Source organism: Apus apus, chromosome 11, assembly GCF_020740795.1.
Source record: "Apus apus isolate bApuApu2 chromosome 11, bApuApu2.pri.cur, whole genome shotgun sequence".
NCBI lineage: Eukaryota > Metazoa > Chordata > Aves > Apodiformes > Apodidae > Apus > Apus apus.
In genome coordinates this window covers 16,519,896-16,590,918 of record NC_067292.1, presented here as the reverse complement: position 1 = coordinate 16,590,918, position 71,023 = coordinate 16,519,896, and the positions used below count along the sequence as shown (strand labels likewise).

Sequence of the window (71,023 nt, the reverse complement as noted above, 5' to 3'; positions counted from 1 at the left end):
GCTATCTGCTCTGTCCCCACTGCATGGTCAACTGAGCCATTTGTGAATTAGCTGCTGAGCCACTGATTCCAACAGCACGGAGGTTTAAAGTGGGCTGAAATTGTTCATGGTTAACCTGCGCCTTAGTTCAGAAGCTGAACTATGATACAGAAGTAGTTTGGATGCTGCTGTAGCAAGGCTGGGACAGAGAGTTTGGGAAAGTAGCACTTCCTTATCTATCAAGCAGAGCTGATGCTGGATGTTTTTTGTTGTTGTTTTTTATTATTTTTATTTGTGCAGTCTGATGCAAATATTAAGGTTCTATCAGCTTGTTATCATTTACATTTCTGCCTACACAACCTATGTTCATTCTCTCCTGACAGCTCTTGCAGCCATTTCATTCACTGCCTCTCCCCAGTGCAGAGAGGGTTTCTGTGCATGCACAGCACCTGCTGAAGCCAGCAGAGAAACTGACTTGGCCATGTTTTGCCGTGGAGAGAGAGTTGCAAGATGAATTACTTTTTTTTTTCCACGTTGAATTTCTAGTAAGATATTCTTCCTGGCTCTGCTGGAGCTTGGAGCATCCCAGGAACACATCTCTGTAAATATCACTCCTATATGATTATTTTCAGAGGCACTTGGCAGAATGAAGACATACTTTTCTCCAACCCACTGGTCAGCTTGGTACCTGCCCACAGGCAGTATTCAGGATAGGGTGTTTTGATAGACATACCTGCCAACTTGCACACACCTTTCAGCTTTATTGTTCCTGTTTGTTTCTTTTCAAACTGGGAATTGGGGAAAGAAGGGTGAGCGTATCCACCATGGAATATACCTCTCAGTGCATCTTTGAACATTTTGCTTTTCTAAAGTTTGTGTTGTACTTTAATATTGAACACTTCTATTTTAGAGCAGATGATTAGGAACACTAGCAGGGTAAGAGCACCTTTCCTAGCTGAGACTCTAAAGATGGCCTGTTTGAACTCTCCTTTTCCTGGTGTCTGCACTAGTCAGGCCGTGCTCTCACGGTGCTGCAGAAGGCTCAGCACAACTCCCAGGCAAACCAGATTGCTGGCTGTTGAATGGTATGAAACCTTTCTACCAGTGAAAATCCCCCATGGTCCTTCCAAGCCCTGCTGAGCAAGACCAGAAGTGCTACTCATTTCCTACAGGCTCTAATTCTCGTGGCGCCAATGGGAGCTGCTCATCCCCTTTGGGGAGAGAATGGGAAACAGGAGGCCAGGAGACCTGTTGGCACCCACTGCCGAAGGCCTGCAGAGGGGCTGGATTTGCAGCATTGTAAATCATCTGGAGCAAGAGAGCTCTGTTAGTTAGTCCCAGATGAGGATCAGATCACCTGCCTTGCAGCCCAGACCATTTCCCCAGGACCACTGCACTGGCTCAGATCCTGTTGGCTCTAATTCCACCCTTTGTTCTATTTTTGTACTGTAGGTTTTTAATTAGTAATTCTGTTGAATTTATAACACATTGCGACTGCACGTCCCCGGAGCATAAATAGAGCACAGAGAAGAAAGGAGGCAGTGATTTAATGCCAGATCATCGTGGGCCCAATTCATAAAAACGTTATACTTTTTATGTAGGAAAAGGAGCGTCCATGTAGCATATTTGGAATTCATTGAATCTTCTTTCTTATGCATAAAAGTTGCCAACTGCTCATTACTCACTGAAGGGATTCATAACTCAAAAGAGGGCAGAGGCAGAGAAGAATGAGCATGCCCTACTTAATGTGTAAAATTCAAATATTAAAAAAAAAAAGGAGAGAGAGAATCTGGCAGGGATGCAGAGTAAGTAAATCATCCCTTTAAAAAAGAAACCTCTAATAATTACCTGAGTACAAGATTCATGGCTGATAACCAGTCAGAGTGAAGATATGCGCATAACCTCACTTCAGCTTTGAAACAGCACTCGTGATTATTACTGTTTTAAACAATGACAAGTCTGTTTTCCTAGCAAACTATATACTTCAAACAAAACTTTAATATGTTTATTGGGGAGCCACATGCAGGAAATAGATTATTAGGGAAGAAGATGTTCTTCCATTTACAGTGCTCATAGAGCAGAGAATACAGAGAAAACACATTAAGAAGCACTTCACATTTTTCCTTTGCTGTAACCCAACCCAGACTTGTGCCCAGAAGAGACAGGCTCCTTTGATCACTGCAGATCCATATTGACATGTCCCATGCCATCCTTCACTCTCTAATCTCTCAGCACTGTGCACATTGAACACATTGCTGTACAAACACTCATTACTGTACTGAACAAGAAACCACATATACTGTACCAGAAACCACAACTAGACAAAAGTCATTGGTCAAAGATCATTTACATTCCTTTTTAGTTGCTTCTGCTCCCTCCAGAGAAACTCTGATTTACCAGGAGATTTCAGCTGTAGTTCTTTCCTGGTGTGGTGCTTCCTTAAGCTTGGATGGGGACAGGAGAGCCAAGGGCAGAAGCAGTAACTTCACTTTGCTGCCATTTTTTTTCTTTTCAGTTTCTTTACTTCCTAGCTCTCTGTTTCTTACTGAGTATGAGAAACTTCTCTCTGTCTTCTCACCTGTCTTGCCACCCTTCTTGGAGGAGAGAGAAAGTGGAAGGATGGAGCATGGTACACATGTTGTAACTCCAAGTGCAAAAGCCTCAGAGTGGGCAGAGGTGCATCTGTGCCCTAGGAAATACAAAGCTGCTGTGTCCCGAGAAGCAAAGCAGTACTGGCTCAGCACAGTGTAGGTCCACAGTGAGGTGTGATCTAGGGGTTTTAACCCTGAGATGGGGAATAATATTGATATCAGACAGTGAGTAAAAACTAAAAGATGCTAAGAGTTTGTTTCTAAAGCAGTGGGAGTATTAGGCAATGTTAGGAGTGTTAGCACTTCAGTGCTGGTACTTCTGTCATGCAGGGTTTCAGCTGGAGAGCAGTAACACTGTTGCAGCCACCACCACCCCTCTGGTGTGAGCTGGACAGCCTCTGAGTCCATGTTTGTGGTGGTTCACCTTGCACCAGGCCCCTTCCCACTCCTGCCCTAGGAAAGAGCACTCACCTTTCCTTGGCATTGCCTGTTTACTGGTATTACCTTGGGGCACTCCCTGAAGTTAAGTCTATGCTCGCAGAGACCCCAGCGATCCCCAAAATTCATCAAGAAGTCTGATGGAAGTGGCAGATAGAGAAATAGCCAAACATTTTTTGACTCTTAAGGCTGACTAGTACATAGACATCCCATAGCAAACTGTAGAAATCATTGCCATGGGTTTCAGAGGGAGTAAGATATAGCCTTTAATGAGGGCAGCTATAAGGGCATGGATTTGACATCAGAAGCAATTCCTGATGTGCTTGTTATCTGCTCTCAGAGGAACCCTGTCTTGCTTTCACAGCTGGCAATATACCAAATCCAACAGCTTATTCTGGACTTCTCTTTGGTTTTTTTACTAATAGGGAAGATTCACAGGCTAGACTGAAAGACATAATTATTGGAGACCAAGTCTGAGGTTTGCCTCTGCACTCATTTCATACTGGACATCTTAAGAGAACTGCAGGCAGCTCTGCCCACACCTCTGATTTTTTAAGGGGATGATGGTTTCAGTTGGCAAAAGGCACTGAGCTCTAGTGTGGTGTTAGGTGATGCATTTTGAAAGCACGCAGCAATCAGATCCAGCACCCCCTCCTAAGTCAGGTATGGCAAATTTCTTCCTCCCAGCCAGTATTTCTCTTGCACTTTCAAATGGATCTAACATTTTCCTGCCCTGCCATTCCCAGCTAGCATATACAGTTTCTGCAACTGTTCAAGAGCTGCTGAGTAGCATCATAGAAGTGACCACATTTTAATGGTGCCCCAAGCAATTCCTGTCTACATTAAGTTAATTTAAAAAAATTGCCTGGGATAAGAGCAGCTGTGTGAACATAAGATACTTTTATTTGGCATCTGATTTGTATCTCACTTGCACAATTTTTTCACAGATTGACCTTATTGCCCTCATTGGAGTTTACTAACAATTTATACAGATCGGAATCAGTCCATGTAATTATATATCGTAATTATTAGCTGCTATAAATTGGTATTGGTCCACTGAAGTCTAATTACACCACCTAAGGAGCTGACTCATTTGTTATGACTGTTATACAATAGACTGAAGCTAATTATACTGTATGTCTATGTATGCATCTTGGTGTGTGTTTTCCGCCTCTCTTTATCCTCTTTCATTCCCCATTGCTTTTCCAGTGTTTCCAATTACATTAGTTATTTTGCTCCCTGTGGAAATAGTTTCCAAGAGACACTTTTGGGAGCCTGGAATTAACTGACAGTCAAGAGGCTTGATTTTGTGGCCTGGTGTTTGCTGTGATCTAGAGGTGTCAAATTGCCTACATTTTTACAAATTTAATCTTTCAACACATTTCAGACTTAAATTTATAGCTGGTTGTACACTTGCAGTTGATTCACTCTAAGATCTCAAGCAGAGACTATTTTTTTGTCCTATTAGAAAATGAGCCTTTGCTGAAAAATGCATGGAAGCAGTGTTTTTATTAGAGCTGATAGTGAGAAGCAGAAACCCTGGATGACACTTTTTTCAGAAAGGAGGGGAGAAGCAGCCATAGAGCATTGCTGTTCATCCCAGGCTCTCTCTGAACCTGGAGTGACCTCTTCCAGCGCCGTTCGGGAGCATACAGTGCTGTCTGGCCCAGGGTGGGTTCTGGGGAAGGGCCTGCAGGCTCAGCACCTCCTGAACAGGCAGCTCTGAGCCACACTTGGCTACGTTGCCATATGATCCAAACTAACTTGTCTGATGACTGGTAGCAAGTTTCAACTGTTACTAAATCAACTGGGGAAAGCTTCCAGAGATGGTGTTGGGTGTATGAGACAGAGGCATCTAGATAAGGAGGGCATGCAATGGTTATATCTAATGCTATGAGGAGTTTCCAGGAAGCAGCTGACATGGGGCTTGTTCGAATTTCCAGAGCCTGGGAAATATAAATGTTACATATTTACATGTAGCAAACATTCTTCTTTTGCTCAAGCCTGCTGCAATCACTTTGCCATTTTTTCTACCTTGTTCTGCCTTTCAGTGCCTGCAGTCATTTTATTCACTGATTTGTTCTGTGTCAGTTGTAGTGGTGTAGCTTGCTGAGTATTAGGTACATGACAGTCCCAGGAACTCCTGTTGCTATAGGGATAACTTTGACCCGACAGGGCAGCAGGAATCACTCTTCAGCTTCAGTGTCCTCACTAGGTGAGATGGCAGCATTTCCACAGCACGGGCCCCTGTGTGCTGGGGACCAGGTCAGGGGAGGTGTGGGGTAACTGCAGACAGCACAGTGAGCCTTGGAGCAGGATCAAATATATGAAAGCAGTGGATGCAAAACGGTATTAAAAAGTAATCTGTGTTTAGTGGGTCTCTGTAGCACACTGTGTTTTTAGTGATCAAATCCATGTCTTGTTGTGGTCACCTTCTCTCTCTGTCCTTCCAGTCAAGGCAAATGTTGCACAACATCTATGATGGCCTAGAGAATTAAAGGTCAGGAGTACAAACTTAAATCAAACTTACTGTGTCATAGTAGCTGTAGGACAGAGGAGTGCTTTAACCACTGCTCACACCTTGTCCTGCCTACAGAACAAAAGACAAATACCAAGAGAAAAATATACCTTACCTCACGTCCTAGCTGTTCCTTATCTGTTTCCATAAGTGCTGTGAGCTCCGTGGGAAGGTGAAAACCTCAAACTCCCTAAAGGAAAAGTGTTTTTTTTTCTTCTCTTGGGCTGTGTGACACCTTTCTGGTAAATTACCTCTCTGCTCAGGATCAGGACATCTCGGTTTCCTCCAAAAAAGCTGCTTCTGTAACTTACTGTGTTAAAGCTCTGAGTTCATATGGTGCAATTATGGTATTATAAAGCAGGATCTTCTGTCAGATATTTCTATTTAGGTGAGCAACTGATAAACAGATTAAAGTCGAAACTGTGGGGAAAAGTAGACTGGCAATTAAAGCATCAAAGGCAACCTACAGCAGATTTTGTTAAATCCCCTAGTTTTTACCAGGTGGAACCCAGTCACTTTAGCAGGGCTGATGAGGCTGTGGTTTTATCAGTGCAGCAATAGCAAAATCCTGCCCTCTGCACAGACTGTTTACAGTCTTTATCTATGTTTCTTCTCTAGTTTCAGCTGCTTATACTCATTGTGTGAATTTGTTAGTCACTTGTAATTTCTTCATCGATTTTTGTTAAACTGTTTCCTGGCTTATGATCTTGACAACCTATTTCTGTTGGTTAAACAAGCCTGCTTGTCAAGCAGGTTTTCCCAATGTCACAGTTCTAGTATTAACTCTCTTTATTGAGTAATGCTGCTTCTTATCCAGGATGAGATCAGACTTCATAACAAATGGATCAAAGCCATGAAGTTTAGATCCAAAGTCGAAGCTGAATCCAAGCATGCCTGAAATTTGAGGATGTTTGAATTAAGTTCTGGTTTGATCATGCCATGGAGAAAGGTTCAAGTGGTAAAATTCAGAATTGGATTTTTATCTCATTAATGAAAGGAGTTTTTAGTCCTGTGTTTTGATGCTTAGTCCATCTTTGATAACCAGTGGTCAAATGTGATGAGTTCCTAAACTGCCCAACAAAGAAGTTTAACACCTGCTGAAATACATGGCACAAGATTTCCCCAGAAACAATCTGTTGTATTTAAAACACGTAACTTGTGTTGGCAGCTGGAGAAACCTGGTCTGTTAATAGATAGAAACCTAAGAAGCAGCAAAGGGCCAGATTTTTTTATCACAGTACTTTGATTCATATTAAATGCTACACATTTCTGCACACTCTACTCAGGTTTCTACCAGAATACCAAAGGGCTTTTATAGCTGTATCCATAACAAAGGCAGAATTACTGAAACCTCATGTGAGAAATGCTGTCATTAAGATTTCCTTCAGCTGAGTTTTGCAAATGAAGTAATGTTGATTTGTTCAGATATGGCCCAAATGTTCGTATTGATCTTGTGGTGTGTACACCCAAACATCTGAACTGTGGTAAAGGTTTGACCCATCACCCCCCCATGCCCAGACCAGTATATTCTGCTGTGCAGTGATGCAGATGATGCTGCATTTTGCAGAAGCTCTTAACTCTACAGTGTGATGAAGACACATCTTGATGCATGAGTTTCCAATCCAAAACCTAATATTTGTTATCTCTATACCAGTATTTCAAACAAAACACCTCAGAATGTGTTTCAATAATGTAGATTTAGAATCTTATCTCTTACTTAGAGGCAAAGAATTACACCATTATGATTGATTAGTTTGTTTTTATTCTTCTTTTTACTGATGAGAATAATAGTTTTCTTATTTAAACACTGAAAATATTTAATGTCTTTCAGCCAAAAAGAAACACAAGAGTAATAACTGTGTAAGTAGGATCATTCTGGAAAGGGCCATGGGTTGTGTAGTTGTGGCTTGCTAGTTTATGTAATCTAGGAAAACTGATATAAAACTTTGAAGCACACTGAATTTTGTGTCATCCCACAGTTTAAATGAACTCCCTCTCCTGTTCTCCACACTCCTTCACCAGTGAAAAGCAAGTTTCAGTAGGCTCTTAACGAAGTAATTTTAAAACATTTCTCTAACACAAAGATTTTTTTAGCAATATTTTTGCAAACCTGTAATCTTGTTTCCATCTGCAAATTGCAACAAAAGCAACTTTATACATCATTTCTCCTCTAATAGAATTGCTGTAGGGACCCATGGTCCTATGTGGACCTACGCTGTTAACCTCTTGAAAACATCACTTCCTCTTTATAATTTCTCTTGTGAAGGATTTTTTATGGAAAAATTTTGGCAATGTAGATCTAAATGAAAGGGATTTAAAGAGGTAAATATGGATTTCTTACAGTGCAGCCAGTATTGTTTGAGGCTTCCAGCCTTCTGAGTGATGCACTTGTTCGTCAGAGTTTGTCTTACATTTGAGGGGACATGAGCAGCAGAAGAGAAGACTCTGTGCTTATATGTTTACCAATTAATCGTCTTTGTTACCTTAAATTAAAAGGGAGTGGGTTTTGGCATGTGCATTAGATTGCCTCTGGTGTACACCTTCTCCATATCACTTAAGCATTTTTCTCATCTGCAACTGGATCTAGTGACACCTATTGCAGAGATCTTACCTATCACAAAGATAATTTCATGCTGTAAGGATGTTCCATGAACAGGTCATTCCCAGGGCTTAATGCCATCAGTACCTCCTGTTGATTTCAGTGGGATTTGCAGTGCAAGTAACACTGCATCCAGTAATAATAATGTGAGGGGCAAATGTCAAATCTAGCAGAAATATTGCTGGTTTTCCATCTCCAACGGATTAGTTCCTCCTTTATGGGCCTGTAAAGATCACTTGTTTGACTTCATTCACAAAGTCTTACACCAAACACATTTGAGATGAACGTGAGCAGTAAAAGTTTCTGCTTTTTCCTGTTTTTCTGGATACTTTTATAACTGTTTTCATGTGTTTGGCATTGCTATTGCCATCCAAAATCAAAAGGAGGAAAAAATGTTTCATGTGTGGCTAATTGCCGGTCTCCAAACAGAGCTGTAAATTCCAGCAACTGCACATAAAGGTAATTTGGGGCCTGTCTATGTTTTTTGGTCCTGAAGTCAGTGCAAAAGTATTAGAAGTAATGTGAATGCAAACTTTTGTTTTGTCTCTGGGGGAAAAAAAAAAAAAAAAAAAAAAGAGCCCTTTATTCTGAGAGGATGCATCTTGTGTGTTGGGTGAGTCTACCTGACAATTTTCCCTGGTTCCCACCAGTGGGAGAACCTGTCTCTGTTTTCCCAGCACGTTGTAACAACTTTCACTTCAGCCTGGTCCCACTCAGCCCCTGTTGCCCTGCTAGCTGCTGTAGCAAGTTTGAAACAAAATCTTGAAATGTATGTTTATGCACACTGCCAGATTTCAAACACAGGAGAAAATCCCAGTGCCAATTTATTACTAATTGTCCCTCCTGGCTGTGTCTGTTCAACTTCTTGGAACAGCCAACCCTACAGATGACTGTAAATACTAATCTTCTTAACTTAAGGTATCAGGTTTTCTTTGATGTTACCAAACATGTTGACTCTTATCTTGGTTGAATGCACAATCCAGACACAGTTATCATTAATAATGTTGTGTCTGCTTCTTCATTAGGGAGAAAATAGCAAGATGCTTCCTTTCAAAATTATAACTTTTCTGCTCTTCAGTAATGATCGTACCTATTTGATTTACACCCTATGTAATGTTTAAAATGACACATTTACTTCCCTGAATGAAAAAAGAAAGTTGAGGCCCTGATCCTGACGTCTATGCATGTGCTTAGTTTGACACTCCTAAGCCCCTTCCAGCAAGTAATATACATGAATCAATATGTGCAGCACTGAGGTCCTGTGCTCCATTTCCTTGCACTGCTGTCCTGAAGGCAAGGATTTTTTTAATATATATATAGTCAGCTTTCAACTCCGAAAGTTCTGAGTCTGTTAGCTTTAACTGGCACAGGCAGATGCAGTTAAATCTCTATCCACGTGATACGTTGCCAAGGCATTAGCCTGGCAATTCATGCAAGTAAAGGCTTTTAGGCAGAAGCTGGAGAGTTAAAAAAATGTACGTGTACTAAATTTTATTATATAGAAGACTAAAAGTCATTCACTAAATTCCACACTCTTGTAAACATAAGGCCTGATCCTCACCTGAGGTGAAGTGGCATAGAGCTATGGACTTCAGTGGTGCCACTGCAATGCATGTCAGCTGAGCAGAAGTCCATTTTCTGCACGGTGACATTTTAGTCTCTTCGCGACTCATTAACTTGACCACATAGTCCCTGTGAACCTGATCTAAAACCTGTGTCTCAATTACATGATCATCCTAAAGAATGGCTAATTAGCAACTGCATGCTTAACAAAAAAAAAAAAAGGGGGGGGGGGGGGGTGCGGGGAGAAAGAAGAGGAGATATATTTTGATGTTTTCTGTTTGGCAGAGTGTTACGTTATGAATAATATAATATGCATTTCAAGATCTTGTTAATTTTGATGTGATAATGAATGGGAATTCCTAGTGGAATTTTTTGTCCAGAAATATGAATGATATTAGCTCAACAGTTAGATGATTAAGCAGCAAGACCTGCTGAGGCAGGCACTACTTGGAGATGATTGACTGCTTTAATTGATTGACATCCAGAGGTAAAGCCAAGGGCACCAATTTACAGATCAGGTCAATTATCTCCTGATAATGCCCACTTGGTATGTCTTATTGCTATGCTAATATTAACTGTTATTGAAACATTTTAATGAGTTTTTAATTTAAAAGTAGTAAATTTTAAAAGGGTGAACATTAAATTATTCAACTTGAAATAATGGGAACAGAAACACTCTGCTTTGCTAATGGTGATGTGAAAGTTTTGTTGTGCATACCAATACTTCTAGAGATCGTTTTAGTTCATCTCCCAGGGAAGGAATATTCTGTTTGGCATTTAATAAAACCCACAACGTAGCAGCACAGAATACCTGGGAATCACCTGAGCAACTCCCAGAGCCTGGAAAATAAGCAAGGACTGCCACATCCACACACTGGGTGAAAAGCCACCCCAGGGAGGACTCTTCCTGTAGTGATGTGAAAGGTCTGCTTATGGAGGCAATGGAAGGTGCTCAGTGTGACTCTGAGTAGGTACCTCTGGTAGGGAGGAGCCAAGTGCAGGATGGAGCACATTTCTGGTAGGGGAGAGAGGGGTGTCTCTATGAAGGTGGCACACCCAGCTTGGCCAGCCACCCCCACCTGTTCCCCAGCTTTCACCACATGCTGTTGAAGGACAGACACTGAGCACTGCATGGGAACCCAGCTCTGTTTGCTGTCCTTGACAAGGTCTCACTCCAGTAATGTAACCCAGTCATTGTCATGGATGATTTCATTTTGAAGAGCTCTATGCTTTGTAGAGAGGATGGGATGGGATTGCTCTGGCTCCCCTCCCACCCCAGCCAGCTGCCCAGTGGCTTGTGGCTGCTCTCGTCCAGGTTGCCCAGCAGAGCTGGCAAGGTAGAGCATGTGTTGGCACTTCAGCTCCTGCTGTGCAGGAGCAAGGGAGAGGTGCAACGTGTTGGGTCTCAAGGCTGCACACAGCTGCTCTGAGGGACAGGTCAAAGAGAGAGAGAGAGACCTTCTGTTAAAGTTGCCGGAGGAAGAAGAATATGGATGCAGTTACCATATGAGTGTGCTGTGGTGACCAGAAAGATTTAGGATAAAAGGTTCTTAATCAATTGACTCTTTTAGAGAATAGGATCTGGTATAAACAGAGAAGCAAGACACTTAGACATCCATTGAAAAACAAAGGGTGCAGATGGTTTAGGCAGCTATGGAAACATACTGAATTTGCTTTGTGTGTAGGATGTGGAAATGAACAGCTACATGGGGTGTAACCAATAGACAGGAACTGTCTTTCCTTCCTGTAGCCTCAAAGTAAAGTTTTCTGAAGGTAAATATCAGCATGGTCATGGAATCTTCTCCATGGAAGAAGAGTGTTAAACAGTTCTAGGGGATCCTTCAAGAAACAGCATTAAGAGGACAATTGCAAAGTGTTCCTGTGCAAACAAAAAAGAAGAGTAAGAAACAAATTTAGCTAAATCACACATTTTTCACTTCAAACACTAGGAAAAGGTGGGTAGAGGAGCCTTAAGATCAACAATTTGTAATTGTAGTGGGATACAGCTAGACAGACCAATGCATAAAATGTCATGGAGCTGGAATGTCAGTGGCCTGATGAATGTCCTTGTAGGTCCTAGAAGAAACTCGGTTAATCACAGGGCTTCTGGAAATGGAAATTGTATCATGGGACTACAGCATAGCTCATATGGTGTCTTTCTCCAGAGGAGAAATACAGTACTTTAGTAAGGCTTTTGACTTCATCCCGCATACTGTTTGCATCTGAAATCTAGGACATGAGCTGAAAAGCTGTAGTTGCTAGCAAATGGGGGTGGGGGTCTGGGGGGTGAGCAGAATTAAAACTAGTGGGGTTTCTTGGGAGTCTGCTACTTTTCAGTATTCCATTAGCCACATGGATCATGTAGGCTGTAGTTTCTCCAACACTGGGGGTGTCTAAGAGGATATCAGACAAGTGTCTGTCAGGTGTGACACACAACAGCTGATCCAGCCTTCAGGCAGGAGCATGAACTAGGTGACCTCTACAGTCCTTCCATCTCATCATTCTGTGCCTTGCATCAAAATATTTAAGTTAATATGATAGAATTTAAACTGGGATGGCTGAGACAGAGGGAAATACTCCTTTCTGCCAATCCTATTGTGTGGGCTGTAACCTCTAGCAGAAGGGTGGGGGGGAAACGAAGGATGCAGCAACATCTTAAATCACCACTCTAACACTCAACAGAGCTCATATGTCAGCAAATCTTGACAGGAGAGTCCCAAAAAACTGAAACAGGACTAGCAGGTTGGCAGACTAGGGTTTTTTCTTGTTCTTTTCTTTCCCCTTCTCCCTCCATTTGCTCTCTGTATCAGCCCTTATTTAAGGGAAGACAAACTCAGTTATGCCTGAGTTCAAATGAAACTTTCCAACTTAGAAAGTTTCATTGAGTACCAAATGATGCCAAGTAAGCTTGCCTGTCCCTGGCTGACATAACATTGTGTGACTCCTGTCCCTGGGACCGGCACAAATACCAGTTATCAATCTTGCAGGGAAGGGAAAGTTAAATGAAAGATTGAGGGAAATGTGGGTGATGACAGACTTACCTTTGTACACTCCTTTTGGGTGTTGCAGGTTGCTCAGTCATACTAAAGTGTAGCTGTAACATGAGATGTAAATAGCTTTGACATTATCGGGGTTCGGGGTCAGTACCCCAGACTGTCCATAAAAAAGGGAGCCAAGGGACTTGGTTTCCTAATCACCTTTCTGCTCTTTGGGCACAGAACATTCCCCAGCCCTTGTGAGTGCTCTGAGCTGAATAGATGGGAACAACTGTTTGAGAGCTAAGGATTCAATTGTGCTACAACAGTTAAAAAATGCCACTAGCAGTCTTATTCAAGTCTTGAAATACATGTTTATACATTTTACAACAAGGACACAGAATTACAAAAGAGATAAGTTATGCATCTAGCACTATGCTGAGTGCAGACTGTATAAACAAAAGCTTTAAATAGTTTCAATTCCTTTTGTATGTTTTCAAAATACCCTTTGTTAATGCTCTTGAGTTTGGAATAACTTTTATGGGCAAGGGATCAACACTGATGTGATGATGAATTTCATGCCCCTCTTAATCCATACCGTGAAGTTATTCAAAAGTCAGTGAAAGATCAGTTCCAGTTCAACCCACACTGATGCCCTAATCTGTGTGCTGTCATCAGGCAATAGTGAGTTTGGAACATGCCATATGGGAGCCTGGCAGATGTTGCACAAGCTGCCTTTTCCTTCCTGCTTCCTTGGCTTTCATCAGTCATGCTCTTTCAGGGCACTGTGCAAGAATGGGATTGTCTCAGCCCCTCAGCCAGTACTTGCTCTAAGATTGCTTCATTTTGCCTATTGCACACCCATGGGTCTCTGTAGTGTTTGTTATTGTCCATAATCCAGCCACATATCAGAAATTATATTGCAGTATTATCCCTCTTGCTTCAATTTGTAGTAGCAGAGTTCACTGGCAACAACTATTGCCAGCAGCTTTGGAGACAGGTAATTTTCTAGAGACTACAAAATCCCAGCTAGTACTCCTTTGGGAGGCTGGTTAAAACAGGATCCATCAGGCCATACAGTATTTTGCCTTTTCTGAGTGCCCGCTGATGTGGGGACATCTGGACAGTGTTTGCATCCTGAGCTAATAAGCCCTGCTTAGATTATTTTGCATTGATGTGACTACAGAGTGTTTCTATTAGATGTGGTGGCATGAGGATGATCAGAACAAATACACATCCCCCTGGAGAGGAGCACACACTACTAAAAATCTCTTGTCTTTGGCTCCTCGTTTCTGTCATTGTCAAGGATGTACTGGTTGCTAGAGGTGCAACAGTTCTTTCTGAAGTCTATTTCTTTTGCTCACTAAACTTTAAAGTTTACTCCTCTGTTTCATCTTCTGAATGGAAATAGACTTCCCATTTCATCATGCCTCTAAAATAGGATGCCATCATTGTGATGACATCCAGCCACTGTGCTGCTCTGCATCTGAGGTCCTCAAAATACAGCACATTGTGAGAACCAGCAAAGAGCTGGTAGGTTATTTAAAGACACCTAATTTCCCTAATTACCACTTTCAATTTTGTCAATACACAAGGCACTAGAAGCTGCAAATCTGTACTGAAGCACATAAATATCCTGAGCCGAGCATCTTCTTTTTATATTTGAAAAATAAATAAATAAACAAATCTAAGATTAGAGTTTTCAATAAACCTGTAAGTTTCTCCAACTTGAGTATTTTGAACTATTTTGGGCCTTGGTTCCATTGTAATTTCTTCCCTCATATCAGTTGAAATCCTGCCTGGATGGAGTTCATAACAATCATAGAATGCCAGTTTGGAAGGGGACCTCAAGCATCATCTGGTCCAACCTTTTTAGGTAATACTATAGCTTATATGCTTCTGCAAAGCAGATAATGGTCTTTTACAGTGACAAACATTAATGGGTGATGTTATATCCTGTTACAAAATATTTTCCAGATGTGCAGACAGGCAGAAAAGCATCAATCTATTTTTGATGCACATGTAAGAAATTGAATAATATTGTACAGTGTATTCATGTAATCTGTATATCTCAAGACACATGTCAATCAGATGAAGAGGACATAATGTCACTTCCTTTGAAAGGGTGGAAGGACAGTGTGTCCTACAAGAAAACAGACATAGCTGATTTGTGCCAGATCTCATAGTGTTGTAGTGAACTGATTTATTTCACTCAGCTTGATCACTGAGGAGTTTCCCTTTCACATTGCTAGAGCTGTAAGCAAAAGGAGAAAATACACATCATGCATGTATAGGCAATTTGTGCCAAACTATTCAAAAGCAATATAGGTTGTCAGCAAACAGGGCTATTTGCTGTGTGCTGGTATCTGCTGTATGTCGCATATTATCTGTAACAACTCTGCAATTCATTCTTTCACTCTTGCTCTCTCTCTTTCATCACATTAGATTATGTAGAGGCACTTCAAGGTAAATTTTTAAAACTGTGTGGGAGATGCATCTTGGAAGAAAACTAAGAAGCAAATATCTTGAATGTTTTTAGCATAACTCCATCTGTCACCTATTTTGACAACTTACCTGTCACCTCTGTCTCACGCTGCTATGTTGAGTCATATTGTGTTATCTCAGAATACTGTATTTTTGGAGCAAGGGCTGCTTTTAAAATGCTGCATGCTTAGTAATTGTAAGATAGGCTTCTGTGCATAAAGAACATCCAGATGGATTCTGTCTGTTGAGCTGCCTCCCTGGCCTGGCTGTGCCCGTGGTGTTAGGCTGTAATGAACCCGCTGGGTGACACCACACACTTAGGGAAGCCCAAGGTCAAGAGACTCTTTTGCATCACCACTGCAACACCTCTTGCTGAAGCACTATTCCACATTGCCCCCACTGATATGTCTCATTGCCAAACTGCTCCTTCCAGGTTGTGCAAGATAACAAGTCAGCTAAGAATGCTCAGAGATGACAGTGATATAAAATATTAATATGGCCTTATAGAAAACAATCTATAGGCTCTTACAGCAGCTGTGATTTTGTTTTGCAGTTTACTGTACTAAAAGGGCATATTCAACTTGCAATCTAGGCAGTTTCAAAAGCTTGTTACCTGTAGGCTTCCTGATGATTTACAGCCACAAATTATTGTTTCTTTAAGCCTTTTCTGTCACTGTGTATAGGGGTGGAGTGGGAGAGAGAGAAGTGCTGGAACCAAAGTGGAAGCAGACTGAAAATACAGAGTAAAGCTGCCAGCTACACAAAATTATCCAACAGAAGGAAATGAAATGAAATCCTGTCTCTCCACACTCTTTCCCTTAATGGCAGCTACTTGGTGTTTTCCTTTACAGATGGAAGTGCACGTCTCTCACGAAAAATGGGAGGTAGAGTGTGGCCCTTTAGAAACTCTGAGAAGGAGACAGTCTGAGGGACTGTCTGGGACCTGCCTATCCCAGCCACCAGGTAGCTCCAGCTGGCTTGGGTTTTTTTTGGAGTGGGAGAGCATGGGGCAGAGGTCTTCAGTAATTCTCTCATTTATGCATCCAGCAAGTACCTGTCCTGCCCAGCTTGCAGAGTAGCACTCACTGCTAATTGGTTTGGGGACACCAAGTGGCAATGGAAATGCATTGACCTACTGTCCATGGATGAACCTTGCAGAGACAAAATATGTTTGCTTTAAACCAGGTCTGTGCTTCAGTAGCACCACCTGGCACCCCTACCTGAGAAGACACTCCCCTCTCTGCCTGCTTTCTGCTGGCAGCACTTGGAAGCTTGAGGGGTGGATGCTGCTGAAAGTTTATCTTGGGATCAAACTCCAGGTGTTATAAAGGTCATTAATGTTTTCCAAGTAATGTTCTGTTTGCTTCTCAAAGCCTCTGCCAAGTTTCTCTAAGGTGTGTTCATAAAATGCTCTGGTGTCTCATACAATAAAAAGGTAGCAGGTTTCTAAACCCATTTGTGATACATCAGGAGCATCTCAGAAGAGCAAATTCTTGTTCCTTGAAGTTTTTCAGGCTGGCTTCCTCACCAAAAGAACTCTTACACTTGGAATAAAACAATGATCCATATTGTTTATAGTTTAGCATTTTTGCAGATTGAGAAGTGTTACATTAATTGAAGCATGCCCCAGCTATTAATTTAGGTTTCACAGTCTATCCCCACTGAATGTTATATTTATGATATAGTGATCTTGTGACATGTATTACTCTTGGCTGATATTCCTCTGGCAATCAATTCAACCAACTTAGGGATTCAGAGGAGGACGCAGGATTACTTGCAAAATGGAAGCATAGAAAGGTATTGTTATAGTAACAGTTGATCCTATAATTAGAACAGGTCAGTTAGGGATGGCAAAGATACTGGTTTGTTTCATTTTAAGATATGTACCCAGAGTTGATACATGTTCCAAGTTACCCTATGCAAGCAGTCAGCCTTACGTAGTGTTTGGTGACTCATACCTTCACTCTTTTTCATTTCTGGTAGGTTGAGGCCAATGGGAGAAAATCGTTTACAGCCACAAAGCCATGTATCTTTTTCCTTCTAATTAAAGTGTGCACACACGTTGTCTTCAGGCACTGTCCTGTGCTTGCTCCCCCATGCTCTCCCCTAAGTTCTTGTCTCCTGTAACTTTTTGTCTTCTGCCTCAACCTCTTTCAGTTGGAGCAAGGCAGGTTGCTTGAACAGTGCCAGTGCTAGGTCCTTATTAGTGTGATTCCTTGTGGCTGAAATGAGTTAAGGAGCAATTACATGAGCAGCCGAGCAAGTAGATGAGAGGGGATAACAACTTGCAGCAGGGGGAAGTGGCAAGCAGATGGGGGATGGGGCAAGCACCACTTCACTTGTGATAGCTCTAACCAGACAGGCTTTATAAATATAGTCTTAATTGTTAGCCTACCTCATATCAACCAAGAAAAGAAGGGGATGAATAAGGTGTTTATGGCATGGTGGTTTTTTATCCACATAAAAGATCTTGGGAGTTCACTCCTTCAATTTAGTTAATTTTGTCATTACTGCAATTGAACTTGCTTATGCTAAATATTTATTTATGTACATTCAGCCTAGCTGCTTGCAGGATTCTTTCTGAGCTGCCTTTCTTATGGTGAGATTTCAGAAATGAATACCATGCCCTTTAGGAACACTCTTGCCAGTGGAGCATGCAGGGAGCACTTGGATGTGCTTGGCCACCAACAAGGTCTTCTTCAGGTTGCATTAGGTTTCCATCACCCTAGATTTTGGTGCAAACTGCTCTAATTGATGAAGCACTATTATTTTATCAGAAATAGGTTCTACCTACTGATTTTCAACTGCAGATTCTCTCTTTCCGTGTATTTTGTACAACAGGAGACGAGGACCATGTTCTGTAGCAGCAATCTTTGGGCCCATATTTGTCCATGTCAGTCAACTCTGCAAAATGTGTTTTTCAATGAGAGATCTGTCCTCAGAGAAAAATAGCAAAACCAGTAGAATCCAAGCCTAAATAATTAAGGCGAGACCCTTAGCTAGTGTGAATAGAAATATTGAAATCATGGAATACAGATGTTAGCAGATGTTACCAGCTCAGCATCAGCTTTTTTTTATCTTACCGACCTTGTGTTACAAGTAAGAATTAGACTTCTTATACTGTTGTTGGCTTACTCTTTTTCTTTCTCTCTCTTTCTTCCTTTTTCTCCCCCTTTTCCTCCTTGCTCTGTTGAATTATTTTATTAAGAAGTCAAGATCTGGAGAAGTCAGGCATTCCTGACAAACCTGTGTTACCAGCAGAGCATTTAGTCATAAAACTTCAGGACAAAGGGAATTAAAAGCGTATTTCACAATATTTAGTTCTTGCATATCTTAGAATAGAGAATACCCTTCTGAAACTTCTTTGCCACTGTTCAGGTTTTATTTGGATGAGTTAAGTACAGAGATGAGAGGACGTGTTTCAGCTACATGAAATGAGTTTATATTGTCAGTTCAGAATGGAGAAGAGGGCATGCATACAAATGGGTCTTGCCATTTCAAGAGCAATGTTAAAGCTGGTGTATGGCTAAACTATTGCTGGACTGCTCAAAGTACTGGCTGGCAGAGAGAACAAAGGAGGTGGCTTCAGCAAAGGCAAAGTCTGTCTTACATGATATTTAAAAAAAAATACAGGTACCCTTCAGTACATATTAAGTTGCTCAAATTAAATTCCTGCTCAGTTTCAACCTAACCTTTCAACCCAATCAAGGAAAAGTTAGGTTGAAATAATAAAGGTGCATTGCTTTGAGTGAGAAGTTTTATCTGAGATGTTTAGAGCAACATCAGGGAGATAAATTGAGAGCAAATAGCACATTTATGGGGGTTTGGCTCCCAGAATTTTGCTAAGGGGTGTGCTTCCTCTGTCCACTCAGTTAAACTTTAAGACTAGAGTCTTTGAAATTGGCTTGAGCTCAGTAAGGAAAACAGAATGAGTGAGTTAAAGAAGAATGAAGCCACTGCACGCTCAGAAGAAATAGACCAAGTTTTTGACACAAGGCCTGTTTACCATTTAATTCCCAGTGCAGAGGTGAGCCCCACCCCAGTGCCTGATGGAGCTGCTTGTTTAGCTGCTCTGCAGGGGTGAAGGTCTGAGACCAAACTGAGAATGGCCATCTAGTGCAAGGCACTGCTGCCAGCTTTCCCTACTCTGAAAGTCAAGGTGATGTTAAAGGCAAAGTCAAGAGACTAGCTCAGAAGGGCAGGATACTGTGTGTGCATTTTGAGCATGGAATCCGCATTCTTTGCATGCTCTTTGTGTGACATGACTTGTGGGAATGCTGTACCAGGTAGGCAGGCAGTAGGCTTGGTAACTGTTCTGACAGTGTCACGTGCAGTGCCTGTGGACTGACCTGTGGTGCTCTGACCCACGTTCCTCAGCTGGAAGCAATGCAAGAGAATGCCACCTGAGAGCTTTCCTTTTTTTCATGGACCTCACAGGATGTGGCTCCAGCTGATGGTGAAGCCTTTGCCTCATAATCCCTGGATGCTTTTGTTTGCTCTAGTGTAGACCCGCCCTTCTAGCACGTACATGTGTGTATGACAGATTAAATTATACTGTTAATTGTATCACATAAATTGTGTCTGTTTCCTATCTGATGCAGTTTGAGACTAGGATAAACCAGCTATTATAATCAGTTGTGTAGATTCTCTGAAATCCTGCACTTAGTTTGCTACATGTGGGCTTTGGAAGTAAGAATATTACATGAAGTATAATTTCCTTGATGTATAGTTAAAATCAGCCACTTAGTCTGTCTTCATCTGTGTGAATATGACTTGGCACAATTAGTTGTAAGAGCCACAAAATAGTTGCCTATGAGTGACAGATTATTTTTTATTCCTCTAAGTCATCAGTTATGAGACCCTTAAGTGTCCAGACTATAGGAAGCCTCAAGTCCCTCCTGCTCCTCAGGACTTGGTCTGCAGTTGCCAGTAAGCAGGAGGCAAAATAGATTACAACCATTTCATCAGCTTCATGAATACTAGCAAATAAGTGAAAGCTGATAAAATTATTAATCTTCACTTGGAAAACAGCAAAGGAAAAGATTAATGAGAGTCATTGGCTGGAATAGGAGTTTCATCCACTCTTATAGACCTAGGATGGGGGGCACAGGAAACTTTTGGAAAACAGAGAGTACTTGGAGCAAATCTGCTGTCTTGCTGGAGAACAGTGAAGTATTTGTTTTTCAGAAAGGACTGCAGTTGATGAAGCAACACTACCAACCCAGGCCATATGGTCTGCTCTTGGCTGTGCTCTAGCATCCTCTCCAAAGGGCAAACCTTTGTGGGAGCTTAAGGGTGTCAGAGAAATGTCTCCTGTCCTTTAGCCACAGATGTAGCTGCTTTCCATTCTGTAGGCACAGGCATCACTTGCTTCCTGCTGATGTCTCCCCAAAAGAAACATTTCTGTTCTGAGCTAGGGACAGCCATGCTGCGCTGCACATCATGCCAGGGGTAATGGGGTCTCCAGAGCTTCTGCTCTCCCTCTGGGCACACAGGAGTCTCTCCTTCACTCATTCATTCATTCATTCCACCTAATTAAATACATTGGTGTGGGAGGCTGGGACTGCACCCAGCTTGGCAGAATTACCAGGTTCTGAAGAAGCACAGTTGTTCACAAAGGGATACAGCGTCATACCCACCTAACCCAGTCATAACCATCCTGACAGGTATTATTTTCAGCAGCATCCTAACAACCATGCCAAAAAGAAATAAAAACACAAGCACAAGGAGCACGTGCTAGAATTACCCTGAAGCATATCTGAATTAATTATGCCTCTTAATTTTTTTGGATAAAAATCAGGAGCTTATTTCATTATTTATAGCACAAAACCAAAGCATTACTCTTTTATTTATGATTATGCTGATTCTGCCCAGATTGTGTTGGTTTTCCTGCTATCAACAGCAGCTCTGGAAAACTTGGCATTTTTCCATGTTTTTAGAGAAACAGAAAGGAATTGGCTTTTACCTAAACTTTAATTGTAGTTTAGAAATTTAAAAAAAAAAAAAAAAAAAAAGGAGGAAATCAAAGGTTGTATTATTGGGGAATGATTATTTTAAATTTTTACCAAACATGTGAAATAAACCATAATAACTATGTGGACTCTACACATCAAAGCAATGCACACTATTAACAAGTTTTTGAGGCAAATAAATTGTCTGCTATGCTAAGTTACAGGAAACTTAGATTTATCAAAATCAGTACTTACCCTGCAACCAAAAAAGGAGATATGTGCTATCTTTTAAACTTCCTGAAATGATAAATACACATTTAAAAGACATTATTTACCGAGTAAGTATTATCTGCAGAATTAAATTTTATATGGAAAGGTAGTGTATTCTCCAAGTATTTCAACAGGAGTCTGCACACATCATTAACTTTAAAATAGCTCATTTATTTTCATAGTTCAGTTCCCTTTAGCAAATAAAATGCAGTTTGGCAAACTGTGTAACATAAGACATGTCTGTAATCTGTATGTAACATGCAACCAACAAATTTTTAAAAATGTGAAGGCTGACCCACAATTACGTCCCTCAGGCTTTTCTATCAGCAGAACTGTTCCACAATCAAAGCTGTGCTGCTTTAAAACTAAAATAATGTAGTGATGGGTGATTCATGGCCCTCGTTTAGTGATAGGAGCCAACAAAAATTGCAAGGAGTTGCTTCTTTCCAAAGCTGGTTTAATGTTTCACAACCTCCTTCTATTTAATCAAAATGTTTGCATTTATTATTATTTTCAACTATCTCTCAAGCCCTCATTAATATTAATCCTTGCCTCCACACTAACATGAGCTGCAGGAACTGTAGCAGTGATGCTGCAGAGTAATTGTGTTTATAAACGCAATTGATTGCTTGATTGTTGTTTCACTGTATGAGCATGAACCTACATGTATAGGATCTATTACATTGTGAAGAAATGTTTTAAGTGAATTCCAGTGTCAGCTAAATTGATAGTTAAAGGTATGAAATTCAGCATTGATAAATGGAAAGGCTTTTTTACACAACAGATGATATAACTGTGGGCGTGTCTGCCACAGCAAATTGTTCAGACTCAGATTTAGAAGGATTCAGATTTAGATGCTCTTATGGAAATCAGAAATACCTAATGTTATAATTAGTTCAACAAATAGTGAAAAGGATATTGAACCTCGTGTTCTAGGTTGTGAATCAGTCTCTAACTACTAGAGAGCAGGATATGAAACCAGGCTGTTTACCTCTTCCCAATAATGTGCTTTTGCATTTCTCCTGATGCATTCATTAGGTACTGCTTTGGTTCTGACACAGAACTGATCATTTCCAAAGGTGCTTTCTTACACTCTTCCTAGCAGGAAGAAGTTGCTTGTGCTGCAATAGCACCCAAAGTCTTCAGTCCAGGCTCAGAATACCAAGGCAAAAAGGTCTGCAAACATATGGCCTTGTACCAAAGACTGAAGTTAACTCTCCTCACTGACAGGCTGTATCCAAGTTCAGTCTGATTACTTCTTTTGTACATTTAAGATTTAAAATGGTCTGCAAAGCACATTTACATCCTCCCATTTTAGGCAGGCATGGGGTTACAGGCCAACAGTTTTGAGGGAGATAGCAGGTTGCAAGAAAAACTTTTGTCCCAATACAGTGCCATGCTGGCTGAGCACAGATGCTTAATATATCCTGTGATAGGTATTACAGAAAGTGGGTGTAACCAACACACAACCTGGGGTCAGGAGAGCACCACTGAAGCAAACTCATGACTATTGCCAGTTGCTACTCTGTGGTTCCCATCACAGAGTGGGCTGAGGGTTTGCAAACTGTCTTTATTCCTTTTGTTTAAACTACAGGAAAAATGCTCTCCAGAACTGCACTAAATGCACTAATTTGGTTCACAAGACCGGACTAGAGCTGATCTGAAGTAAATCCCCTGAGGTAAACACAGTGTGCACAGCAGGTGTCTGCAGATCTGCCACTGCTGGCCTGCCCTGTTGACTAGTAATAACCTGGCCTTCACCCACTTGCTGTTGTACGAGGTGGTTGTTCCCATTCCAGTGTAGTTGCTTAAGGCAGAAGCAACGTCCCGCATCTTCTAGCATCTTTATTTTCCAAACATTTTGCCTCCCCCAGCAAAGCCATGAAGACATTTTATGAATCCCTACTACAATAACTAGCCTGATAAATATGTTGGAAATAAGTTTGATAGCTCACATGGATTATGGAGTCATAGCTTATAAATGACATTAGGTAGTAGAGCCAGGAGGAAACTGGAATTTCTCTTGCTGAAAAAACACCTGACTTTGAAATAATTAGACATCATTAACTGAATTATCTTCCATTTGCAGTTATCTAAATACTCTGTGTCATTAACCGGTGGCCCTCAATGGGCCCAATGTGCTAAAGAAGTGTTATCTCCTTCTGTTTTGTGTAAACCAAGTAGCAAACAATTGCAGCTGCTTTTCTCCTGCTGTTAGTCAGAAATAGCTGTAAGAGTGCCATGGGAGGAGGATCAGGGCCAGGTCAAAGTTGATTCCAGTGGTTCCAACTGTCTTTACCCATCTCTTGCTGAGAAGACCAGGATTTCTAAAGGGTGGCTGAGCATCCCTGTCCTACTGCAGCCTCTGTCAAAGGGAGTGATGCTGTCTTTGCCCACAGACAAGCACTAGCATTGCAGCTGAAAGCTTTACAGCCCCAGCCCTGTTAAAGCCACCATCATTTCCACATCATAGTGCCTTTAAAAGCACAGATGCTAAAAGTCCCAGAAAACAGGTATCCTGGGCTGCTGGTAAAGTTGGAAGCAGCTATGCAAAGCACAGATAGGGCATTCCAAAACTGGAAAGGGATGATGCAGTGATTTGCAAAGCATTAGCAGCACTATCCTGAAGTAGAGGGATAGGAGCTGAACACTCAGAAAACCCAGATATATCCTATAATAACAAATACAGAGCTAAAGTAAAAAGAGAAAGAGCAATATGGTTAGTATCTGATAATATATCTACCCCCTAGCCACTGCTGAAAGACATTCTAGCCCACACTAGGTTTAAGATGGATGAGAACTTTGCTGTCAAACAGGCAAGGCTTAAAAGAGTAGAGGAACTGAAGGTTTGATCTTTAACACCAGATGGCAAAGAGAAAGATGAAAGAAGAGTTAATCAGAGACTTTTCTTAAGCTCTACTGATTACTGGAAAGCTTTTGACATGGTCTGTAGTATGCAGAAGTGAGTGGTGAGCCTTGATATTAACCAGCTCACCTAACAGGGTTTTTTTTTCCCCCAGAGTTGAACAACTCAGTCAATAGCCTGCTGATGAGTTATTACATTTTCCATTGCAAAGCTGACAAGGTATTTTTTCCTCATGACCCTCCCAAATGGCACTAGGAAATGTTGCCTCTAAAAGTTAGTCGCAGCCCTAGTGACACCAGCAATGGAAGAAGGTTGAGAAAAGAAGTGATGGTCTTCTCCTAAGATGGAGAAACTGGCCTGTGATCAGGTGCTTTGGCTCTGTTATTTAAAGAGTGCCTGTTCGTAAGGACTCAAGTGCTTAAGCAGATGATCTCTGTGAAGATCTGGGTCATTCTGAAGAACTCCTCCTTCCACTCCTGTTTCTGTGGGCCACATGGGACACTGTCCTGGTTCACTGGACTGGAGAGGAGAAGAAAACTGTAGGGCTTTGCTGGATCCTGAAGCACTGAGCATTTCCCGGGTATGGGTCAGTCCTTTTCTAGGTGTTTCCCCCTCACCTTGAGAAGCATTTCAGTAGAAGCAGCCAGCACAGAGACTCAGATCCCTCTGTGGTGGGATCTCTGAGGTATCTTTTGAAGTAGAATTACCCAGAAGGCTGTTGGCAGTGAGTGTTTGCACCCACCAGCTCAGTAGCACTCATCACAATCTCTTTGAGATTTAGACTGCTAGCCCAACAGCTCATCCCTCTAGCTGCCCATACGACTCACGGCACCATGTAGCTGCTACTCATCCTCACAGCTTCCTGCAAAGTAGAAGATGAGAATGATATTATCAGTAGTTTGCATATGGGCAAGGGTAGCACAGAAGACTATGGGATTTGGTTCAAGGTCATGCTGGCAGTGGCTCAGAGTTGAACCCCTTAAACACAAGACCTTTCTACCTTATTCTTATATCTAATGTCTATAAATATATTTTTCCCTTATGCTTTAAACTGTTCTGCTGGTTCCCAACTTTGAAGCAGTTTCCTGCCCTTCCATGGCATGAATTTTTTAACTCATCCATTGAAAGCATATGGGCTTTTCCTAGCAAGCAAGTGAATCTACAAGCTTGGAAAGGCATGTGAACCAGAGTTTGAATCTCAGCCAAACAATTTGTTCTGGCTTTAATCAAGATGTCTTCTTTTAACTTCAAATATCATTTTTTAAAATCCCATATCAAAACTTCTAGTGTCACACTATGAAATCTATAAATGCTACCAGTCATTCAACTCAGAAATACTTCAAAGCAGCCTGAGTGATAGCCATTATTTTATTTTTAAAAATATTCATCAAAGAAATGCAGTTAATATGAAGGCAAAACAAAATTAACAGCAACAAAGAAATGTGTCAGTTACATTTTGAACTTGCAAAATCCCATGAATCCTGCTACTAGTTTTGCATACAAAGTTTCTCTTTTCCCATTCCTATGTTAACACCTTTTAATATTTCATTATTTTTTTTTGTTCTCATCATAGCTAGTAATTTAGTTACACCAATTTAGTTTTAATGCAGTAATTTGACTCATCAAATATTTGCTGTTATTTCTCATCTCAGAAAATGTTCATGTATGTACAGTTGTGTGTGAGGAACCTGTCCTCATTCAACAATGGACTTCAATTGTGTGTTGAAGCCTCATCAATTTCAGTGGCTCTGTGTTTGAAACTAAGTATATGATTATAAGCATTCCTGAGTAAGGATCGTGGTGTTTTATCTTATTCCATAAATATTTCAATAGAAAACCAACTGAAGTGTTCATGAGTAAAGTTCCATTGAGATCTTGTCCATTTATTATAACAACCACCATCCAGTTTTATTGTGTACTGTAATGGTACTTAATTTTTGTAAGAGAGATATCTGGGCTGTAAAAAGTTTCACAACTGATTATTTTTAAATACTCATTAACACGATTTCTGAAATCAGTAAAAAGAATTCATACTTCCTCTATTTTACAGTAGATAGATCTGGTTTTTGTTAGATTCAAAGTTGATTTCAGCATTCTGAAGACACACCACCAGCAGGGAGGGACCTATCTGTATGTAGCTTTGGGTGAAGTCATCTCACCCAGCTTTAGACGTCTGCAGCACAGACACCTGATTTGGTCCCCCTGGGCTCTCCTCACAGTCAGTAGAGCAAGATCAGCACTTTCAGTGTGTCTGTCCTCTGATTAGTTTTAAGCATTGATTTCAGGAGGAAATGAATCATATTGTAAAGTGCATTTTCTTGCTATTGACTATAAAAGGTGTTTAGGGGTGAGATTAACTCACAGCTTTTTGTTTTACTTGACATGCCCTCTCCTCCAGAGAGCTGGAGCTCCTTGGTCTCCAGATGCTGCCCAGTGCAGGTCTCTCAAAGATCATGTATCCCATGAGCAAAGCTTGGATGTCTTGAAGGGGTCTAAGATGTTATAGATGCCTCTTTTTAGGTAACTGAATCTTTGCCAGATGCCAGCGCAGATACAGGCACTACCTCCAGGTCAGGTGAAGCTTAAGTAATGGGCCTATGAGAAGATGGAGCATATTCAGAGCCTGGAAGGTTTAGGCTGAACAAAACCTGGGAATGTGTTCTGCAGGAAAAAGATTCAGAGAAAACTATGACAGCAGCAGCTCTTATATTTTAAATTGAAAAGCTTGACATCACATCTCAGCAGCTGCAGAGTTTAAGCAAAGAATATCCAATGGCTTGATTCCCAGTTTGAGGTCAGGGCTTCCACTGCAGAGTATGTTAAAAAAAAAATAACATTAAATAACATTAAAAAAAAATGGAGTAAACTGTGTTACTAGCCCTGATGTTCAGTTCTGCCCATAGAGAAGCCATGAGAAAAGGCAGTGAGACTAATTAGTCTGTTTTCTCCTCCTGTCTCCCCATGCAGGGCATATCACAACATGAATGTACCTTGCTGTTCCTTTTATTGTCCCTGTTCTCCTGAGCCTGGATTCTCCACTGGCAGGATTCAGTGGCAGAGAGCAAGGCCTCCATACATGAGCCATCAGAGACTGGGCTCTTTCTGTTTGTTGTGTGCAGTGATGTGCCAGCAGGTTGGTACAATTTGTGCAATTACCCACAGATTTGTGTATCACACAATGGTGGTGTAAGCTGCTTTGTGGGTTGTGGCTCCCTCTGCAACCCAGGACCTGGGCAGTGCTGAGGCCACTAGCCTTGTGCTGGCTCTGTGCCTGTGGCCAGAATCCCCCAGTGAGTCTCCTTGGCCACTGCTTTTCATGCCCAGTTAGCAGTGCCTGGAGTGCTGGCCTCTGCCCCAACTTCAGCAGCACCCTTAGGCTTTCGGCAGCCCCAGTGCCAATCTGTAGCTCTGATTCAGTTTGTGCTTGACTCAGATGCACTTTTATCCCTCTCTGCCTTCTTCTTGATGGGTTGGAGACATGCAGGGGTGCTTACTGACACAGTTCTTATGTCTTGGTTTGTAGATAGCAGCTTTCATCTTCTTGTGTTGGTTCCACAAGGAGTCCCTCATGAGCTGTTGGACATGTCAGTTTCTCTATGCTCTTAGAATAAGCATGGTAACATGTCATTCAAATACAGACTAAATCCATTCACCTGATGTGAAAATAATGACATAGCTAAAGAAGAATTAGTTTAAATGAGAAGTAATGAAAACCTGTCTATCTGAGTACATTGTGCTGGAAAAAAATGCAAAATGGAGCATAACCAGCTTTCTCAGCACCAAGGTACCCTGCCTGAGACTCTCACCTTTACTTCTCATGTTTAACAGTTGATTAGTACTGCCACCACCAGTTTCCCATCCCCTTCTCCTGATGCAGTCCCCAGTGCTAGAACACAAGCTCTAGCTCAACTGAGGTCATCCAGTAATGGGACCCAAGTGCCTGTACACTAGCTGCATGGGAGCCTGCTAAGCATGGACTACTGCCAAATGAACGAATGATACCATCAATAAGAAAACAGAAACTTGGTGTAGAATTATTTATTTAATCTATCCATGGCTGTGTCCTTTTTTTTTTCCTTTATTTGCAGCAAAGAGTGACTGTAATATACTGTGTAGTATTACAGCTTTGTTCTGTAAGGTTTCTCAAGAATGAGACATCTGGGGAACCTTAAGCCTCTGTGATGATCATTAAGACCCCCAAGAAAACTAAAAGAAATATTCAAAATCCAGATACAATTTGGTTATGGTATAGAGCTGGACACTTCAGTCCTGGTGCTCAGGAATGGGGTTAGGGGTGAGGAAGTGAGAATTTGGAGCCAAGTTTCCAGAGTAGTCCTCTTCAGCCCAGATTGTCTGTCTGTAACTGGTGCCCCAGCAGCATCTCTGGCTAGAAAAAATAAGTTCCCCCAAGGGATGCTTCAGCAGTGACTGGTGAACTCCAGGAGAGTCTGTCCTCTCAGGTCTGGCAAGCAGATTTATCTTCAGTTTCTCAGCAAGTGTCTGCCCTTTGTTTGACTGAAATTTTTTCTAAACATGAATTCTAAGTGCTTTGTAGTTTTAAGTCATTGTTCAATAGCTGCTGTTTTGGGGAATTTATGAACTCTTTGATGTTCTTTTCTCACAAAAAGGCTCTGAGGGACGGGATCCCCGGGCTGAGCGCCGGGCAGGGCTGGGATGCTGGCGGTGGGTGACCCAGAGCAGAGACGCGAGGCTAAGGGGACAGCAACGGCCGCGAGAGGCGCGAGGGGCGCGAGCGGGGACAGCGGGAGGAAGGCTGAGAGGCTGAGGTAGCTGAGGGCAGGAATGGCAGCGGGAGGAAGACTGAGGTAGCTGAGGGCAGGAATGGCAGCGGGAGGAAGGCTGAGGTAGCTGAGGGCAGGAACGGCAGCAGGAGGAAGGCTGAGGGAGCTGAGGGCAGGAGTGGCAGCGGGAGGAAGGCTGAGGTAGCTGAGGGCAGGAATGGCAGCGGGAGGAAGGCTGAGGTAGCTGAGGGCAGGAATGGCAGCGGGAGGAAGGCTGAGGTAGCTGAGGGCAGGAATGGCAGCGGGAGGAAGACTGAGGTAGCTGAGGGCAGGAATGGCAGCGGGAGGAAGGCTGAGGTAGCTGAGGGCAGGAACGGCAGCGGGAGGAAGGCTGAGGTAGCTGAGGGCAGGAGTGGCAGCAGGAGGAAGGCTGAGGTAACTCAGGCAGGAATGGCAGCGGGAGGAAGGCTGAGGTAGCTGAGGGCAGGAGTGGCAGCAGGAGGAAGGCTGAGGTAGCTGAGGGCAGGAGTGGCAGCAGGAGGAAGGCTGAGGTAGCTGAGGGCAGGAATGGCAGCGGGAGGAAGGCTGAGGTAGCTGAGGGCAGGAATGGCAGCGGGAGGAAGGCTGAGGTAGCTGAGGGCAGGAGTGGCAGCAGGTGGAAGGCTGAGGTAACTCAGGCAGGAATGGCAGCGGGAGGAAGGCTGAGGTAGCTGAGGGCAGGAATGGCAGCAGGAGGAAGGCTGAGGTAACTCAGGCAGGAATGGCAGCGGGAGGAAGGCTGAGGTAGCTGAGGGCAGGAGTGGCAGCAGGAGGAAGGCTGAGGTAGCTGAGGGCAGGAATGGCAGCGGGAGGAAGGCTGAGGTAGCTGAGGGCAGGTGTGGCAGCAGGAGGAAGGCTGAGGTAGCTGAGGGCAGGAGTGGCAGCAGGAGGAAGGCTGAGGTAACTCAGGCAGGGATGGCAGCAGGAGGAAGGCTGAGGTAGCTGAGGGCAGGAGTGGCAGCAGGAGGAAGGCTGAGGTAGCTGAGGGCAGGAATGGCAGCGGGAGGAAGGCTGAGGTAGCTGAGGGCAGGAATGGCAGCGGGAGGAAGGCTGAGGTAGCTGAGGGAAGAAATGGCAGCGGGTGGAAGGCTGAGGTAGCTGAGGGCAGGAATGGCAGCAGGTGGAAGGCTGAGGTAACTCAGGCAGGAATGGCAGCGGGAGGAAGGCTGAGGTAGCTGAGGGCAGGAATGGCAGCAGGAGGAAGGCTGAGGTAACTCAGGCAGGAATGGCAGCGGGAGGAAGGCTGAGGTAGCTGAGGGCAGGAATGGCAGCGGGAGGAAGGCTGAGGTAGCTGAGGGCAGGAACGGCAGCGGGAGGAAGGCTGAGGTAGCTGAGGGCAGGAGTGGCAGCAGGAGGAAGGCTGAGGTAGCTGAGGGCAGGAGTGGCAGCAGGAGGAAGGCTGAGGTAACTCAGGCAGGAATGGCAGCGGGAGGAAGGCTGAGGTAGCTGAGGGCAGGAATGGCAGCGGGAGGAAGGCTGAGATAGCTGAGGGCAGGAGTGGCAGCGGGTGGAAGGCTGAGGTAGCTGAGGGCAGGAATGGCACCGGGAGGGGCTCAGCAGGGGCCACTGAGGTACTGCAGAGAGAGGGACTTCACTGGGCAGGGGGGTTCAACGAGAAACACTGAGGTAGCACAGGGAGGGGATGGTGGGTAGGAGCCTTGAAGCACATCGGATGGGCCAACGGTGTGTTTGGGGCAGAAAATGCTGAGGTAACACAACCTAGTAAAGTGGGAGAGAGTGGCCTCCGAGCATGTCTGCAGGCTTGGGTTGACTGTGCTTGGGGACAGGGACACTGAGGTGTTTAATCCTGTCCTAAATACTTCTCTCTCTTTCCTGCAGCACCTGATTGGGCCAGGAAGGAAATAGCCAAGGGAGGAAATCGACAGAGAAGGAAACTGACAGGATAATCCTACACCACAACACAGGTACTATTTGTTATTCTTGGTGTCAGAGACCTGAAAAACCGTTCATATTGTGTACTTAAACAGCTTCTTGTACAGTTCTAGGGAGTAGGATGGACTTTTTTGATTCAGGGCGTAGATGATGTTGGAGTACTCCTGTGGGTCTTTGTTTATAATGGAGGATTACTGCAGGAAAAGTGGCTAACTTTGTGTGAGGGCTTGTCAGTGAGATGCAGTAGAGTGAGTGAGAGAGCAGTTGAATGTAAAGGATGAAATCTGGAAAAGTTTGTACATACATTGTGGATAGTTTGACAGTTTGACAGTAGATTTTGGACAGTTATTTGTTAGCTGGACAATTGAACAGTTGACTTTTCCTGGGTGGTGTGATTGGAATGGTGTACAAAACTAATCAAAAGAGAGCTTTTGCAAATGACCCAAGACCCAAGATTCAGCTGGCTACTTTAGCATTTTCAGTCCACCTAGCTGAGCTGAGGAGGGCTGTGCATGGCTGCTCAGCTATCAGGCCCCAGTGGAGTGCAGTGCTTCAGGCCCAGAAAGTTCAAAAACAAAAAGTGAAAGGACTGTGGAAATTTCTGGTACTGAACTGGGACATCTGTAACACTAAATTCAGTCGAGCACTTGCAGAAGGGCATGCCAGGAAACACTGCTGCTGTGTGAAAACATGCTGGCAAAATTACTCTTGAAGGGAGAGGGGGGACTGTGTGGGTCTTTGCAACTCCTTCTGGGACATCAGAACCTCTGAGGTATTCGATTTTCAGCATGGTAGCTCTGCCCTGGTGCGTGTGGTTTGCTGGCATCAGGGAGAATCATCATACCCCCCAGGCAGCACAGAACAGCCCGTGGAGCAGGGCACATCTCAGTGCATGGCTACCTATTCATGTTGATCTAATTTGCTACTGTGTATATTTAGTGGCAACTGTAGCATGGAGGAGGTGCCTCAGCCATAACTAAGTTACTGTTCATCAGCTAACATGTTTTCATGAACACTTTGTTGTTTTTCTTTTTGTACCTGCTAATGTGATACAGTGAAGACTATTTGGTTCTGTGCATGCAAAGCAAAATGAACCCTGGCAGGCAGCCCAGGAAGCCCCGCCACGTGTCCCAGCTGCTCACAGCACTCAGAGTGCTAGGTTTCCCCAACTTTGGTGCTGCGTGTTTTTCTCCAACTGCTCTCAAACAACTGAGGTCCTGTGGTCAAGAGCTTCCTGATGATTTGGCATAAAGGTGTAAACAGATAAAGTTCATGAAGAGGGATTCTTGTTTGCAAGTTTGCAAAGACTGAGTTTTCAATTCAGTTTTTTCTCTCTGTTAATTTAAAGACCAATGTGCCCGACTCCTCCCTCCACAGGTGAAGTCAGAAAATTGGCAGGGACATTACAGAGACTTACTTTCAGGAAAAGGGGGAAAAATGATTTTTTTTTTTTTTTTTTTTCCTAATTCTGAGCACCATTACCCCTCACCTCTGAACCAAGAAAGACTTTATGTGGTGTCATAATTTAGCAAATTACTTCCTCAAAGGAAGGTCAAACATTTTACCATTCGATCAATAGGAAGCAACTTACAAATCATGTGTATTGATCATTGTAATCATTCAGAGGAATGTAGGACAGACACTAAAATCACATGCACTTAGTCTTAATTGCCCACATTAAAGCAATTATGCCCCAAAACTGTCATTGTCTAATGCTATGCACACTACCCAGCATGGTAACTTTTAGCCATACATATTTGATCATAAATCAGCCTCTTAGGTCTGTTGCACTGAAGACCTACAATATTGCCGTAATTATGCAAATATAACTAGGTCTTTTTTCATCAATGTGTAAGATCATGTTGCTTTTGGGAGCCAAGTGGAGGAAAATAAGCCCCTATATTAGTGCAGCTGGTATTAAATACATGTATTTTACAGCTGTGCTATGTGTTCATGACACAAGTACTTAAAGTGACCTGAAATTGCTAATGAACAGAGAGCCTTTGTAAAAGCAGTCACAGGTCAAGGACTTGCAGATAAAACTTGTTGAGCGGTACGTTGATGGTAGGCTTGTGTCAGGAGAGTTCTATTTGTTTGAGGATGTTTATAAACATTATTTTCCAGATTATCATTTCAGCTGAAAGTGTCTCAGGCAAATACCAATTTGCTAGCATTAAAATAAATGTTTTCTGGTAGCATCAACACAAGGTGGGTGTCTTTTTCCTTTTGTCAAGGAAACCAATGTGTAGTTTCAGGAAAGTTTTGTTTTGATTTGTTCCACAGTCAGGAATTTCTTCCTTCTACCATTCCAGAAACCATTTCTAAACAGATCTGGAAAACGAACCATTATTGGTATGTTATATACCTTGTATTTTGCAAAAAAAAAAAAAAAAAAAAAAAAAAGGATACTTGAAATTACAATTATTACCTAGCATGGGACAGCCAAATTTACCTTTCACGGAAAATATGGCCTAAAGTCCCTTGAAGTTAATGAGAGTTTTTCTCCTGCCTTCCAGGGCTGAGATCTAGAGCACAGCACAACATAGGTACAGTGGCCTGTTTGTCTGATGAGGTCTGTGATAGGTTCTGGCCAGCCTCAGTTCCCATGCAGCTTATGGAGGTCTTCAGAAACAGACATCTTCTAATGCAGCCCAGAACAGGAGATGGAAATGGAAAAATGCACAAGATTGAATTGTAACACAGAGGCAACAAAGGGAAGGAGCTTCCCACTGCTTCATCCAGAGCCTGCCTTTAATTCTTGACTCCCCTCTGAAGGAGCACAGAGCAGGCTGTGCTCTGGCTTTGTATGCAGAGGCAGAACAGGAAGGCACAGACAGAGAAGATGGGCTGCTGGCATTGCCAGGCAACTCCACACTACCATTTCCTGCTCCTTTGAGCTTTATTGGAGTCTGAAATACCACATAATTTCAGCGAGTGTTGATTGCTACATTGGTAGTTCTGCAAAATGTTCTTGTTGCACCTTCTCAGTCTTCAGCACAGTGGGCTGCTGACATGCAGGCCTAAGGCTACTTCTGCAAAGCCCCAAAAGGTAGAGAGAGAAGCTGCCTGTTTGGCAGTGGGCTTTAGCTAAGGCATGTGCACTTTCACTGGGAGATGTGCAAGTTACAGATCCCTCAAGAAGCTTCAGAGCTGCGGGAAGCAGCATAGAAGCTAGGAGCTAAATTGATTCAGTCTCCAGAAGATTTCTGACTCCAACTCTCAGGGAAATTTATTTTAACTAGTTTTTGAGAATGTCAACAATGTTTCTGATCTTCTGGGTGTCTTAAACTGTTCAAAGCAGCAAGGTGCTGAGCATAAGATACTTTGTCAGTCACATGTGTATGCAGGTGGGCACTGAATCACAAGTAAAGGGGGAAAGTAAGTAATTTCTCTCAGAAGCCAGTAGTCCCAAAATAGTGATTCAAGCATTAAACACTGATTGGAGGAGAAAGCCCCAAGCTATTTCAGTGGAGGAAAAAGAACATAAAGTTTATGGGCTCAAAATGGTTGCATCAAATCTGATCAAGGCACAGATCAGGTTACAGGCCAGCCCTGGGTACAGCCAGTCTGGGACATGTTGTCTGTCTCTCCCTCTGTGGCCGGGTGGTGAGGGGCTGCAGGAGGCCTGATCGTTGGGGAATCCCGGTACTTCCTGCGCGCATTTGTTCATTCTTTCAAGTAGCAATGAAGTTGTTTGGCTGGATCCTTTATGAAAGTTAAAGTAGGTTTGCCATTTTCTTTTCATTTCTCACACCTTATCTAGTTTCTACATTCTTCCCACTTCAGTAGTCAAAGTGATTGAAATCTGAAAACTGAGCAGATCTGTCCCTGCAGCAACTTTCCTCGCATTTCTCATTTACCGTTTTATCAAACAGGCTCTTTGTCTCTGCAGTCCCCCAATGTTGCCTCTGTTACACAGAGATATTCTTCAGGTCATGGGGGTTAAAAGGGGGCTAAAAAGGAGATCATATTGGACTTGCTTTACACAGACATGTAGCATTAGACCCAACGCCCAATAGAGGAAAGATATACTACTCCTATTTGATGAGCAGCAGGCCAATAAATTCATTAATCATCATTTTATGCCTCATCAAACACTTCCCAAGTTCCTCCATGGGAGTTATACAAATTAGCCACTGAAAAGGCAGTAATTTTAGTTTAGCTAGGTAAGTGCTTTTTGATTGCCTTCCTGAACAATGCTTCCCTTGACAAGCTAATAAATCAGCCCTTTCTGAATCAGAAGTGCAGCAAGTGCGAACAATAACTCCACATAGTTTCTCCACTGATTTCAGCTGGAAGGCCTAAGAGGATGATCTGGGATCAAAGTCTCTTACTTTATTGCAGAGCAAAAGCTTTCTTTATGAAGAAGAGCTACAGAGAAATGAGGGAAGGAGGGATTTTTTAATCAATTAATGAGAGAAAAAGTCTTGAAACAAAAAGGAGGCCTAAGTCTCCAATTGCAGGGATGCTGGGAGGCCGGCGGGGTGGCTGGGCAGCCCAGGCAGGAGCAGGCCCTGCTGCAGGTGAGGCTTGAGGCCTAAAATGAGGGGCTGCTCTTGTGGAGAGCTGCAGATTACCAGGGGGAGTCAGAATAGAGACTGTATTTAATCTGCGACCAATTGATTCCTTGAGTGTTTCAGGTATTTGTAGCGTAGGTTTAGATTTGTTGAGTGGCTTTTACAGTGGAAAGCCTTGAGGCTGTGCTGTCTTATCTTTTTTTCAAATTGCTGCCTTTGACGGTATCATTTTTTTTTAAGTTGGCCGTAAATCATTTCACTAATCAGTTGTCACCAGCCAACATGCATACATTGGCATTCAGCCGGAGAATTTGTTTTGGAAGGCCTTTAGCTACAAAAAACTGTGTTTGTATCAATAACCGTCTGTTAATGCCTCGTGCATTCAGATGTAGAACACGGGGAGGAACAAGGGGAGACAGCAGTAACGGAGAACAATTTGGTAGAGGGAAGGGGGAAAGAGCATGAATTGCCTCGCAGGGCTCCCCGCGCCCTGCCGCGGCTCAGGTGAGGCGGTTACCTGCGGCTCTGCCGAGCCGGGCTGCGCGCAGTGCCCGCGACCCGAGCGCGGCCGGGACGCGGAGCCCAGCGCCGCCCGCCGTGGCGGAGTCCGAGCCTTCCCTCTCTCTGAGTCTAGACCCGAGGTATTTTAAGTACAGTGCGTCTCTTCTCCTCTTCATTAACTTTCCTTCCACACATCACTGCATGCCTCTGAAAATAACTTGGCAAACTGGGAGCCGTTTATCTCTTTTATCTTGGGACCTGGTCCAATTAAGTAAGTGCACATTTACATTTGCATCCATCAGGCATGAGCGTGGAGAGCTCTGTGGTTTGCTTTAAGCAAATAAAAGACAATTTCGTTGGTCTGGACCAAGACTCCCCCCCAGTCCCAGCCGCAGGGGCGAGCCGAGCCGGGCAGGCAGGCGCAGGGCAGGACGCGGCCCCGAGCCGGGCCCCTTGCCGGGCTGGACGAGCAGCACCGCCACGGCAGAAAGAGGTGGTTATTGCACAAGTGCCGGGCTCCCGGCACGCTGCGAGTTCGCACATGCTCTAATTATAACAGATGAGTAACGCCGTGCGGAGGACATTTATTTTCTGGTAGTTGGAGGTGAAGAGATCTCTGGCTGAGGAGAGGCTGGCAGCGCCCGGCGGCGGAGCCGCGGGCCGAAAGCCGCTCCGGCCGTCATGGCGGGGCAGGACCCCGGGGGGATGCTGGGCGCCCCAACCCCGGCCGCGTTTGTCTCGGCTGAGCTGAACCGGCAAAGATTTCCCTGCCAGCAAACGTGCAAGGGCAGGCGACTGGAGCTCAGGCAGCCCCCGGCCGCCTCCCCGCCGCCGACGCCCCTGCGCGTGCAAATCGGTGGTGACAATAATACGAGGTTCTGCCCCGTTACTTGAGTACATGAACAAACGCAGCTGCCCCAATGAGAGGGACCGGGCGACTGGGCATCGAGATGACCCGTACGGGCCGCAGACCCGCACCTCCTGCGCGCCTCTCCGCTCCTTTGCGCCAGCCGCTGCCTCTGGGCCTTGCGGGAGGTAGACGCGGGATCCGGAGCAGCCCTCCCGGGAGACTCCGCGCCTCCGCCTTTGAGGGAGAAAGAGAAGCGCCCGTGCTAGGGGGGACCCGTGTCCTTTCGTGTTAGCTTTAGACGCCGAGGGTGCTGGCTGCAGCTGAGGCCACGGCGGGGGACCCGAGGGAGCCTTAGGCTGGGGGGCTGCGGCCGCAGCCTGGGAGCAGGCGCTCCCGCCCAGGAGCCGTCTCTGGCGGCCGCCCCGTCGGGCAGGGCCGACACCTCGGCTTAGAGCGGGCCCGCCCGTTCCTCGCTGGCCTCGGCCGAGCCCTTTCCTCGACGGAAAAAGGTCTCCGGGTCTGGTCGCGCCGCCGGGCCGCCGCTTCCGCGCCCGCGGAGGCACGGTGGAGGAATGCGGGGACAATGCGCCATCTGTCACCGCCGGGCCGCGCCGCGGCCGGGAGCGCCGCCGAGGGCTCTGATTTATGCTGAATGCGCCTTAGAAGATCTCGATGTAGACTTTGTCTTTCTCTGTCAGAGCCAAGTAAAAAGAAACAGCTGGCCTGAATTTTTAGCACCCATAATTAATTAAGAGCTTCATTCCTGGGATTTGATGATTCAATAAAGCAAGACCCTTATTCCCCTATGTGATTCCAGTGAATATGTACTCCACTCCAATCCTTTTGGGTCCCAAGATAGGGCAGATTAACACTCTTTTTCTGTGGGAGAGAGAGGAAAAAATGCCTCAAGATTGCATCTGAGGCGCACACAAAAGGTAAATTCAAAACTGCCACTTGTTCTCTGCAAAGGCTCCTTATTCTTCGCTATTGATGTATTTGTGCCAGGTTTTAAAGAAACCAGAGGGGGGATGAGGAATTAACATATTGCTCATTTGGAAAAACAGCCGGTTCTGGTTTTGGTAACACTTGTTCCCTTGCCAGCCACAGATGTCCTTACTAATAATCTAGGCAGGTCACAGAAAGACGGGAGCGGGGGGGGGGACGTAGGCTCCCCTGGCACTCCCGTGCCGCCCCCAAGCTGCCCCGGCACTGCTGCTGGGGCGGTGGCCGCGCAGCCGCGCGCACTGCACCGCCGCTGCGGAGTGCCCTTGGGTAGGGAACGACACCCGTCCGTCGGTGGGGCCGGGTTGTGGGACCGAGTTTTCCTTTTCCCGCCTCCCCTTCTCTTTTAAAATTCATATATGTGCTCCCTCCGGAGTTCGGCAGAAGAGGGGGGTTGAGTTGAAGTTCCTGTACTTTTTCCCCACTGCAACTCTGTGATATTTTTTAGTCGCGTCCTTCAAACTTGCTGACCGTGTGATTTGCCGTGTTCTCCTTGCGGAGAGGCTTTCAAGTAGTTCCTGGGCTCGACAAGAGAAGATGCTGTTCAGATCCTCTTACCGGGATGGGGGGTAGGGGGGAGCCAATAAGCCAATTAGACGCGACCGCGCCGTCCTGGCCGCCGCGGAGGCTCCGCGCCGCGCGGGAGCCCCGTAGGTTAATCGGAACAATTGGAAAAGCAACACTCGCGGGGAGAGCAGCGGGGGGGATGTAAACACGGTCCGGGGTGTTGAGGGTCTAAATTAGGATTTGTTTTGTTTTTAAGCGTGAAAGAGGAAGCAGCAGGGCTACGCCAGGCTACCCGCCTCTCTCGCTCTCTGTCTCCGCGGTTGAGAAGCGGGACTGGGGTTACAAGGGGGATCCTGCCGACCCCGCCGGAGTTCAGAGGCTGTGCCAGCTGTCAACCGCGCTCTCAGCTCTGTCCGTTTTCCTCCAGGAGGGGGGAAAATTTCCCGTGGATGGGACCGCTGTCCGGAGCCCTGGGTTCCCTGCCCCGCCCGGGATCCGGTCACAGCGCACCGAGGAGCCGATGGGCCCACCGGGACAGGAACGTCGAGCCCCGGGGCACTTGGAGGGGTTTCCCCGGGGAAGCCTTTTCCCTCTCTGAGGAGAAAGTGCCTGGCTCGGCTTTGCTCGGCCCGGCGTGGACAGGGCACCGCCCCGGCGGGAGCTGCGCTCCCTGCCCGGCGGGCTGCAGCTTTCCGCCAGGAGCAAGGGCCTCCTCGGGTCCCGGAGCCCCAATCCGCGGCTGGCGCGGCCTGCGGACTGAGCTATTCCTGCGGCCCCACGAGTGGGCACTGCCGGGACAGCTGGGCCGACACTCTGCTCGGCCGCGATGGAGGTCTTTGGGGGGATGTTGGACTGTCACCTGCGAGAGGGGGAGGCCCGTGCGCCCCACCCCGCTGTCACCTGCGCCGCTCAACCCGTCCCGTCGGGGCGGGCGGCGGAGTGGGTCGCGGCCCCCTCCCTCCCCCCATCGAAGGCTGCGGGGGGGAACGGAAAGGGGCGAGCTGCTCCCCGCGGGCGCGGAACGGCGTCCCGTGGAGGCTGGGCCGTTCCCACCTACGCCCGTGGGCAAGCACCTGCTCCCAGGCGCGCTGGTGGAAGTCCAGCCCGCAGGGTCCCGCCGCCAGCCCCGCTCTTCCCCCTCTCCAGATCCAAAACCACTCAGCCGCGGCGACGAAACCCTCCTGCCCCTAAACCTCCGCGGAAGTAGCGGCCCCGCGGGGCGGACCGCGGCCCTGCCGTGCGCCTCGGCAGGGGTCCGCTCCATACCCCTCCGGAGGCTGCTCCCGAGTAACCTACGAAAGCTTTAATTGGCAGCAGAGGTTATTTTTATTTTAAGATATCCTCAAAAAAAAAAAAAAATTAACAACAAATTAACATGCCGGAGGCAAAAAAGGCGGAAGCTGCCCCCTCCTCCCCTGCTCTTTTCTAAAAAAGAAACTGGGAAAATCGTGCTTATGTTAAAGTCAGGCTGTAAAGTACATCTCCCGTGACAGAGGAAAAGGGTGAAGAATAAAACTGTTGTATGAAATCGATGGGGCTACAATACTAGTTCTGGTTTAAAATAGGCGACAGGCTGCAACCTAAAGGAAACGGTTAATTCCCTTAGGAATTTATACATCAAACGAAAACTATATTGAGATCGCGGATAGAGCTATTCAGAATAGCCCCGATTATAAGGAATAGGACTTTATGAACGAGGGAAGCTTCTAAGCTGCTTTGCAAAATAGCTTTTTCAGAGATAGGCAGATCAGCTGGGAAAAGGTAGAGTGACAAGTAAAAAAAATCCATAGCTAGATGAATAATTACAACCTGTTTGGTTTTTTTTAAATACTCGTTTTACTGCGAGACCTGTTGTCTCCGGACCGCGGTCTGGAGGGATTTTGTCGGCCCCCCCATTGCAAAGAGCACTCAGGAGTTCCACCCGGGTTCGGCCAGAGGTGATACCGGCCGGCAATGAAGGTGCGGGAAGAGCCCAGGCTGGGGGTGGCCCGCAGCGATTTGCCTTCACACCCGCACCCCGGAGCTGCTCCTGCCCGGACCAGCTCTGCCCCTCACCACTGGAACTTACTCCTGTTTTCAACAAGGCGTGTGAGTCCAATAAAACTCACTGCTGCGCGCAAAATACACATTCCTGCAGGTCTCCCCGACTTGAAATAAATGATCCAACCGAGAAATTCGAGCGGTTTTTTAAAAATTAATTTATAATTTATAAAGTGACAAAATAACATACTATTATACCAGAAATATTTGATTACTTTACACATTCATATTGAAGCAATTTTGATTTTAAACCAGATTATCTACAAGGCTCATATAACCAAGTGAACACGGTCTGCATCTTTAAAACATAAAATACAAACTACTATTTAAAATCCCGTAAAATGTAAATATGCATGAATAAACCTGTTACAGCTAATAAATGGCTCTGATAAAGTCGAAGAGATTACAAAATAATTATCTGGCTCGTCAAGAAAAACACCCAAACAAAACGGAGGGGTGTCTCGGCACCAGATCCAGCCATCCCAGCGATATTCCCATCACGTTAACAGCGGTGATGCGCCCATGTACAACTGACACCCGCCAAATCCGATTCGAACAGGGCAAAACCCGTCCCCGGAGCTGGGTGCTGGCACAGTTCCTCGACGTTATTTGCTGGGAGGGGGCCCGGGGTGCTGGGATCACCGCATGAACGGGGACTGGCTTTCGAGAGGTGGTTGGAAGTTAGAGCTGGGGACCACCTCATCGGCTCAGGGACCTGCTCTGCCCCTGACCTGGGCTGTGGAACCACAGAAGCGCTCTGAGAGAGCTCAGGGCACTCTCTGAACGTTTCCTAGCGGGGATTCCCCGGTGGCCGCCGCAATCTGCCACCCGCTGCGGGCGCTGCGCGGAGCTGAGCGCAGCGGCCCCGCGGGGCTCCCGCAGCGTCGAGCGAGCGGCGGGCGCCAAACTCGGGCCGAGTGTGACACCTACCTGCCAGCGCCGGGAAGCACCGCGCCCGCGGCCGGCCCTGCGCGGGGCTGCGCGCCCGCGGCCGGCCGGTCAGACCGCGCCGTCCCGTGGGCCGAGGGCAGTGGTGCAAAGCACCGGGGAGGTGGGGAAGCGGGGAGAAGGGGCCGAGGTTTTCCCCGGCGTATCGGCTGCCTTTGCCTGTGCAAGCCCCGGCCCCACCGCAGCACCTCTGCCGCAGCGACGCGGGCTAAATCTGGCAGAAAATCGAACTCATTAGCAAAGTTCACCAGCTGATTGCTTTGCATAAAACACGACACTGATTGAAAGTAATTAGGTTAAAAGATGGGACTGCGCTTCGATTTGGTGTTTCTAACAAGTGCTTTTGTGCGTGGCCTGATTTAAGCTTTTCTTTACCTCCGGAAGCAGCGTCCCTCCCGCTCCCGGCCCCGTGCCGCGGCCGCGCAGCCGCCCGCCTCTCTCCGGCCCCGCGGGCGGCTCTGCCCGCCAGAGCCCGGCCTTTAGAAACCATCAGTCACTTTGAAAAAGCTTTCACGTACTACTGAGAGGTCCTGAACGGAGCCCTACGTCTCTTTCAAAACGTGCATTTTTATTTTATTCCCCGCAGCCACACACATATCTACCCGTTGCAAAGAGGGGGGGGGAAAAAAAAGAGTGGTTTTGATTCTGTTAAAAATCTCTTTTAATTAAATATTTGCATTTTACAAAGGCGGCTGCAGTTTTTTGTATCTAATAAGTATAACCTATTTCTTTTTTTTTTTTTCTTGCTTTATGGTTTAACTCACACCCAAGGAAAAAAAAAACAATAGGCATAAAAAATTAAATTAAACTTGTATATATATATTTTAAAACTATGAAACAATTCGGAAAAAGACACAGAAATGTATATATTTATATTACGAAAACAACATTAATGCCTGTACAGGTGTCTTGATTTCATAATTTACTTCAGAGATACTGTATTATCAATTTAAATACAAAAAGCTACATTAAATATACAGAATAAGATTTAATACAAATATTTCTTCTTTGTGTGTGTGAGAGAAAGCATGTCACTCCTTTGCTTTTTACTTGCTTAAGACATTTCTGGGCAGTTTCCACCCAGCCATTTCCAATAGACTCTATAAACTTTTGAAGGGGGTGCTGAGGAGGAAGGGGGAGCTGGTCTTTTTCTGCTTGTTTTTTCTTTTTGGTAGTGAAAAAATAACTGCCAAAGCAATTTATTATTTCTCTCAATAAATTAAAAAAACAAAAACCAACAACAAAAAAAACAAAACCAAACAAAAAAAAACCAAAAACAAACCCCAAATAACAAAACCACAGTCCCAGGAGAGGGTAAGGAGGAGAAGCTGATATTAAATGTTGGACATACCTTTCTTCAGTTCGTAAGGTGAGTCTTTGCAAAGGTCTACTTGGGACTGGCTCCTGATCATTTTAGTGTCTTTAGCCAGGCTCTCGGCTCTGCTGAGGACAGTCTGGTTTAATCCATTGAAGTGAGCGCCGGGGGCGGCGGCGGCGGGGCCGCCAGCGGGGTGCCCGTGCAGGGCCCCGAAGGAGCTGTAGTTCGTGTAACCGGGGTAGAAGGGCGCCGTGTAGTAGAGCGGCCGCGGCAGGACCGCCCCGTTGGGGAAGGGGCACTGCGCTGCCGGCGAGCGCGGCGGCGAGCGGGCCGGGCCGCTGCCACCCAGCACGGCGGGGCCGGGGGGAGCTGCCTCGCCGCCGGCTTCCTTCGCCTTGTCCGCCGAGGTGGCGATCTCGGCCAGCGACCAGAGCTTGGGCTTGGCGAGGGCCGCCTGCTGCGGCGAGTGGATGACGGAGGCGCCGGTGGCGGCGGGCAGCAGCGGGTGCAAGTCGGCGGCGTGCGGCGGCCCAGCGGCGGCGGAGGGCGGGCGGTACGGCGGGGGCTCCTCGCCGCCCACCGGCGGCAGCCCGCGGCCCGTCGGGCACGGCCCCAGCGGGGAAGAGCCGGGCGCCTTGGAGGGGGCAGGCGGCCCGTCGAGCCGCTCCTCCGCCGGCTCTTTGCAATCCGAGTCGCTGAGGCCGCCCTCGGCCTCCCGGGGGCCGGGGGACTCCTGGAGACGTTCGCAGCCCGGCGCTACCTTAGGATCCGCCGCTCCTGAGGGGGGCGAAAGGAGAAGGGTGGGGGGCAGCTCTCGGGCTCGGCCTGCGCCCCCAAACCCGCCCACCCACTCCGCCGCCCCCCGCTCCGGCCCCGCCGCCGCCCGGTTCGCAGCGTTGCAGTCCGGCTCCCCCACCCCTCTGGGCTGCCCGTTCGGGGGGTCAGGCCGCCCCGCAGCGCCGGGCCGGTGACAACCTCGAGGGCGCAGCCGCGGTGGCCTGGCCGAACCCGCTGCCCTACCTGTGTCCGGTGTCCCGGGGTCCCCCTTCTCCTCCAGTTTCTGGGGCTCGTCCTCGTCGTTTTTCTCAAGGTCGATGTTCTCTTCTTCCTCTTCGTCCTCGCTGCGGTTCCGCGGCGTCCAGGTCATTTTGTTCTCCTTTTTGAGCCGCCGCCGCGCGTTGGCGAACCAGGTGGACACCTGGGTGAGGGTCATTTTGGTGATGATGGCCAGCATGATCTTCTCGCCCTTGGTGGGGTAAGGGTTTTTCCGGTGCTCGTTGAGCCAGGCCTTGAGGGTGGCCGTGGCGTCCCGCGTCGCGTTCTTGCGGTACGCCGGGTCCCCGTAGGGGTAGGAGCCCAGCGGCGCCGCGTACGGGTGGTACCCCAGGGAACCGGCCATGCCCGGCGTGTGGTCGTAGGGCGAGCCCTGGGGAGAGAGGGGAGAGGGGCCCGGTGGGACGAGTTCAGGCGGCCGCGGGGCGGCAATGACAAGGCAAGGGCAGCGCAAGGGCCTGCCCGCGGCCCCTGCCCGCACCCCGCCGCCTCTGCCCCTCCGCCGGGCCCTGCCCGACTTCTTCCCCGGCTCATTCCCGGGAGAACAGGCGGAAGGGCCTGGGGGTTCGCCCGGGCCGGGACTGTCCGGTCTCAGGAGGCAACAGGCCGCCTGCAGCAACCCAGCGCCTCTCGCCTAAAGGCAGGAGACGAAAAGCAAATGGGCAGCGTGGCGAGGAGGCGGTCAACGGCGGGGGGACCCTACCCTACGCCCACGGGCTGCGATCGCGGCGGGCAACCTGCCGGGCCCAGGCGGCCGGGCCAGGCCGGGCCGCTCGTCTGCCACGCCAGGGGCGTGAGGAGGAAAAGAATAAAAGAGACAAGAGAAAAAGAGAAGAGGGGAAAAGAAAAGGAAAAAAAAAAAAAAAAAAAAAGGAAAGGAGAAAAGAAAAAAAGGAAAGGACAAGAAAAAGGGATTTAAAAAAAAAAAAAAATGAAAAAGGGCCAGAAAAAGGAAAGAAGAAACTGTGAAACTCTGCCTAAACGCAAAACCGAGAGGAAAAGCTGAGCAAAACTCTACGGGTTTAGGGGGCAACTGCGGGGCACTGGCAGCAGCCGCAGTTCTGCGCCGGGCAACGGGGATGCCCCGCGCCCCGGTCCGGCCCCGCGGAGCCCCGCAGGCGCGCACGGCGGGGCAGTGTCCTGCCTTCCCCGCGCAGCGCCCGCGGAACGGCTCGCGGCCATGGGATTAGAGCTCTGCAGTATTTAAGCAGCCTAATTATCGCCGTGCAGGGGAAAGTTGCCTGGGTTTATCTCTGGGATTTCTCCCATCGCCGGCCGCTGCTGAGTTCATTCCCTTTTCAATCACAATGGGCTAATTGTTGCGGAATTACCATTGCAGTTTCGTATTTTAAAAGAATTAAAATTTAAATTATTTTTTTTCCGAGGGGATGAAATCGGTCCCCGCTTGCCCCGGCACCGTCTCGCCCGGGCCGTGCCGGCAGCTCCCCCCGCACCCGGTCCTGCCCGCCGCTGCTGCCAGCAACAGTGTGCGGCAGCCCAGGGCGGCGATGCGGGAAAGTTGGGCGGTGAGGCGGGGGAGCTGCGCTCCCTTTTGTCACCGGTATTTCACAAATAAAATCGGAACAAAAAGCAGGCCCGGGATGTGGGGGGGGGGGGGTGGGGGGCGACGCTCGCGGGATGCCGCCGTGCCCGGCGTGGTGCCGGCTGCCCGGGGCTGCTCTTACCACGTAGGAAGTGAAGGCGGCGGCGGCAGCGGCGGCCGGGTCGGTGCCGTACTGGAGGTGGGAGTTGTAACCCGGGGAAGGGGCGGTAAAGGCGGTAGATCCGGCATAAGGGGAAAAAGCGGAGCCCGAAGAAGATCTCCCAAGTTCATCAGTCCTGGGTCCGGAGATCACGCTGGTGCTGTACGCCGGGCAGGAGTAGAGAGCCAAGGACGCTGACGGCTGGTACAAGTAACCCTGAGGATACGACATGGCCAGGAGCACACATATACCCGGGAGCCCAAGGCGCCGGGAGAGAGCCGCCGCGCTGCCGGGCTGGGGCCGCTGCGGCCGGGGCTTCGCGGGCGCCTCTCCGCCCTCGCCAGCTGGGCAGCGGCGGCACCTTGCTCTGTGCCGGGGCTGCTGCTCCGCGCTCGCCTGCAGCCTGGCACCGCTGCCTCCTTTTTCTTCTCCCCCTCGCTTCCCACTCTTTCTTTTTTTTTTTTTTTTTTTTAATATATATATCCTCCCCTTGCTCTCTCTATCTCTCTCCCCCCCTTTTACACTGGGGGGCTTTTTTTTTTTTTCTCCCCCTTCCTCCTCGCGCTCGCTTTCCGAAGGGTCCTGCCAAGATGCTAAGTTGGAAATTGCAGCTCCTGACGCCTTCTGCGCGGCCCGGCGAGGCTCCTCCTTCGCGGGGTGTTGTCAGTGGAAGGACTGGCAGGACCCCGCTGGGCTGCCGCGGCCGGGCCCAACCAGCGGGAGGGCTCCGCGCTTCTTTCGGCCCTCCCCAGCGCTCAGAGGCTCAAGTGCGCCGGCTCCTGGATTACAGTCACCTCCGAGCCATTTAAGATCAGCTCCAACTTTCTGCATGTGCTAAATACCGTGTGGAGCCGCGCTGCGCCGGAATGCAAGCCAATCAGTATATGAAAAAAAAAAAATAGATATGTAATAAGATTTATTAGCCGCCCGGCTCCCCCTTTGCGCCGCCACCCCTCGTCTTGCTCTGTGCCCCCTGCCCCTCCCTCTACTAAATCACTGGAGGTGGAATATACGGGGTGTGTGTGGTGGTGTTAGTTTTTCTTTTCTAAACAAAAAAGGCAACGTTCGGGGGGGGCAGCCCCGCGTCGCAGCCTGGGCCGGGATGCGCGGCCAGTTGCGCTGCCGGTGCGGGGGTCGTGCCGGGGCCGCCTCCCCCGCTCCCCGCCGGACCTGTTGCGGCGGCTTTGAGAGCGGAGCTGCGGGGGGGGTGGGGGTCCCTGAGGAGTAGGGTTTGGCTTCGCAGAGGGCTCGAGGGGGCCGTGAGCGGGGCGGGAGGGATTCAGTCTTTCCCAGCGCCTGTCTCGAGAGAAGGGGAATCCGGCGAGGGAGCGGTGGGGGCGGAGATGGCTCTGCAGAAATCGTTCGAATGAAGCTTGCCCGCGGGTCTGAGGACTAAACCGGCTATCCTCCCCCTTCCCGGCTCGTAAAAGGGTCGAGGCGAAAGCAGATTAAAACCATATGAACTGGGATAATTCCCCGCCGATCAGGAGATGTAATCTCCTTTGATTCTACCAGATATATTTCCCAGCAAGAACATACCCCCGTTTATTTCCTCCTCGCTGTTTTTTTTTTCCCTTGCGGCTGAGACAAGGCGCTGCTCCCGCGGACCTTGCCCTCCGCCAGGGGCCCACCAGGGACCCGCGGGCCGGGACCCGTCTGGCATCCGCCGGACCTTTCCCGGGAGGAGGGGGCGATTGAATGTGATTTAGCTCATTTATTTTTATCTTGTAACTTTTGCATCTCCCGGCCCTCGTTTCTCTCGCCGCTGGTCCTGGCGGGCAGGACGCGAGGAAGGGGGTGTGTGGTGGGTTTTAAACCGGGCGGGCCGGGACAGGAGGTCCCCGCGATGCCGGGGAGGCGACACCGACGCTGCCCCGCTCCGTCCCTCCAGGGTTTCTACCCGGCGGCAGCGGCCACAGCCCGCCGGAGGGACACAGGCTGAGCCCTGCCGAGCAGCCCTGCCGCGGGCCCGGGGGCGACAGCCGGGGGGGGCCGGGCCGGGGGCGGTGGCGCCGGGGCGGTCAGAGCGCGGTCTCCCCGGTGTCCCGGCGGGGAATGACGGCAGGGCCGGGGCACTACACTACCCAGCAGGCCGCGGCCCCGCCAGGCCCACCCCCGGGCCTCCCGGCGCCTGATTGGCTGTCGTCCCGCCGGCTGTGGGTCCTCCCCTTTTTTCATTGGCCAGCAGAGCTGTCCGTCATGGCGGGAAGGCGGGGGCGTGGAGGGGCGGTGGCGGCACGCGGCGCGGTTGCCGGGCAGCCCGGAAGCGGCGCTGGTAGGACGGCGTGCGGAGGCGCTGCGGGCCGGGGCGGCCCGGCCAGGCCCGGTTGGGCTCAGCTCAGCTCAGCCCGCGGCGGCTGCGGGTCGGGCTGGCCCGGCCGGTGAGGTGAGGACGCGGGAAAGCGGCGGCATCCGCTGCTGCTGCGGGGCCGGCCGCTGGGGCCCCGTGGTGGCGCTGCCCCGCCGCGCTGCGGCGCCCCCTGCCGGGCGGGCCGCGCTGCTGCCCCGGCCCCGCCGCCGGGGGCTCCCGGGGGGCGGTGGCGGAGCCGCTCCCGCCGCGGTCCCGGGGCTGGTGCCCACTGCGCTGCCGGAGGGCGCTGCCGCCTTGGGCCCCCCGTAGGGTGGAAGCCCAGCGGGGCGAGGCGGGTCTCGGCACCCTCCCCCGTGCTGCTGCCGAGTAGCACCTTGTCTGATGTTTTCCGTATTCCTCGTCTTTTTCCTTGTATTTATTTTATTTTTTTAAATTATTTTTTAGTGTTTTTTTTACATGGAAGTGTTTCTCTTTAAAATCCGTGTGGGCTCTGTCTCCGGTGAGCGGGAGGGGTCTAGCATCGGCTCGCACACTCTTACATGCTGAATCCACACAGGTGTGCACTTTCATCAGTTTTCAGCTGCACGGTGTCACTGATGCTGGTCTCTGGGTTAATTTTAGCTATTGCTCTAAAGCACCGCATTTCTTTTTCCACTCAAAAGCGCTTCTGTGGTACCCTCTGACAGTACCCCTTGTTCGGGGAGTGAGATATTATCCGGGATAGTTTTATACATGTAGCATTCGGGTAATTTGTGAGTAGGATTAACAACTGCTTTTCTTTGCCCTTTCTTTGTAGGGAGAAGCAGAAGTTTTAACTATCTTCCCATGGCATCTGACTTTTCGAGGAGGAGGAGGTAAGGTTAATGTCATGTAAAATTACCCTCTTTCTTCCTTATGTTCTACTAATTTTGCTTCTGTAGGCATACACTTTGGAAAGGGTGGTGTGTTCATGCACACTTTCATGCATTGCAAAATAATGTCAGAGCTGATTAATAAACGGTAGCAATAGGACTCCTTTGCCATCAGGATTAAATATGTCTATCAAACTGATGTTCTTACTATATTATGCCATTATTCTTTGCAATTTTCAAAGAACTGTAGATAATTCTTCAAGATATTGGAACATTTAGTTTATAGTTCTATTGCTGTGGTTGTCACCTTCACTTTATATCAAATTTGAGGCTAATTTCTTAAGGATGTCTCTATTTTCTGCTTTATTTGCACATTGATAGCTCTACTGAATGACTAGTCACAGCAACTTTTTCCTCTGAGAAGCGTATTAAAATGTGAAAGCCTAAGACTAATCTGCCTTGCAGGACTTTTCAGCCCTTTAATTATAGGGAAATGAGAACTTTGTTCCAGGACTATTGTTTATGTAGTTCTGTGTGTGCTATTAGCAGCTCTGAGGCTCGAGGACACATTTGCTGCTTCTTTTCATTTTTACCGAAGGTATGTACATTTGAAAGTATGCATAAGTTCTTGGTATCAAGTGTTTGGTTTGCAGCTGCTTGTGATATTATACAAGTGCAAGTGGATACTAAAGCTCTGTACTTTATATATTTTTGTCATAGCTAGTTGGAAGCTAAACTGTTAAGGCAATAGACAAAACATTTACCAATCAGTTCTAAACAATGGGTAGAGTTTACAGGCTGGCTGTGCACTCTTTGCTGTATTTAAATTAAGGCTTCTGAAGATAAATTCAACTTGTATAAATAAATAATTAATTATTTTTATAGCCTTCAGTCTGATGGGCCGGTTCTGCAAAGCTGTTTGAAATGATCTTTCCTTACTTCAGCAGTCGGACTCCAGTAGGGTTTTTAACATGAGAGGAGCTTGGTTTTGAGATGACCATGCAAAATGTGGTGACCCAAAATGTAGCAATATTTGAACTTGCATATTTGTTTTTCTACACTGGTTTCATTTGCATAATTTAATTTAGGGTATGTAAACATATGTGGTACAGCATAAAATAGCTTGATAAATAAGAGTGTGTACATATAATAGGGATCAGCTGTGAATGTTTTCTTTCCAGGAGGGGAAAAAGAGGCAGGGTGATCTTGAAAAATCACAGCAAACTGTATTTTAAAAGTACAGCCCACAGATAGTGTCTAACTGTAAGTGGTTTGGTTGCAGGTGGCTTGTAGTGAATGGAGTTAAACTTGGGCATCTCGGATATGATACACCTTAATTTAATTACTTTAGTAGCTACTTTCTGTTGAAACTTTAAAATCTAACAATCCTGCTTTTATTGCAGTCTTTAAAGATCTAATCATTCTTGTGTGTGTCTGAGATGTAAAACTTGGTGCAAGGAGAGGCAACAGATTGGTTCCGTCATACAATTTTGTTGGGGTTTTTTTGAGAATACTTAAAAGATTATGATGGATAATGCTGTCTTGCCAAAGAATGCCGACACAGGTGTTCATCATTATCTTAATTAAGATCCTGAGAAAATGTCATCTTTTGACATGAATTATGAAGAGAGATGCATTAGGAGATCATTTCAACTTTGTTTTTCTTTTTACAGGGTTACATGAGAAGGAAGCTGTTTTCTCAAAACCTTTTTGATATTTCTTTATCAGAATACCTGACTTTAGACACTTACTGAATAATTTGTTTCTCCAGTTAAATTTGTGAATACATTACCAAGAGATCTGTATGTAAAGTTAAGGGGAATGCTCTTTAGAAAAAAACAAACACACAAAAAAACTCCCAAAGTAATGAAAAAATAAAACCCCTCCCAGATATTCTGTTCAGTTTAAAGCTATCTCTATAAACAAAATACCAAGACTAGGGTGGTGGTGGAAATTGCATCTGGAAACATCTGCTAACAAGTGCTTTATACAGTGTATTTTAGAGTATTAATAACTCATGCTGATAACAGAGCAAAATAAATACATATGACTGTTATTCTTTTAATTAAAAGCATGAAGAGGAAAAAAAAAATTTCCTCTTCTCCCCTCTGCACTATCATGGAAGTAAAACTAATTAGCATGCAAGGAGGAGGGAGGTGCTTGTGTTTCTCTACATTAAATCAATGCTTTATTAGCTCAACAAGTGCTATAACAGTGCATCTAAAATACTGGTTGAAGCTCTGGCAGTAAAACTTTGTGGCACTTCCCTGCAGATACTTGTGTGTATGTTGCTGCTGGCTTCCCTAAGATGAAGTTCCAGGGTCGGTACTTGCAGTGGAAGTGCCGATGTTTGGTGGCTCAACCTGCACAGATGATCTCAAGCAGAGCTCCCAGATGCCCCAAACTTCTCTGTTGTTTCTTCTGCCTGCACTTACTTTGCACAAGACCATTAGCACTCTCTGTGTTTGCAGTCTGAGACCGAGGTGTCAACTCATGAACTACTCTTCTTTTCTGTGTCTAGCAATTGGGTATTAGGTACCTTAGATCTATTTTTTTCTTCTGCAAGCCTTTCAATGTAAAATCACTTATTGTCTGCTAAAATAAACCTGATTATCCATCTCAGTCATTTTTTTAATTTCATCGACAAACCTGTTTGGCATGTGGGATCAAACCATGCACAGAAGTGTGTCTGGCAAGCCTTTTAAGCACACAGTTATTGTTTTGAACGTGTAACTCCAAAGATCTTGACAGTATCATGGGAGAACCTGAAACTGTATTTCAGTTTCCTGTAATTAACTTAAACTGCACCATTTGCTTGAATTTGTTGGCATAATATGGACTAAGTTAAGAATGTCTTTAGGGTTTATTTTTCTTATAATTCATGGGCCTGTGCAGAAGATAGACTCCTAATGGTTGACTTTAGTGGAAAAAAATTAAAAACTGCTCCCTTTCATGTCTGAACAAGTTTTTCTACTTAAAGCAAGCCACATCTACTGTTAGTTCCCTCCTTATTGTGAAAGAGGAGCACCTCAGCAGGAAGGATGGCTGTGGCTCCCTGTGCCATTTTAGGGGACGTGCATGTGCCTGTCGCTTTCCATATGGTGGCAAATTCCTGCAGGTGCTGCAGTGTGGTGGGAACTCCTGTATGTAGCTGGAGTCTGGCCTCCAGTGTGGGTGTTAGAGGTGGTTGACTTTTAACAGGGTTGTGTTCAAAAGGGTTTGTGGTTTATCTACTTAGATATATTTTGCAGTCCATCTGACTGGTATTTGTGAGATCTTGGCATTTCCTCTGAGGAGAAATACAAAGTCAGGTAGCCTTTCTAGCCTTGCACCCAAAGAACTCTTTTTAACAGTTCCTAATTTCTGATTTTTATTAGTATTAGAGCTTTGTAATTTCTGTTCCTTCATGTGGATAATGCAGCTGCAAATGATTCTTGAAGCTGTTTTCTGCAGATTCAAGTGAGTGTATTTGTACAGAATCTTCTCTTTTTTTTTTTTTTTTATATGCATAAAACATTGTTTGAGGAAAAAAAGCAAGCCAGTCAGATCTTTCAAGGTGAATGCAGATCACTGTAACAGAGACTTTACCAGCAGATGTGTGAATGATCACTTCCCTGCTCTTTCCGAGGGAGAAGCATCTTCTGAGCTCTTTCTTTCCCTGCCCTCTCCCTGCCCAACAAAGCAAAACAGCTCTTTTTATTTCATAAGCACATCTTTTTCACAGTATTTCTTAGCATTTCTGTTGCAGACCCAGAACCCAGAGTTTACCTCTGAAATATTCTCTGCTGACATCTACAGAACTTTTTGTGCCCTTCAGATTTGATTTTTGTATAGAATAATGTATGGTATAATATGTAGGTCCTCTGTTTTCAATTAAGCTGTATTAGGTAACTATGCTCTTCTTTCATATCCCATAGCAAAGTATCAATATCCAGATGGCAGTGTGCTGGGATAAAATAGCTACAGGCCTGGCTGCTACTGTAAAGCCAAAAAGTAACATTTTAGCCTGTGTGATACATAAAACTGAGGTTGTGACTCTTGGCGTATTGGAGTTGCACTAAATAATGCTACAGTGCTGTTTATTACTGGTTTCATTGGATAATATGCAGCTATAAAACCTGCTTGAAGCTTTTATTAAGAATACTCTGTCATTATAAAAAGGTGCCTACAACTTCTTTATGATATTGACAGTGCAAGAATTACTTTGTTTGTGTTGACTTCCTTGCTGTTGTCTAGGGAGGACCTTACCCTCTCCTGGCTTTATTAGGCATTAGATTCCATGATTGCCTCTTGGGAAGAGATCAGCTCTGTGACACCTCAGTTTCAAGAGTTATTTTTAAGGATTTTTTGATCATTGCTTTTTCCTAAGTTTATTTCAGTATTTAATTTCTTGCTTCAGTTAAAATTCAGCTGATATGTCTGTGATATAAACTGTGCTACTGTGTCCATAAGAGTTAAACTGAGGTCACGCAGATAGTAGTTGTGAGAGGAGGCTGCAGAATGGCTGAGAGACTTCTACACTGGCTGAGAAGGCGATGGGAAGACTTAGTAGTAGGGAAGAGAGTAAGAGTCTTGAATCCTGGGCTTGTTTCCTCATTCAGGTTCTGGCATATCCTATGACCTAGATTTGTTGATGGAACCTCCGTGCCTGCGTTTACCTAACTGGAACCCTCTGCTTTTCTATGAAATGTTCAGGATTGACATTGTTGTCCATACTCATGTAATTTATTAGACTGTTGTGATTTTGAGAAAAAGCAAGTTATTAATGCTATTACTTACCCTTTAGGTAAATGCCATTAAATTTCCATATTCCACAGATCTTTGATTTCCATAGGCACCTATTTGTGGTGTGCCTCTTAGAAAATGCAGAACTGAACATCTTTCAGTGGGATGTGGTACTAACATAATGCCTGTGGGATTTAACAAACGTGCTAGATCAATGAGTGAAGAAATAATTGCATTGCTCAGTCTGTAGTCCTTGTTTTCAAGAGAAATCTGCTGTGTTTTGGTTCTATTTCCCTGTTTTCCATGTGTCTATTTTTTGCCTTTATAGAATTCACTCAAGAGCAGAAGCAATGAGGTACACAGTGGGGAAAATGAATCCAGCAGTCTATCCTACCCTGTATCTGCCTGAGAACAGAAAGAGACCTCATACAAAGCCAGAATGCATCTGGATTTGCAGCTCTTTTTAACCATATTAAGTCCTATTCAGACTTAATGGTAAGTAATTTGTTTTGCGTATGTTATGATTCATTAAGTAAAACGTTCCAGTAGTGGCACTTTCCTTTGTGGTACTGTGTTCTGTCTCTAACAAAATGCAGAAATAATCATTTGCAGATACATCAGCTTTAGTTCTATTTCTCTTAAGAAAATCATCTGGTGCAGATGACAAGCATTGTAATAAGTATGGTCTTTTTTGTCTTTTTTTTGTCCTTTCTGGATGAGCTCAGTGAGACTGGCCCAAGCAATGCTGAAGGAGGGAAGAGCAGTGTTGGAAGGCAGAAGCTATTTCAAAACAGGATTCTTCTTTTGTCTGTGACACCCAAAGATGAAGACTTTATAAACTTCATTAGGTAGAGTATTGGTAATAGTGTACTATCTGTAATACCGAATGTTTTAGTATTGCACTGCTTTATTATTCAGTCATCATGTGAAGCTGCATTGAATAAATGTACATATACTGGTGGTTGAACATGATGAGTGAGAGCAGTAAATTGAGAAGGTGGGTACTAGAGGAAATGCTACTAGCTTTTCTTAAGCTAGTGTCTTTTATTTTTTCAGCTCTTTCCATAACATGTAGCTCTTTTGTTTCTTTCCGAGAAAGATAATGAAGAAAAATACCTTTTCATTCAAGAAATTTGAGCTAGTTCAACTTCTTCACCAGAAAGGCTTCACAGCCCTCTTAGATGCTATAGCATCTTAATGCCTTGTCCAGCAGAAAATAGGACCCATACTGCAGAGCTGTGAACTCTCCATAAACATGTGTAGTGCTACAGCATGTGCTGCTCTTTCCTCTTAGGGCTTCCCTTCTCAGAGCTGTTGTGAAATGTCTGCTGTGATGCAGCCATTTGTGACCTCTTGCACCCAGGGATGTGAGTCTTTCTCTGTCTGGAACCTGTGGGAGCTCCCTCATGAGCCCAGTAGTTCTCAAATATTGCAATAAAAGATCTGACAGTGTTGTCTGGGAGACGTGACTGACTTGATTATTATTAACATTTATTAAGTGCATCACGATGGAGGGGAAGAGCCATTACCTTCATTTTTACAAATGGGAAAACTGGCATGTAGGAAGAATAGATCTCTTCTATCTTCTGTGATTCTTGACCCACCTAATTAGGTGATTGTCACGAGAAATAACAACCTGGCTCAGGGGAATGGCACAGGGGAGGGACGCAGACACGTTCCGCGTGGCAGGCACTTCTCCCTCAGAGTGGCTTCATGTAATAAGTAGGATCTTCCCTCGGCGAGTGTCGCTTGGCCAGCGAGGAGATTTAAAAGGCCTGATGAGCCTGAGGCTGTCTCTGCATCGGATAGCTTCATTAAAGATCTCATTCAGGGAAAAAGTGAGGTAGTGCAACTCATTTCTAGGAGCTACTCTTGTTTTTAGTGATTACTCACCCTCTGCCTCCTCCCGCTTCCTTTCTCAGTAGCGTGGCCTTTCCCGGGGTTAAGCTGATTTGCTTCACGGCTGGTACTTGCAGTTTTCCTGCACTTCGTTAGCCTCCAGGGCAGTAACTGTTTCTTCTGGGCTAAGACTTTAGTTTCTTTTCTTTTTTTTTTTTTTTTTCTTTTTAATAGTTTATTTTGCTAAGAATGAGAATCTGTTCAGCTGCTATGAACAATAGTGGTTTTGATGTGTCAATAAAAAGTGAGAGATGTGTGTTTTCCATGTAGAAGATAAAGAGACTAGAGGAAGGCAAACCTTGCAGAGGTTTGCTTAGATGTACTATATGCCCTATTCTTTCATTTTTAAAAACAGTATCAAGGGATTTACTCTTTTTTTGAGAAAAGAGAAAATAATTTCATTTTTCTGATTGCATTTTTTTTCCTTAGTCTCACAGTTGTGAGCTAAATATTCAGAAATATGAGTTGGTAAGGTTAATGTGATTAAAATGAATATGTGATAACGGGCTCTGCACATTAAAGATTAAGGGCTCAAATTATAGACTCCAGAGTGAAGCACTCCATGAGCATTTGCAAATTTTGTTTGTGCAGGGAATGCAGGCTGAGGCCCATGGTTGCAGTTGCACAATTTCACCCAGTCTGCTGCTTTTTTGTTTTGACTGATCTACTCAGAAGTCTCTGAAACACTGTGGTGTCAGGGTGAAAATGTAGTCTGAGGTGAGGTGGGAGGACAAACGAGGAGTGATTTCAGTCCAAGCATTAGTGTTACTCTATAAAAATAGATTAGTTTTACACAAATGATTCAGGTTTACAGAGATCAGTTTTATAGTATTTTGACTGCACAGTAGTTAATTCTTTATGTATAAATTGATCCTTTATACAAATATAATTCCATATACAACAGCTAATCTCTTTGAGTGCAAATTGAAAATATATTATCAATCAATTTCTGTTGGTTATGACTTTCTTTCGCCTGTACTCTGCAGTAGTTACTTTCTCTAAAGTTGGGTCGGTGTGCGCTTAATGAAATTTAGATGTGAAATATAATATGTAGAGGACAAAGAAGCATTGAAATCCTTACTGCTCTTAAAAAGACAAAGGTACCTCAAACAATTCTTCTTTCTTAATCTCTTGAGAATTTGATGCACAATTCTGTTACTAGCAATTTGGAGTGAATGAAATGGATGTATTTTTAGAAATACTATTAGTATGAGATATTATTGCGCCTCTTTTGTGAAGACTGGTTTTATTTTAAAGCACCTTAAATTTTGCGAGACTCGTGTACAGACAATCTTTCATTGAGAAACAGCAGCATCTTGGACTTTAATGGAGAGACAAGCCTAGCTGTTACATCTGTGAAATTTACTAATGTTGCAACCATTTAAATGAAGTGTTTGTTTACATAACAGCAGTGGCATTTCTCCTCCTCTTCCTTGCGGTTTTGTCTAACTAGATGTTATGAGTGGCAGTTGCAGTGACTGCTAAGTGTTTAAATGATGACACCATTATGTGAAGTGATTTTGAAATGAGAGATTCTAGCCAAGAATTACATCTGCTCTCATCTCCTTCAAATCATACTCTCTGGCTGTGCAGATTATGATTGATTTGTTTGTGACAGATTGCAGGAAACAGTCATTGATTTTTCAATATTTTACCTTAAAATTATTTACAGTTGTAACCAAGGGGAGGTATTTCCATGGGCTGTCAGCCCTTGAAAGACTGGGATAATATTCCCTGCTCCCTGACAAGACAAATTACCCGTAATGAGTGCAGTAGCTGAAGGGTATACTTTTATTTTAAAATATGTCAATAACCCCAGTGACTAAACGAATATTGATTCAGCATAATGAAGCCTGAGTAATGTGAAAATGAGCTCTTCAAGGAGCATGGTAAAGACTTTCTTTTTAGCTTGTAGCAAGAAGCTTTTCATTCTTTACTGTTAGGTAGTTGAAATGTGCAGTCTTAAACAAGTCATCTTTAAGCAGTAGTAATATGCAGAATAATGTAACAAAAGCACTTGGCTTTTTATTTGTTTGTGCTGGTGGTTTTTTTCTTTATTTCCCAAGGTCTTTTTCTCCAGTGCATTTCTACAGATCAGACGTTTAAAGAGAAAAATGCAAGTTATCCAGTGCAGAGATAGAATCACTATTGGTGTTAATGTCTTTTGCAATAATATTCTTTCACTCGCCTAATGGCATTTTTAAAGTGGATTCTGCATATATAGGCATGAAAATATATCTGAATAAACTGTAGATTTAATTTTATATTATTGATTTCTTGGACATATTGATGTGTTCTGTGTGATCCGTGTAATATTCTTGTCCTCTAACAATTTAGAATAGCTGGTTTATGAGAACCTAGATATACTTAGTTACCCCAGTGGACGTATTTCTTTCTGGTGCCTTGTAACACTGCATGTTTGTTACCAAATGAGAATTTTCAAGCAGTAATTCATTTAAATTACAGTAATTTATGCAGTGCCATAGGTTTGGTATGGAAAAGCATCTAATAGATTAATACTGATGTACTTCAATTTTTCAGGGTAAGGATTGCATTAAACACCATGTTGAGGTACAATTTTTTTAACATTAAAAATATCGAATGCTTAAAAAAACCTATCATCTGAAAGAATCAATTGGTCATTTGTATTCAAGAGCGTTGTGCAACATTGGGAAGGCTGTGCAGAAACACTGGGAATAAATAGCTGTGTAATCCAGACATACGCAAGAAGGTATTTTCTTAAGGTGTTTGTGTATAATGTGTCAATTAGAAAATAATGTCATAGCCAGAAGCATTTAGTGAGTATGTTTGGGCATTAAGACAACTTTCCTTGTTTTCTGAAGACTGACTTTAGTTGCGTTCAACTAGCTTGTGAAAATCTTCAGAAAGATGTTTTCCTATCAGCACACAGGTGATTTTTCCAAATGTCATTCCTTTAGCAGAGTTAGAAAGTATTTCAGGAGACACTTGAGAACCTGTGGCACTGAGAGTTAAATGGCAACCCTGGAATATGAGAGATGTTCCTGTTTTTAATTTGTTAATTTTCTGAAAAATGTGAAGTTCAGTTGAGCAGGTTAGAACTGTAATTGTAGCTTTGAGAGGGTTCGGGTATAACACCTGGGATTTGCAAAATACTGGAGAGTCATTAATAATGAGGGAATAATAACCTCAAATGTATAGCAGTGACAATGGGATAATTTGAGGCTTTGGGAAATGAAGGTTCAACTGGTAACGCACAACTGCCTAGTGATATTTTACTGTTCTCTTTGTTTCTGTACCTTTTGCTTCTTTGGCCAGCAGCAGGAGATGGGAAGGGAAGGTCCTCTTTCGGTAGCTTTCCCACAGTAGAAGGAAGAGGGAGATTGTTCAGGGCTGGGTGCCAGTTCTGATACAGAGTGAAGGGCAAATAAATGTTTGTTTTAACTCCATCTCCTTTTCCTGAATAACACTGCATGAGCTCTGTGGTACCAAACTGAACAAAAGCAGATACTGCTGGAGGTGCTGCTGGCAGCCAAACCAAAATGGGCTCTGCTTGCAAGCCATTGGCTTGTTTCACTTGCAAGTCAGGTAACATCTCTTGCTTTGCTTGCTTTTCCTGAAGATGAGTTTACTTATTAGATGCCCACCTGCCTGGCATCCTGGTTCATACCTAAACTGTCTGCTTGGCACTAGTGGCAAATGGTGTGTTCTCAGCTGCAGGAAGCCGACTAATGGCTTGCCAGCTTTCTGGGTGATACTGGAGATTTTTGGTGATGGTACCTTGGAAGCTCTTAAGTCTGTTCCTACATCTCCTCTAAGTGTTATAACTGCCATAATTGCTAGTTCAATTTCAGGTGACTATGGAGGAGAAAAAAACCCACTAAACAAACAGCACCCCTGAGTCACTGATCAGGTAGAAGTTCTTGTGGCATTTGGGATCTCCTAGGAACAGGAGATCCCAGTTGCTGCGCAGTTAGGTGAAAGTAAAAGCAGAAAACACTGTGAAATGGTTGTCATGGGTAGTCATCTCTCTTGCAGCAGAGATAAGGATATTGGTAAATGATGAAGGGCTAATATTTGGGGGTCTTCTGTCCCTTGACAGTGGGAGAATTGCAAATTTTGACCAATTATAGTTTGTTTTGGGCCTGACATGTAGATAGTGTCTCAGTATGTTCTTGCAGTGGAAAGGTGATGCAATGTTAGTGGTGTGGGTGTCTTTGTGTGACAGTTCAAATCTCTATACCTATCTAATTGTCAGATTCTACCATGAATAAGGTGGTAAACAAAACCAATGGTTGATTTATTTTTTTCCCCCTGTTTATTCCACCTCCATGTTCTTTGCTCTACAGATAAACTATCAACTTGCTTCAGTTGATGGAAGGGGTGTGGGAGGATGGAGGGTGTGTAAATGCAGGTGGTGGAAATTGTGCTTACTGGCTTAGCCTCTCCCTCAAGTTTGTTTGCTTGAAATTTAAGAACTAGTATGTGATGGAACCTGAATCAGAGCAGTCCTCAAGTGGGCAGACAACAGTACATAGAGTTTGCTAATCTAAATGTCACGGTTAGTTGAAACCAATTCTTTGTGCCCTAAACTACATGTGTTAAAGTTATTTCTTTTTGTTTTAATTTATGAACAAATAATTGCTTTTATGAAAAGCAATTCCATATATGCAGAGTATTAACATTTTCTTGGAATGACTGGATTATGTATTACAAGCTCTTAATAACTTGAGTGCTGATAGTACCACATAGTCTTTGCTATGGTGGCATATGGATTATGGTGAACTGTTAGAGGGAGATAGCCCCAAAAAAATACAAGGAGGATCCAAGACACTTGGAGAGTCTTGCCTAACTGCAGTGGTGAAAAAGGCGTGGCTGACATAATGCTTAAGTGTTGAAATCTGTGTCTGGAATTATAGAAACAAGTTGAGGAACATGAACTGAATTGATTGTTGATTATTTTTCTTTGTAAATGCTGAGAAAAGATGTATTATGCTTTGCTGTGGCCTTTAAAGAGGGTCCACAGTATCCTTGCTTTGTTAACTTACCTTTTAATACGAAGTGTCATTCCCAAAATAATGTCCTTGGGCTGGCGGCAACAGCTGGAGTTGCAGAATTCGTAAGTGGGTGGGACAGGGATAAAGGGTAGGGGATTTTTTTTGTCCATTTGAGTCTTTATTGTGTGCACACATTTAATTTTAGATATGGCAAATTTGGATTAATTCAGTATTATGATTGCACTGACCTGTCATATTTGTTTTGATGTCCCTTCAAAAAACCATATGCTCTGTCCATGGCATGAAGAAGGATGCAAGTCATGAAACAAAATGGCAGCTGTGCTCCTGCAGGGATAAAGACCCTGGCTTTCTGTTGTCCCATCATTAGATGTACACCTGTGGTGCAGTAGAAGGAAGTGTAGTTATTACATCAATACAGTGACTAAATGGCAGTCTAGTCTAGTGGAAGATGAAGAAAGAACAAAATCTATTTTCCTCAAGTTTTTGTATGGTGTTAAAAACTCACCTGCCACTGAGGGCCAGTTGGTGTGAGGAAACTGGCATGTGGAAGATGGAAAAGATGAAAGCCAACTAGCAATCTGCCAAGGTGGAGGTGTGCCATGGTAGCTTTAATATGGGAATACAATTAATTACTTTTTGTGTTGGAAGGAGGGTTGCCATGCACACAGCCTTCCAGGGATGCACAGGAGTTAGAGTGGTTATGCAAGACACAGTTCTTTTTCTTTAACCAATCTATGCCTTCTTTCCATCTTAAGTAAGCTGCTTGGTTAGCCAAACAAAATCTTGGATTTTGGGAAAACATGCAATTGTAGTTTTCCTCTTTGCTGATTCTGATTGTAACCATTGCATCTGGGTCTTCACTTACTTTCGTGGTGTGTTTATGTGGACAAGTGGTATATTATCCAGAAGTTACACAGCAATGTACCAGTTTTAAGTCCAACCATGTCCCATAATTAGTGAACTGCATGATAACGAAAAATGTCTGATTCCTGTTGCAGTGGCTGTTATTAGCATTTCATAGTGGTGGATAAACAGGACCTTGTTAACATTACCTTTGTATGTGCCATTAATGTGATAGGATGCAAACACTACAATATTTTTGTGTTATAAGGTGTATTTGCAGCAGTGAGTGGTGATTTGTATGAAGTAGTTGGTCCATTGTACTCATGCCAGTGGCAGAAAGAAGCCAATTAAGTGCAGGTTAGTGAAATACAATAGCTAGAAGCTGTGAAAGTGTATGATAACTGTATGCAAAATTGTTTCTTTTCTAGATCCTGCCATCAATGACTGGACCTCCTTGAAGTCTTCTTACGAGTTACTGCCAAGAGGAGAAGGATAACAAGAAGGAGAAGTGCTTAAGTGGTTTTAATGACAGTTAATTTCATCTGTTTACCAAATGACAGGTTGTTTTTTCCTCAAAACTCGGTTGTCATGACAAGATGCTTTTGGAAGTCATCTTTGTAAAATAAAACTGACACTTTTTAGGCTATAAAGAACTGTTGTATTTTTCTATACAATGTTGTCATTATGGTAAACCACTGGAAGGTCTTTATTTTTGAAGTAATTTAACTTGCATACTTCAATTATTTAAATGTCTGTTGAATACCATGTGAAAAGTTTCTTGCCAGAGTTCCTTTATTCAATGAAGTAGTTGTTCTTACAATGCTCAATTTATTATTGTCTAAATTACTGTTGCCTTAGCCTCCTGCAAAAATGTTTCTTTTTAGTAATTCTTAAACAAATAAGGAATGAATGAGGTTTTGTCCCTTTCGTGTTTTGATCAGTGTATTTTTCTTTGCAGTGAAAGAGTCTTCAGTTTTCAGAGTGACACTACTACAAAGAAAGGTGCTTTGCTTTTTTTTTTTTCTTAGTTTTGTTCTGTTTTTTTTTTTTCCCAACATAACGTATCTGTTCTGCAATTATTTTTTTAATATGTACACTGCCAAGATGCAATTACTGGAAGGGGAGACAGAAGCTGTTGGGAATGTCATGTTATGCCAAATTAAGAATTATTAGCTCTCACTTCCTCTGCAATATCTTCGACTAGAACTCGACCTATTGCGTCTGGCTTATACTTTGACTCTAGTGGAACTAATGTGTCCTTGGAGTAGCATTTTAGAGTAACTTCAGATTCATATTTTTTTCACAAGTCTGCTTTAAACTGCTGGGATTAACTTCAGAGAAGGCAAGAGATACAGCCTCCTTTGTCAGCAGCTGTGCTGGTTAGAGAAGCAGGCTTCTTGCACGCTTGCTTGCTCCCTCTCTTGCAGAGGTTATTGCCCCTGCTAGGGAGCAAACTAAACTGTTTCCCTGAGCACATCCAGCCTTATTTCAGCCAAAGTTAATTGTGTTATCAAATATTAGTTAACTGGCACCCTGGGTCATTTGGATGAAATGGCAGGGAACACACAGACTAGCTGCACAGACAGTATCATCTGGGAGGGTGTTGTGTTGACTGGAGAGTTGTTGAGGAGCTGATGCTGGTGTAGTTGTTCCAGCAGGTGCAGTTGCATCTCGAAGATGTGGTAAAAATTGGCTGTGTTAGAAAGCTGTACAGTTCTGTCACATGTAATGTTCACATTTCAGAGACATACTGGCAAATACAAAATAAACCTGCGCTCTTTGACTTAGTCCTTGTGTGTGCCAGTGTGAGTGAAAAGAGATGGTGCGAGTTTGTAGGTGACAAGACACTTCATTCAGGAATGCATTAACTTTCTTTTCATTTCAGGAAAATGCCTCTGCTCAAGGTGTATGAATGGTACAAATGTTTCCGTTATCTAGAGAACACACTGTTGCGCTTCACTCATCAAAGGGGCTGCCTCAACCAACACATGCCTCAGGAGACCTATTTTTGACACGTGGTTCCCTGAGCTGCCTTTAGCAAAGAGGGGAGAACACCTCCAGCACTAGCAGCCACCCCATCCACTGCTGCTTCTGTCTGATGTTGCATCAGTAGATGCTGGAGTCTGGTGAGGCAGCCAAGCTCTTGATGTTCACCATGCCAAAATTAGAATGGTACAGATGATGTGTAGTACTGAAAGGCATGACTGAGTAAAAACAGTGCACTAACCAGCTCCTTGGACACTGACCCTTCTTGTGAGAAGGCTGGGGAGAGTAGGTGCTGCCTCACACACAGCTTGGGTGTACAAAGAACACAAGGCTTTCTGATCTGTTAGAAGCCTGAGAGCAGAAATGCTGCTCGTGTCTTCTCTTGGGGCACTGCTGGGTAGAAAGAGCTCGGTTCAGTCATAGGAAGGACTGAACCTCCAGTTTGGCTGGTGTTGCATCCAATGTCTAGTAACAGGCCCTATGCTAAAGAATGAGAAAGGATTCACTGGCCTCTCTTATGTGCCATATGTAAGGGAGGAAAATAATGTACTACATCTAGAAAGGAGCTGGTGTGTAAGGGGAGGGTGGTGCTTTGCAGGCAAAGAACTGCCTCCCTGGCTGGTTTATCCTTAGCAGCACGACCATGTCACACTGCCTTCAGATGGAAGCCTGCATCTGCTGTTCCCTGGACTGGGGTTCTGAAAAAGAGTGACGTGAAGAGATGAAGCAGGGTGGGTCTGAGGACTAAGGCTTACAAAGAGATTTGGGAACATGCACAAATTTAGATGCCACTAATATTTTAAAATTATACATATAAAAGAAGTAGTTACAACAGAGTGTGAAACCTATTGCTTTTCTGCCAAGTTTTGAATTGTCCATGTTCTGCTGTATGTTGAGAAAATGTTGGACTCTGCAGTGAAACTCTTTCTTACCCTGGTTAGCCTGTACTTGCAGTGTAGTTGCTTGGTGTGTGCACAGTTCAAGGAGGCAAAGTGCCAACCACATAGTTTCCAAAATCCTCAGCTTGCCCCGACCCAATCTCTGCAGCTCTGTGGGGAAGGTGGGTGCGGCTGCAGGTGTGAGAGCTGTGCCCTGTGCTGGCAGCCTGGGCTCGAGCCTGTCTGAGTGCTTGGCATCTCTGCCAAGTTCAGAAGAGAGGTACCACCTCCTGAGAGCAGTCCAGTGTCTCCCCTGACCGTGAGCTAAGGGGAAATGAGCCTCCACAGCTCTTTAAGACAGCCCATAAGTCATACAATACTTTTATCCTAAGGTAGTAGTTCCAAAGTTAGTGTTTAATTAAATACTTGTGATTGCCTAATAGTCTTTTTGCCTGCTTAAGTGGTAGTACATAGTTAAACCAGTATTGCAAAATAACATATGCCTTATGTAGAGCACTGTCATGGATCTGTTATGCCCATGAGTAAAATTTTACATCCAAGCACTTAAAATGATCAAATACTGTCATACTGTTCATGTAGTGCTAAAAAGAAAACAAAATACAATTTCAGAGCAGACAGATATTTTTTTTTCTTACAAATACTCCAAATACTAGTTTCAACTAGACATGCTGGCTCTTTGGTGATTGCTGTATTCAGTATGAATCTATCAGGATCCCACGCATGATCATGTGTTTATTGTTATAAACACATGATTTCTCTGTATGTCCTCCACAAATATGTTGGACAAAACATAGTTTATCTTTTCAACTGGTACTTTACAGTTACTTTCTGACTCCTTTAACTTCAGTTCCAACTTGGTTGAATAAAATGTACATTCCTGCAAATAATCTTTACATCTGTAATGGGACAGTTGATTTTATATGATTGTTTTCATACTCCAGACATAGGAAAACATTTTCAAGGCAGTATGTGTTGACAATATACAGAGATAAAAATCAGTTAATGACAAAACCCAAGGTGCAAACTCTTAATAAGAGCAATGAATCATTAGAAAGGGAATAGTAGATTTTCTACCTTTTGAATGGGGATGAAATGTTTTTATAGAGGTATATGCTTGAACAAATGGCTGGGTGGGGTTGAAGGATTCATCACAGGCTTCTGTGGCTTTTGCAAAACCTGGGGTCAGACTGGGTCATCTTAGATATTCTTTAGGCTTGGAAGGAAGGAAGGCATCTTGGTGTAACAAACACCTTCACAGCATAGCAGCTTCCACTGACAAGTTACTCAGTTACTTACACTTCTCTTTACAAAGAGATCTGGGGAGTGGGGGGCATCATTTCACAACTACTTTGGCAAGGTTCCTGTCTCCTACCACCATGCCTTTCTCAAAGATCCTCTTCCACCTGGCTGCTTCATTCTCAGAGTGTGAGGTTTCGCTGGCTTTAGGTGGGTTCCTTCCATTCATCCACCCCCCTCTCTCTGCCAAATTAATCAAACAGCACGGGGACATTTTTTTTCAGAGCAAATGTCTTCTATAAAGTGTATACTTCTACAAAGTAATGTCTTGCTGCTAGAAATAATTATTAGGTTTAAAATAATCTGACAGCATCCTGCTGTGTATAAATTAGGCTCATTCTCTATTAAGATTAGTTAGGTGGCACTCATTCACTAGCATGTTAAAAAATGATTGCAAGTTGGTCGCATCCAGTTATCTGCCTTTTTTCTTTTTAATGGGCTTTTTGTTGCTGTGCTCTCACCAAGATTGAAATACATGTGTGCAAGTCGTACATTTCCAAGTTCTCTACAGCCAGAGCAGGTGATGTTGGCTCTCCTGTACCATGAAAAGACTTGGGGGCAAAAGTATTTGGAGAAGGGAGACGTTGTCTGTGCTTGGATTTCTGAATCTTGTGCACATTTGGTTTTGGCTAATGGGGATGTTTTCTTCTCTGTGGCAAGCAATTTATCACCAGTGAAGTCCAAAATGCCAGATATCATTAGCTCATGTGTTTAAATAGGTGTTGTTATTTTTTAACTTGTATGTACTAGCCTGTTTTCATGCAGAAGTACATATTCTGCCTGGGAAGAATGCTATATGAATCAGGAAAAGCAGAAATATTATTTGAAATCATGTGCTAGTTTTTAAGATTTAAAAAATAACCATAAGGTCTTTCTTTGTTTACAATTTATTAGGGTTAGAGTTTTAGAAGCTTAATGCTGACTGTAAGTGCTTTACAGTCAGTCACTGAAAATTATGGCTTGGCATGACTCACTTTTTTGTCCTTCAGTGTATCCATTATTGTTAGATGCTGAGTAGTCATTGCACACAGATGACTGATTTTTTGGGTATTTAACATTTTTACATGTTCAGAAAAAATACTTGGTTAAAGCAGCTGCTGGATGAATGGGGTAATTAAAGAACTGTACTGCTTTTATTAAAGTTGACACATGCTACACATTCCTTTAAACTCAGTCTGTGAGCAGAACGCTTCCAGGATTTATTGAAGTCAGACACCTAGAGATAGTGGGGAGCTTTTAATAGTAGTAAAGATAACTTCAAGTTTTACACTCTTATATAAATCTGCCTTTGAGAAGAGATCTATTACTGCCATACATTGCTCATATTCTTCATATTGTGTGTGTGTGTATATTTTATGTGTGCACACATCTACACACCAGTGCTTAAGACCTGAGCACTTTTATTTGGCAGTGATCCTATATTCTATTTAGTATTTATTTTGGAAAAAAAATAATGTTGTAATGCTGACTGAGAAACTTAATTTGCTTGGTGCCAAAAGAAACCTGCAGTTTATTGATTTTTTTTATTTTTTTTTTTAACAGAAATGCAATCCTGCTTAGTTTGAGTTGTGGCTCTTAGTTGTGTGAGTGTCTTGGTGTAGCAAGTAAGGAATCTTAACATAAACTGAGGCTTGGTTTCATTTTAGCTGGTGTGATGAGTGCTATGTTCCGGGTGTGGAATGGTTTGCAAGTTGTGAAAAAATAGACTTGTAATTCAACACACAGTGACCAAACATGTTATAAACTAATATGCTCAAGAAGTCTATTGAGCAGATATAATTTCCAATATTGTAATTTTTAGTGATACAATCTTATTTTATTTTCCTTTCCTTTCTTTTTCCAGTGTATTGGAACAATTTTACGTCAGTTTGAGCACTTTCAGTTGTTCTGCCTTTCCTGTTAACTGTTCATGTCTTTAAAGCCTCTTTGATATTCCTTTTATGAAGTTGTAATTGTGCAATTCAGGCAGAGTTGACAAACATGTGAGTTTCAAGTTCAGAACATTTTTTAACCTCCCTCTACATCTATTTTTTTCACATGGCCTGTGGTGTAGAGAGCTCTGCCAAGTATGCTCTGCTGCCATGGCTCTTGGTGAGAGCTGAGCTCTCAGAGCTGCACACAGCTCAGCACTCAGGTTGGTGCTGTCTGTGCTCCGTATAGGTACAGGCACAAATTACTTTCCTGAAAGTCTTGGAGGATGTCAGAGGGATAGATTGTTCTTTTGAGGCACCCCAGGGCCTAACCAATGCTATCAGGAACAGCCCCACCTCTTTCAAACCCAAGTGGTGCTGGGTGCAGGGAGGTTGAGCAGGTTCCTGGCCCTGCAGTGGGGCACAGGGGCAGCCTGAGGCTGGGTGGCATGCAGGAACCCAGTGAGGCACTGGAAATGTGCTGTTTCTTGTGTGAAGGCTCCTGGTTTATAGTGTTGCCATCTCCATGACCCTGCAAAGAGAGAAAGGCTCAGTACAGTAGTACATTGACTGGAGATGCCTTTTCCAAAATCATCTTTTTAAATAGCAATAATTAAGTCACAGTCAGCTTTGACCTGGAAAGCCTGTGGTACCATTGTACATTAGTAAGACATTTTTGCTTTCTCTGATCTCACTATTGAGTTACTTGGCTAAAACATCACACTTTGACCTGGATGTTTTGGGATATTTAAACCTTAAGCACTTTCCAAGCAATATGTTCAACTTGCTATTATTGCACACTACAAAACACAATACACTACTAAAAGACATGCTGAAAGAATGTAATTCTTCAGCTATAAATAAAAATGTGGAGATTTTAATTTAAACATTTTTTGCAGTTGATTTTACATTATTTTATTGTGGGATGAGTTCAGTTTCCCTTACCAGGATATCTAAGGTGCTGTTGTGTGTCAGTGTTCTAAACTTCTAGGACTCCATAAACAGAAGATCTACTTTTTAATTTTAGCATGGTGTTAGGCATGCAGGAGAGGTCAGTTTTATGTCTGCATGGGCAGGCCCGGTATTCTTAACTGTCCCTGTGTTCCAGCAAACTCACCCATGGGCAGATTTTTCATGCTGGGTTCTGCAAGTTGAAGACAAAAAATTGGTATCTAAACTACTTACATGTTTTAATATTGAGAGTCAATTCCCGTGTGATGAAGTGTAAACTACTAACTAACCCATAGGAGTTTATGCAGAATAAAGTAGTTTAATTAACACTTTTACTTTCAGCTGTGAAAGAAGGTGAAAATAAGGTCTGAAGAGTGGAGAGAAGCTTTGTTTTTCATTGCTGAAGGCTCACTGCCCTCTAAGTCTGCTGATGCTCATGCACATGGACCATCTCCTGCCTGCTAATTAGGCCTCTCCAAAGTGCTCTCTAGAAACGTGCTGGAGAAGTTTTTTTTCAAAAAAACACCATAAATAAGGAAATGGTACGTATGTAACTATTATACACTGCTCATTTGGCAGACTATAATTTAATAGAACAACAATGATCAGACTAGTATATCAGTTAATTTTCAAAACATTTTATTCCACACAAATTAGCTCAGGTCCTGGAGGGCAAAATGACAAGAGGTTACTCGTATACTATGTATTTAATTAATTGAAAAATGCTCAAATTGCTTTTACAGTTGTTATTAAAAAGTAGAATCAGTGTTGCCAGTGCTCAACCATAATTAGAACCCTGGAGAATTAAATATTTAGCATTAGTAATGTAACAGCACTTAGGACACAAATTTCTATTTTTGTAATGAAAGCAATACAGTGTAAGTGCAAATGGCTGAAACGACAGCTGTGACAAGCAAACCAGCCTGGGATATTTCAATAAGACACCTCGTCGGACAGCAAGTCTTACCGCATTACTCGTTTGTAAGAGAGTTTAAATCCCAATAGCCAGGCTTTACACCCAGTATTTAGATTTCTAATTACTCACAGGATGAACGGCCGGGCAAATGTCACGCTGCCAGCAGGGGAGGCGTGCGGTGTTTTCCCAAATAACGCCGCAGAGGTGCGTGCTTTTGTCAGCTGGGCAGGGGCTGGGGAAGACAGGTCCCGGGGCTGCTGAGGGAGGAAAAGAGATCTTGTTTGTTTTAAGTTTAATTACATTTTAAGCATAAGTGCTTTCAGTGATACAACATGAAAAGTCGGATATTGGGCTCTAATGAGTTGTAGTGGTAGATGGCTGGAGACCCTGAGGGATTCATTCACTAAATTAACTGGATAAAAGTACTTGGTTTTGGCACGGTAGATGGCTGAGCTGTGCTCAAAAACTCCCTTGCAGAGCTGTCTCTCACTCCTGTTTTCGTTCTAAACAGGCCGTGTAGTGACTTCCACTGCTGCCTGCTACAACTGTTCAGCTTGTCAAAAGGTATTATGTTACCAGCTAATAAGCAATAAAGCATATTTGACTTAATTTATCTTATCTTTGTTGGGTTTTTTTGTTTTGTTGTTGGTTTGGTTTTTTTTTTGGTGGGGTTTTTGGGGTTTTTGTTGTTGTGGTTGGTTGGTTGTTTTTTCTTTGGTTTTAGTTTGTTGGGTTTGTTGGTTGGTTGGTTTTTTCCTGGGATGGCAGGGAAAAGAGGAGAGCTTGAAGCCATTTTTTTATCTTTTTCATAAAAATAGCTGTATTTGGGCAAGGCACTCTTTTTGCCTTTTTAAAGTACTGATTTGTTTTCTAAAAATAGGACAATCAGGCAAGAGAGATGGAATACTTGTTTTTGAAGACACTTCCTTTCCAGTTGGCACCTGCTTGCAGGACAGATTTTGTGTTTGAGCTGAACAGGTAGGAAGCACGTACTGTCTAGACAGCACTAGACCAGGACAGCCTGTTTCTTGACAGAAGCAGGTAAGGACCAGCATCGTGCTTGTGCGGTGCCACATCCAGTGCAGGCAGAGATGCCCCAGCTGCCACTCTCCTGCTTTGCAATGACTTGGTTTTGTTTCTGCTGCAGGTCACTCTGCAGGGAAAGCTTATTTCAACTTAAAAAAACAAGCAAAGGAAACAAAACAAAAAACCCGAAAACAACAACAACAAAAAAGAAAACAAAAATACTTTGTTTCACACCAAAACTTGGCAAAGAGCTTCAAAGCCTGTAAGAGTATCTCTGGTTTTGAAATGTAAAAGGCTCTTTGTCCTGAGACATTGCAAACCCTGATCACCGCACAGCTGGTCGCTGGGCTGAGGCTGGTCAGGGGTGAGGCTGCCCCAGCCCAGGTGCGAGCTGTTATCCCCTGCCCAGCCCCAGTGCCTCCCACCTGCACTCAATTAGCATCCTCTGCACCTGACCCACAGCCTGCGGGTATAAAATGGCACCTGCTGGCGCAGCTCGGGTTCTTGCTCTTCTGCTTGCCGGGGAGGAAGCTTGCAAGGAATGGGCTTCCCTTGATTGTTTTAGAAATGCGGTGCTCTTTCTTTAGCCAAGGGCTCAGAAATAGTTTTGGTTTGTTTAGCTGAAGGTTCCCCTCGGTGTCTGGTTTTACTTGAAGTTGCTGGACTCCAGTGAAGCACCAAGCAACTGCAGATGGAGCCGTGTAATGGGGAGTGGTGGTGAGCTGGTGGATACCTGGCTACAGTCACCCAGAACCATAAGAGCTGTTCAGGTAAGTGCAAAATTATTATGAACAAGGTCTGGGTTACAAATAACACTTTTATTTGTTGGTAACTTGCTGGGGCACAGCAATGGTCCCAAGGGATCCGGAGCTTTGGTTTTGTGTTTCCTAAGCAGGTGGTGCTTCTGAGAAAACTAGCTTTTCTCTCACAGGTTTATGAATCTGGGCCCAAAGTGTAGGAAGGAGCACCTTTCATGCACAGTGGAGCTTGTGGGGCATCTCTGAGGTTCTCTGGGTGCTTGCACCCAAGTGCCCAGCTCACTTTAGTTTTCTATGGCTTTCTCTGC

The 71,023-nt window shown here is 44.7% G+C and overlaps 1 protein-coding gene and 1 long non-coding RNA gene across 5 annotated transcripts; one reads left to right on the top strand and one right to left on the bottom strand.

Moving 5' to 3' along the window:
* Positions 1–42,185: 42,185 nt before the first annotated feature.
* Positions 42,186–45,584, bottom strand: IRX5 (iroquois homeobox 5). 2 transcript variants are annotated; one of them, XM_051629482.1, is made up of 3 exons: positions 45,330–45,584; positions 43,612–44,017; positions 42,186–43,368 (listed from the first exon to the last, which is right to left on the bottom strand). In XM_051629482.1, exons 1-3 carry the CDS (start codon positions 45,576–45,578, stop codon positions 42,608–42,610), a joined length of 1,416 nt encoding a protein of 471 aa, XP_051485442.1. In that variant the 5' UTR covers positions 45,579–45,584; the 3' UTR covers positions 42,186–42,607. The 2 variants fall into 2 exon arrangements, with proteins under 2 accessions (XP_051485442.1, XP_051485441.1); XM_051629481.1 differs by having other exon boundaries at positions 42,186–43,365; positions 45,330–45,578.
* A 2,045-nt stretch (positions 45,585–47,629) lies between these two features.
* Positions 47,630–69,395, top strand: LOC127389351 (uncharacterized). Of its 3 annotated transcripts, XR_007890623.1 has the most exons (7): positions 47,630–47,733; positions 48,455–48,512; positions 53,563–53,729; positions 53,960–54,082; positions 61,402–61,533; positions 61,932–61,975; positions 68,358–69,395. It is a non-coding gene; the product is annotated as an uncharacterized LOC127389351 (long non-coding RNA). The 3 variants fall into 3 exon arrangements; XR_007890622.1 differs by having other exon boundaries at positions 61,402–61,975; XR_007890621.1 differs by lacking the exon at positions 68,358–69,395 and having other exon boundaries at positions 61,402–62,794.
* Positions 69,396–71,023: the final 1,628 nt, after the last annotated feature.

What these genes read in the sequence shown, in the direction of transcription:
- IRX5 (XM_051629482.1), bottom strand. Translation starts at nt 45,578, where the DNA reads ATGTCGTATCCTCAGGGTTACTTGTACCAGCCGTCAGCGTCCTTGGCT. An exon ending in CCGCCTTCACTTCCTACGTG is followed by an intron (nt 44,018 to 45,329) that starts GTAAGAGCAGCC and finishes CTCTCTCCCCAG; the next exon opens with GGCTCGCCCTACGACCACAC. An exon ending in CCCCGGGACACCGGACACAG is followed by an intron (nt 43,369 to 43,611) that starts GTAGGGCAGCGG and finishes CGCCCCCCTCAG; the next exon opens with GAGCGGCGGATCCTAAGGTA.